General features: G+C 42.2%; 4 protein-coding genes and 2 long non-coding RNA genes across 7 annotated transcripts in view; 2 read left to right on the top strand and 4 right to left on the bottom strand.

The window, feature by feature from the left end:
* Window positions 1–3,663, bottom strand: part of LOC148062422 (uncharacterized) — a 6,092-nt gene extending 2,429 nt beyond the window's left edge. The window contains exons 1-3 of the mRNA XM_087779098.1: window positions 3,212–3,663; window positions 1,278–1,553; window positions 908–1,003 (exon numbers count right to left, since the gene is read on the bottom strand). Coding sequence (XP_087635224.1) covers window positions 908–1,003; window positions 1,278–1,553; window positions 3,212–3,458 — 619 coding nt within the window. The 5' untranslated portion in view covers window positions 3,459–3,663. The remainder of the gene's footprint in view (window positions 1–907; window positions 1,004–1,277; window positions 1,554–3,211) is intronic.
* A 13,928-nt stretch (window positions 3,664–17,591) lies between these two features.
* LOC148062423 (uncharacterized) lies at window positions 17,592–18,583 on the top strand. The gene is made up of 3 exons (XR_015709195.1): window positions 17,592–17,800; window positions 17,911–17,949; window positions 18,037–18,583. It is a non-coding gene; the product is annotated as an uncharacterized LOC148062423 (long non-coding RNA).
* Window positions 18,584–30,316: 11,733 nt separating this feature from the next.
* LOC148062424 (uncharacterized) lies at window positions 30,317–37,112 on the bottom strand. The gene is made up of 3 exons (XR_015709216.1): window positions 37,048–37,112; window positions 31,585–31,767; window positions 30,317–31,287 (listed from the first exon to the last, which is right to left on the bottom strand). It is a non-coding gene; the product is annotated as an uncharacterized LOC148062424 (long non-coding RNA).
* An 8,787-nt stretch (window positions 37,113–45,899) lies between these two features.
* LOC148062425 (apoptosis-associated speck-like protein containing a CARD) lies at window positions 45,900–47,654 on the bottom strand. The gene is made up of 3 exons (XM_087779130.1): window positions 47,372–47,654; window positions 46,581–46,631; window positions 45,900–46,499 (listed from the first exon to the last, which is right to left on the bottom strand). Exons 1-3 carry the CDS (start codon window positions 47,616–47,618, stop codon window positions 46,240–46,242), a joined length of 558 nt encoding a protein of 185 aa, XP_087635256.1. The 5' UTR covers window positions 47,619–47,654; the 3' UTR covers window positions 45,900–46,239.
* Window positions 47,655–49,188: 1,534 nt separating this feature from the next.
* On the bottom strand, window positions 49,189–52,734 carry LOC148062426 (apoptosis-associated speck-like protein containing a CARD). Of its 2 annotated transcripts, XR_015709218.1 has the most exons (4): window positions 52,599–52,734; window positions 51,541–51,736; window positions 49,607–49,882; window positions 49,189–49,331 (listed from the first exon to the last, which is right to left on the bottom strand). XR_015709218.1 is itself a non-coding variant. In XM_087779129.1 (3 exons), the coding sequence occupies exons 1-3, from the start codon at window positions 51,785–51,787 to the stop codon at window positions 49,216–49,218; spliced, it is 639 nt and encodes a 212-aa protein (XP_087635255.1). In that variant the 5' UTR covers window positions 51,788–52,002; the 3' UTR covers window positions 49,189–49,215. The 2 variants fall into 2 exon arrangements, 1 of the variants encoding a protein (XP_087635255.1); XM_087779129.1 differs by lacking the exon at window positions 52,599–52,734 and having other exon boundaries at window positions 51,541–52,002.
* An 11,653-nt stretch (window positions 52,735–64,387) lies between these two features.
* LOC148062427 (uncharacterized) lies at window positions 64,388–71,271 on the top strand. The gene is made up of 5 exons (XM_087779099.1): window positions 64,388–64,620; window positions 66,148–66,317; window positions 66,627–66,995; window positions 71,091–71,129; window positions 71,211–71,271. The coding sequence occupies exons 1-5, from the start codon at window positions 64,388–64,390 to the stop codon at window positions 71,213–71,215; spliced, it is 816 nt and encodes a 271-aa protein (XP_087635225.1). The 3' UTR covers window positions 71,216–71,271.
* Window positions 71,272–71,716: the final 445 nt, after the last annotated feature.

Below are 71,716 nucleotides of genomic sequence, written 5' to 3' on the forward strand. Positions count from 1 at the left end.
CATTTCTGTAATGGGGGAAATTCTGAGAGTACTTTGTGAATCATGTAGGAACAAAAAAACGACAAACATAGTTTCATATTGCTGCTGGAAAAACTGTTGCAATTTCAATGTTCTAACACTAGGGGGAACTAAATAACTGTTCAACCCTATAACACTGACTGGTTAAAAGTCAGGAACATATTCACGGACCGACGTTCAGTTAGAAAAAAGTAAAAATACAACAGTACAACCTGCAATTAACTACAATTAAGTGCAGAAAACATCTCACTTAAACAATGAATGAGCAAGAGCTCTGGACTGGTTACAACAAGATGTTTGTGTATTTACATCTATGTACATTTAATTGTATGCCGACGATGTTGTTGTGTATTTGTCTACTTGTTTTTAGAGACTTTGTGTCAATGTGTGAGGTTTGTTTTTAAGGCAGAATGAGGACTCTGAAACAGAAGTTTCTAAATAGTTGGTTTGAATACACATGAACAACAGGGACAACTTATCACGTTTGTTTGCTAAGATTCCAGAAGAGATTCTTCGTCTCTTCGTGCAGCGTCGATGCTTTAGACCAGTTGCTGCAGGAGCGAATGTTTTGAGATCGACATCGATCGCTTAAGTTTGTTTCGCCAGTTTAACCAGTTTAACCAATCACTGCCTTAGACTGGTGTCCGACCCGCCCACTTTATTTACATACGGGCAACAAAATGTCAAAATGTATAAATCCCTAAATAAATAAAAGACAATATGTATAAATAAAAGTCAAAATGACAAAATGTCTATTTATACGTAAAATGGATCCATTCTTTGACAAAAAAAGTAATTTATTCTTACATTTATTTATACATTTTTACATTTATACATTGTGTTACGTATTTATATGTTTATTTATACATTTATACATAAGTCATTTTACGTCCTACATAGACGACACCCGCTGCCAGAAATTCGTCCGAAATCGGGGGCATGTTGATCACTCTCTGGCTGAAAGATACCTGGTGTTTGTGTTGACCTGAAGAAAGAGAAGGAGAATTTCAGAACTAAATTAGTGTTATATTAAATCAGATACGCTTCAATTTCAAAACATATTTTCTTATTTAAAAAATATGTATATATTTTAATACACATTTTCACTTACTATTGTTCGTTGTATCTCGAATATACGACAGATAAATACATTTTATAATTTTAACGTTTTTTTTTTTTATAGTATTCGGGAAGTTAATTGTTGATTTTTGTTCAAGTAGATTCGACAAACACTGACTTGGATCAAAGATGAATGTTACCCAGTGACTCTGCTTCGTTGTTGCATCCGACCCCCCTGAGGATCTCCACACACACCTTCAGAGCTCCAGCCTCAATGAAGGTCGAGACCATCAGGTCACTTATTTCCAGGTAGGTCTTGTTCTCCACCTGCCTACGTCTGACCTGCGGCTCCTCTCTGCGGTTCAGGGACCAGTGGCGGAACTTGTCAACCGCTGCCAGGAGCTCGTCCAAAATCGGGGGGATGTTGGTCACTCTCTGGACCAGCGATACCTGGCGTTTGTCCACAAAGTGTTGTCCTGAAAAAAGAGAAGGAGAATTTCAGAACTAATTGACAGGCGTCAATACACCAGGGACTTTCATGCTTCGATTTAACAACCCCTCTACACTGGACCGCCATCGGACCTGATCTTCCAAAAGTGAGGCTCGAGGGCTTCACCTCAGATATGGCGCTGGCAGACACAATACACTTTACTGCGTGACTTCAGTAATGAAACTGCTCTTTTAAAAAGAAGTCTGTCGAGTCTCTGTGACTCACACATTCACTGTCTTTCTCTCTGCAGGATGTAATTAAAACCTGTAAGAAGAAATATTATTGACAACAAACTGACTGACACACAAAACACTGACGTCATAATAAAGGAATGCCAGCAGTGACTGTTTCGCCTGAGGAAGCTTTTTGCAAAACTGAAGGTTGACTCTTATGAGTATGTTTTACAAACCTTTTATAAAGTCTGTTTGAACCTTCTTGTTTATCTGCTGGTTTGCATCCACTGACCTCAAACCAAAAAAATCTCACTCATCAGGATCACGAGCAGTACGATTATTTCACAACAGCAAACACTCACTGATCTTTACAACAACCAGGTATTAAGGAAAGCAAAATCCATCATGTCAGATAGTACTCAAGTACTACAAGCTTCTTCCCTCTGGTTCTCAGACAAACAACAGCCAAACAAACCGCTTCAAAGACTCATTCATCACCTCTTCCATCTCAATACTTACTCCACACAGTACAGACAGACCCACCAACTCACCTATAGCTCGTCCCACAGTATCTTAGTATATGTTTTTATATTTTATGTTATTTATCTTTTGAGGGGCGTCACTGTTTTTGTCTTAACTGCAGCAAAACCAATTGCCCCACAGGGACAAAAATAAAATCTTGAATCTGTTCATTGAAAAAATAAAGTGTATTTTAAAGATCAATAATTATTTACATTTTATAATTTTAGCGTTTTTTATTATATTATTCGACGTTTTAGAGCCACGTGTTCGATAGTGAAAGTAACATTTTCGGGAAGTTACTTTTTTTTGTTCAAGTAGATTCGACGAACACTGAAATGAAAACATGAATTTAAACTAAAAGTTTACAATTGCTCATTTTAAACATGTCTGACATGAATCAAAATATTGTAAATGAGTTCAGATGTGCTTCGGTTTAAATGCTTATATTATACATAAACGGTTATTAACAATAATACTGCATTGACAGAGGCGAGCAGTGGATTATTTACATTTTAATAAAACACGCATTATTTTGTTCGATATATTATTTAAAAAAGAAGTCTGCACGTTTCGCTCTCTTTATTCTCGATTCATATTAACTTTGCCGTGCGTACGCTGGAAGAGGCGGGAGCTCAGATTGGCTGCTGTGCATGTCAATCAAATTGACAACCAATCGGCGCACTGTTAGTAAGCTAACCTGCAGGTGCCACAGCGTGTATGGGCGGGCAAATACACTAGCGCTGTGTGCTATGATTGGCTGCGTAGCGCAAGTAAACCGTATCTTATCATTGGCTGGACACCTGTGACTCACTGAGTGAGGTGCTTAGAGGTTACATTAGTTCTCATGCTATTAGCACTCTTTGATTCGTCATTCCTAATGCAATTTAAAAAAAAAACAACAACAAAAAAAAACCGGTGAGGACACCGCCAATGAGAAGGGCGTTCTTACCCAGCGACTCTGCTTCGTTGTTGCATCCGATCCCCCTGAGGATCTCCACACACACCTTCAGAGCTCCAGCCTCAGTGAAGGTGGAGACCAGCAGGTCACTTATTTCCAGGTAGGTCTTGTTCTCCACCTGCCTACGTCTGACCTTCGGCTCCTCTCTGCGGTTCCTGAGCCTGTGGCAGAACCTGTCCAGGTCATCCTTCGACAAATCATAGAGAGCATCAGAGATAATGACCTTAATGTTCTCCATCTTTCACTTGATCGTCTCACTCGTCCGGGTTCATTATTTATAGATATAAGTGACAACGCCCAAGGACATTTAATGATTTTCGACGCGGGAAGATCCTTGAAAAACTCGCCGACGCTTTCGTAGGCCAGCACCCTCACCGGCGCGTCGGAGGCGCTGACTTGGATCAGAATGCTTTCACTCTCACACACATAATTAAACTAGAAATTCTATGAAGTCTTAAAAGACCAACCCATTAATGAAACCACTCCCACCAACCAGCAAACGTTTTTCCACAGCTCAGTTGAACGTCTGGCAGCTGACAAGACAACAACGTCTGTCAAGTGTTTCTCTGCCTGTAGTTTTGATTTGGTTTCTTCAGCCTTCATGTTGAAAATGTGACTTGTGAGACGTCAGATCGACTTCTCTGTTTACACTGTTGTGTCCAAGATTGGGCTCAATCCTTGAAGGTGTGTTTTAGTAAAATACTGTTGTTGTGATGTTGTCAGTCTTTTTGTTAAAATAATTTATTTGTTTTTATTTATATTTTGATCTTTGGAGAATTTTTCTTGCTGCTGTACTTGTAAAGTTGGCATGCATTTGTGGTATTCTCTGTGTAAGATCGTTTTCTCTGAATTTCTGTGACTTGACTGAGAGTTCATGTGTCTGTGGAAACTATTTCTTGGTCATAAGAAGACGTGCTTCTTGGCAGACGTTGTTGTCTTGTCAGCTGCCAGACGTTCAACTGAGCTTTGGAAGAAAGTTTGCTGGTAAGTGGGAGTGGTTTCACTTATGGGTTGGTCTTTTAAGACTTCCCTGTTTTAATGTTTCTTACCTTCTCTAAAGCACAAACATTTTCTCGTCATCTCGAATTGTCTCCCATGTCCGTCGATTATAAAACATAATTGTTTTTAGGTTTTCGGATGCGGGAAGATGCCCGAAAGACTCAAGCGGTGACGTCTTCTTAGGCCCGCACCCTCACCGGCGCTTCGGAGGCTGACTTGGATCGATCACACACACACACACACACACACAACACACACACGGTTGAGCCAGTGACATGATCAACATATACAGACACCAACAATTTTAACAAAAAGATCGAAAACACCACAAGCGCCGGTGCTTTTTTCGAACAAACGCTGACCGATTATTTCATGGATTATTTCTTGTTTTTTTGCTATTCTCTGTGTAAGATTGTTTTCTCTGAAATTCTGTGACTTGACTGAGAGTTCATGTGTCTGTGGAAACTATTTCTTGGTCATAAGAAGACGTGCTTCTTGGCAGACGTTGTTGTCTTGTCAGCTGCCAGACGTTCAACTGAGCTTTGGAAGAAAGTTTGCTGGTAAGTGGGAGTGGTTTCACTTATGGGTTGGTCTTTTAAGACTTCCCTGTTTTAATGTTTCTTACCTTCTCTAAAGCACAAACATAGGTTTTCGGATGCGGGAAGATGCCCGAAAGACTCAAGCGCCGACGCCTCCGTAGGCCCGCACCCTCACCGGCGCTTCGGAGGCGCTGACTTGGATCAGAATTCTTTCACTCTCTCACTCACACACACACAGGGAGCAGGTTGAACCAGTGACACGTTTTTTCTTATTCAATTTTACATTTAAAGATCAAAATATACAGACACAAACAATTTTAACAAAAAGATCGACAACACCACTTTTTCGAACAAAAAAGCGCTGGTGCGGGGGCTTTTATCGAACAAACGCTGACCGATTATTTCATGGATTATTTCTTGTTTTGCACAGACTTTACGGTGTAGTAACGTCGTTGCTTTGAGCCACAGTGTATCGAGTTCATTGTTTGGGATTATTTTGTGGACGAGCGTTCGGTCAGCGTCGAACACATGAGAGACTAGCGACGTCTCGCTGGGAAGCACGCGTTTGTTCCAAAAAGTCACCCGCACCGGCGCGTCCGAACGCCCTGAGGATCTCCACACACACCTCCAGAGCTCCAGTCTCAGTGAAGGCACGCATCTCTCCAGCTGCCTGACCAGCAGGAGCGGTAGCTCCTCGCCCTCGTCTGGTCTCGGAACGGCGAGAAAACCCGCGCGTAAAAGGTTCCATGTTGGTGCGTCCGTTCCATGGCGATCCTGATCTTCAAACATGTCCCCAAATGTCTCGTCATCAGGGGCGATAGTTTCGCGACCCCGTAGGTTCCCAGGACGACGCGCCGAGAAGCTCCGTTCCATGGCACTCCCGCCCAGAAACACCGGGACACCAAACGCGGAACTGGCTGCTCTCGACACTCTGTTAAGAGAGGAGAACAGCCTCTGGATCACGTCATCAGAATGAGTTTCCGTATTTTTAACAACTGACGGAACCCGCCGGACCAGAACAAATGCCTACCTTGGTGAACCAGCCGATGATGAAGGCTCCCCCAAGAATAAATCATTTATATTTATCGAGTTTGTGCGCTTCATTTTCGGGGGGAAAAAAAGGACATTCTACTTGAATTTACATGATTGTTTCTCAAAAGTAAATCTTATTTGTGTTGTAGTTGAGACAGACCCGGCCAAAATCTAAAAAAAAAAGTAACAACCAACAACAAAGTTTAGTGCTGTGTCCATTTATTAAAATAAAGCGCCATACAATTCTCTTCTACTAAAAACATAGGCACTGAAGTCAACCTGAACACTGGAGTAAACTGTAAACATTCAAACTGGGCGAGGTAGCTACACAGCTGAGAGCAGGAGCAGAACAAAGCTGTGTTACCCTTCTGCCTTTAAGTGTGCATGTGTGAGGGAGAGAGAGACTCACAGAAAGGCTAAACGACTTTTACTAGAGTGGCAGGCGGCGTCTGTGGCACAGTGACACCATCTCTCTCCCTGATGTTCAAAGTCCCAGATGTTTGGATACAATCAATCAAAACCACTTTGAGATCATAGAACTAAATCATATTTTAAATATGTATTCATTGTTTTTTACTATGCACCTCTCAAAACATTTTTAAATTGATTTTCATATGTTAACGTTTGTCAAAGCAAAATTGATTGAATTTGTCTGGAGCTTCAGTGACTCTTGGCAGTTCTAGCGGCTGCTTTCAGTGAGCTCTCTTCGGGTGTGTATCAGGCAATGACTCGCTGGAGCGAATGTCTGACGAATATCCAATATGAAACTAACTTCACCACAAGACAACAACGTCTGCCAGGTGCGTTCAATGCGCTCAACACGTCTGCCAAGTGTTTCTCTGCCTGTAGTTTTGATTTGGTTTCTTCAGCCTTCATGTTGAAAATGTGACTTGTGAGACGTCAGATCGACTTCTCTGTTTACACTGTTGTGTCCAAGATTGGGCTCAATCCTTGAAGGTGTGTTTTAGTAAAATACTGTTGTTGTGATGTTGTCAGTCTTTTTGTTAAAATAATTTATTTGTTTTTATTTATATTTTGATCTTTGGAGAATTTTTCTTGCTGCTGTACTTGTAAAGTTGGCATGCATTTGTGGTATTCTCTGTGTAAGATTGTTTTCTCTGAATTTCTGTGACTTGACTGAGAGTTCATGTGTCTGTGGAAACTATTTCTTGGTCATAAGAAGACGTGCTTCTTGGCAGACGTTGTTGTCTTGTCAGCTGCCAGACGTTCAACTGAGCTTTGGAAGAAAGTTTGCTGGTAAGTGGGAGTGGTTTCACTTATGGGTTGGTCTTTTAAGACTTCCCTGTTTTAATGTTTCTTACCTTCTCTAAAGCACAAACATTTTCTCGTCATCTCGAATTGTCTCCCATGTCCGTCGATTATAAAACATAATTGTTTTTAGGTTTTCGGATGCGGGAAGATGCCCGAAAGACTCAAGCGGTGACGTCTTCTTAGGCCCGCACCCTCACCGGCGCTTCGGAGGCTGACTTGGATCGATCACACACACACACACACACACACAACACACACACGGTTGAGCCAGTGACATTATCAAAATATACAGACACCAACAATTTTAACAAAAAGATCGAAAACACCACAAGCGCCGGTGCTTTTTTCGAACAAACGCTGAACGATTATTTCATGGATTATTTATTGTTTTTTTGCTATTCTCTGTGTAAGATTGTTTTCTCTGAATTTCTGTGACTTGACTGAGAGTTCATGTGTCTGTGGAAACTATTTCTTGGTCATAAGAAGACGTGCTTCTTGGCAGACGTTGTTGTCTTGTCAGCTGCCAGACGTTCAACTGAGCTTTGGAAGAAAGTTTGCTGGTAAGTGGGAGTGGTTTCACTTATGGGTTGGTCTTTTAAGACTTCCCTGTTTTAATGTTTCTTACCTTCTCTAAAGCACAAACATAGGTTTTCGGATGCGGGAAGATGCCCGAAAGACTCAAGCGCCGACGCCTTCGTAGGCCCGCACCCTCACCGGCGCTTCGGAGGCGCTGACTTGGATCAGAATTCTTTCACTCTCTCACTCACACACACACAGGGAGCAGGTTGAACCAGTGACACGTTTTTTCTTATTCAATTTTACATTTAAAGATCAAAATATACAGACACAAACAATTTTAACAAAAAGATCGACAACACCACTTTTTCGAACAAAAAAGCGCTGGTGCGGGGGCTTTTATCGAACAAACGCTGACCGATTATTTCATGGATTATTTCTTGTTTTGCACAGACTTTACGGTGTAGTAACGTCGTTGCTTTGAGCCACAGTGTATCGAGTTCATTGTTTGGGATTATTTTGTGGACGAGCGTTCGGTCAGCGTCGAACACATGAGAGACTCGCGACGTCTCGCTGGGAAGCACGCGTTTGTTCGAAAAAGTCACCCGCACCGGCGCGTCCGAACGCCCTGAGGATCTCCACACACACCTCCAGAGCTCCAGTCTCAGTGAAGGCACGCATCTCTCCAGCTGCCTGACCAGCAGGAGCGGTAGCTCCTCGCCCTCGTCTGGTCTCGGAACGGCGAGAAAACCCGCGCGTAAAAGGTTCCATGTTGGTGCGTCCGTTCCATGGCGATCCTGATCTTCAAACATGTCCCCAAATGTCTCGTCATCAGGGGCGATAGTTTCGCGACCCCGTAGGTTCCCAGGACGACGCGCCGAGAAGCTCCGTTCCATGGCACTCCCGCCCAGAAACACCGGGACACCAAACGCGGAACTGGCTGCTCTCGACACTCTGTTAAGAGAGGAGAACAGCCTCTGGATCACGTCATCAGAATGAGTTTCCGTATTTTTAACAACTGACGGAACCCGCCGGACCAGAACAAATGCCTACCTTGGTGAACCAGCCGATAATGAAGGCTCCCCCAAGAATAAATCATTTATATTTATCGAGTTTGTGCGCTTCATTTTCGGGGGGGAAAAAAGGACATTCTACTTGAATTTACATGATTGTTTCTCAATAGTAAATCTTTTTTGTGTTGTAGTTGAGACAGACCCGGCCAAAATCTAAAAAAAAAAGTAACAACCAACAACAAAGTTTAGTGCTGTGTTCATTTATTAAAATAAAGCGCCATACAATTCTCTTCTACTAAAAACATAGGCACTGAAGTCAACCTGAACACTGGAGTAAACTGTAAACATTCAAACTGGGCGAGGTAGCTACACAGCTGAGAGCAGGAGCAGAACAAAGCTGTGTTACCCTTCTGCCTTTAAGTGTGCATGTGTGAGGGAGAGAGAGACTCACAGAAAGGCTAAACGACTTTTAGTAGAGTGGCAGGCGGCGTCTGTGGCACAGTGACACCATCTCTCTCCCTGATGTTCAAAGTCCCAGATGTTTGGATACAATCAATCAAAATCACTCTGAGATCATAGAACTAAATCATATTTTAAATATGTATTCATTGTTTTTTACTATGCACCTCTCAAAACATTTTTAAATTGATTTTCATATGTTAACGTTTGTCAAAGCAAAATTGATTGAATTTGTCTGGAGCTTCAGTGACTCTTGGCAGTTCTAGCGGCTGCTTTCAGTGAGCTCTCTTCGGGTGTGTATCAGGCAATGACTCGCTGGAGCGAATGTCTGACGAATATCCAATATGAAACTAACTTCACCACAAGACAACAACGTCTGTCAGGTGCGTTCAATGCGCTCAACACGTCTGCCAAGTGTTTCTCTGCCTGTAGTTTTGATTTGGTTTCTTCAGCCTTCATGTTGAAAATGTGACTTGTGAGACGTCAGATCGACTTCTCTGTTTACACTGTTGTGTCCAAGATTGGGCTCAATCCTTGAAGGTGTGTTTTAGTAAAATACTGTTGTTGTGATGTTGTCAGTCTTTTTGTTAAAATAATTTATTTGTTTTTATTTATATTTTGATCTTTGGAGAATTTTTCTTGCTGCTGTACTTGTAAAGTTGGCATGCATTTGTGGTATTCTCTGTGTAAGATTGTTTTCTCTGAATTTCTGTGACTTGACTGAGAGTTCATGTGTCTGTGGAAACTATTTCTTGGTCATAAGAAGACGTGCTTCTTGGCAGACGTTGTTGTCTTGTCAGCTGCCAGACGTTCAACTGAGCTTTGGAAGAAAGTTTGCTGGTAAGTGGGAGTGGTTTCACTTATGGGTTGGTCTTTTAAGACTTCCCTGTTTTAATGTTTCTTACCTTCTCTAAAGCACAAACATTTTCTCGTCATCTCGAATTGTCTCCCATGTCCGTCGATTATAAAACATAATTGTTTTTAGGTTTTCGGATGCGGGAAGATGCCCGAAAGACTCAAGCGGTGACGTCTTCTTAGGCCCGCACCCTCACCGGCGCTTCGGAGGCTGACTTGGATCGATCACACACACACACACACACACACAACACACACACGGTTGAGCCAGTGACATGATCAAAATATACAGACACCAACAATTTTAACAAAAAGATCGAAAACACCACAAGCGCCGGTGCTTTTTTCGAACAAACGCTGACCGATTATTTCATGGATTATTTCTTGTTTTTTTGCTATTCTCTGTGTAAGATTGTTTTCTCTGAATTTCTGTGACTTGACTGAGAGTTCATGTGTCTGTGGAAACTATTTCTTGTTCATAAGAAGACGTGCTTCTTGGCAGACGTTGTTGTCTTGTCAGCTGCCAGACGTTCAACTGAGCTTTGGAAGAAAGTTTGCTGGTAAGTGGGAGTGGTTTCACTTATGGGTTGGTCTTTTAAGACTTCCCTGTTTTAATGTTTCTTACCTTCTCTAAAGCACAAACATAGGTTTTCGGATGCGGGAAGATGCCCGAAAGACTCAAGCGCCGACGCCTTCGTAGGCCCGCACCCTCACCGGCGCTTCGGAGGCGCTGACTTGGATCAGAATTCTTTCACTCTCTCACTCACACACACACACAGGGAGCAGGTTGAACCAGTGACACGTTTTTTCTTATTCAATTTTACATTTAAAGATCAAAATATACAGACACAAACAATTTTAACAAAAAGATCGACAACACCACTTTTTCGAACAAAAAAGCGCTGGTGCGGGGGCTTTTTTCGAACAAACGCTGACCGATTATTTCATGGATTATTTCTTGTTTTGCACAGACTTTACGGTGTAGTAACGTCGTTGCTTTGAGCCACAGTGTATCGAGTTCATTGTTTGGGATTATTTTGTGGACGAGCGTTCGGTCAGCGTCGAACACATGAGAGACTAGCGACGTCTCGCTGGGAAGCACGCGTTTGTTCGAAAAAGTCACCCGAACGCCCTGAGGATCTCCACACACACCTCCAGAGCTCCAGTCTCAGTGAAGGCACGCATCTCTCCAGCTGCCTGACCAGCAGGAGCGGTAGCTCCTCGCCCTCGTCTGGTCTCGGAACGGCGAGAAAACCCGCGCGTAAAAGGTTCCATGTTGGTGCGTCCGTTCCATGGCGATCCTGATCTTCAAACATGTCCCCAAATGTCTCGTCATCAGGGGCGATAGTTTCGCGACCCCGTAGGTTCCCAGGACGACGCGCCGAGAAGCTCCGTTCCATGGCACTCCCGCCCAGAAACACCGGGACACCAAACGCGGAACTGGCTGCTCTCGACACTCTGTTAAGAGAGGAGAACAGCCTCTGGATCACGTCATCAGAATGAGTTTCCGTATTTTTAACAACTGACGGAACCCGCCGGACCAGAACAAATGCCTACCTTGGTGAACCAGCCGATGATGAAGGCTCCCCCAAGAATAAATCATTTATATTTATCGAGTTTGTGCGCTTCATTTTCGGGGGGAAAAAAAGGACATTCTACTTGAATTTACATGATTGTTTCTCAAAAGTAAATCTTATTTGTGTTGTAGTAAAAAGTAACAACCAACAACAAAGTTTAGTGCTGTGTCCATTTATTAAAATAAAGCGCCATACAATTCTCTTCTACTAAAAACATAGGCACTGAAGTCAACCTGAACACTGGAGTAAACTGTAAACATTCAAACTGGGCGAGGTAGCTACACAGCTGAGAGCAGGAGCAGAACAAAGCTGTGTTACCCTTCTGCCTTTAAGTGTGCATGTGTGAGGGAGAGAGAGACTCACAGAAAGGCTAAACGACTTTTAGTAGAGTGGCAGGCGGCGTCTGTGGCACAGTGACACCATCTCTCTCCCTGATGTTCAAAGTCCCAGATGTTTGGATACAATCAATCAAAATCACTCTGAGATCATAGAACTAAATCATATTTTAAATATGTATTCATTGTTTTTTACTATGCACCTCTCAAAACATTTTTAAATTGATTTTCATATGTTAACGTTTGTCAAAGCAAAATTGATTGAATTTGTCTGGAGCTTCAGTGACTCTTGGCAGTTCTAGCGGCTGCTTTCAGTGAGCTCTCTTCGGGTGTGTATCAGGCAATGACTCGCTGGAGCGAATGTCTGACGAATATCCAATATGAAACTAACTTCACCACAAGACAACAACGTCTGTCAGGTGCGTTCAATGCGCTCAACACGTCTGCCAAGTGTTTCTCTGCCTGTAGTTTTGATTTGGTTTCTTCAGCCTTCATGTTGAAAATGTGACTTGTGAGACGTCAGATCGACTTCTCTGTTTACACTGTTGTGTCCAAGATTGGGCTCAATCCTTGAAGGTGTGTTTTAGTAAAATACTGTTGTTGTGATGTTGTCAGTCTTTTTGTTAAAATAATTTATTTGTTTTTATTTATATTTTGATCTTTGGAGAATTTTTCTTGCTGCTGTACTTGTAAAGTTGGCATGCATTTGTGGTATTCTCTGTGTAAGATTGTTTTCTCTGAATTTCTGTGACTTGACTGAGAGTTCATGTGTCTGTGGAAACTATTTCTTGGTCATAAGAAGACGTGCTTCTTGGCAGACGTTGTTGTCTTGTCAGCTGCCAGACGTTCAACTGAGCTTTGGAAGAAAGTTTGCTGGTAAGTGGGAGTGGTTTCACTTATGGGTTGGTCTTTTAAGACTTCCCTGTTTTAATGTTTCTTACCTTCTCTAAAGCACAAACATTTTCTCGTCATCTCGAATTGTCTCCCATGTCCGTCGATTATAAAACATAATTGTTTTTAGGTTTTCGGATGCGGGAAGATGCCCGAAAGACTCAAGCGGTGACGTCTTCTTAGGCCCGCACCCTCACCGGCGCTTCGGAGGCTGACTTGGATCGATCACACACACACACACACACACACAACACACACACGGTTGAGCCAGTGACATGATCAAAATATACAGACACCAACAATTTTAACAAAAAGATCGAAAACACCACAAGCGCCGGTGCTTTTTTCGAACAAACGCTGACCGATTATTTCATGGATTATTTCTTGTTTTTTTGCTATTCTCTGTGTAAGATTGTTTTCTCTGAATTTCTGTGACTTGACTGAGAGTTCATGTGTCTGTGGAAACTATTTCTTGTTCATAAGAAGACGTGCTTCTTGGCAGACGTTGTTGTCTTGTCAGCTGCCAGACGTTCAACTGAGCTTTGGAAGAAAGTTTGCTGGTAAGTGGGAGTGGTTTCACTTATGGGTTGGTCTTTTAAGACTTCCCTGTTTTAATGTTTCTTACCTTCTCTAAAGCACAAACATAGGTTTTCGGATGCGGGAAGATGCCCGAAAGACTCAAGCGCCGACGCCTTCGTAGGCCCGCACCCTCACCGGCGCTTCGGAGGCGCTGACTTGGATCAGAATTCTTTCACTCTCTCACTCACACACACACACAGGGAGCAGGTTGAACCAGTGACACGTTTTTTCTTATTCAATTTTACATTTAAAGATCAAAATATACAGACACAAACAATTTTAACAAAAAGATCGACAACACCACTTTTTCGAACAAAAAAGCGCTGGTGCGGGTGCTTTTTTCGAACAAACGCTGACCGATTATTTCATGGATTATTTCTTGTTTTGCACAGACTTTACGGTGTAGTAACGTCGTTGCTTTGAGCCACAGTGTATCGAGTTCATTGTTTGGGATTATTTTGTGGACGAGCGTTCGGTCAGCGTCGAACACATGAGAGACTCGCGACGTCTCGCTGGGAAGCACGCGTTTGTTCGAAAAAGTCACCCGCACCGGCGCGTCCGAACGCCCTGAGGATCTCCACACACACCTCCAGAGCTCCAGTCTCAGTGAAGGCACGCATCTCTCCAGCTGCCTGACCAGCAGGAGCGGTAGCTCCTCGCCCTCGTCTGGTCTCGGAACGGCGAGAAAACCCGCGCGTAAAAGGTTCCATGTTGGTGCGTCCGTTCCATGGCGATCCTGATCTTCAAACATGTCCCCAAATGTCTCGTCATCAGGGGCGATAGTTTCGCGACCCCGTAGGTTCCCAGGACGACGCGCCGAGAAGCTCCGTTCCATGGCACTCCCGCCCAGAAACACCGGTACACCAAACGCGGAACTGGCTGCTCTCGACACTCTGTTAAGAGAGGAGAACAGCCTCTGGATCACGTCATCAGAATGAGTTTCCGTATTTTTAACAACTGACGGAACCCGCCGGACCAGAACAAATGCCTACCTTGGTGAACCAGCCGATGATGAAGGCTCCCCCAAGAATAAATCATTTATATTTATCGAGTTTGTGCGCTTCATTTTCGGGGGGGAAAAAAGGACATTCTACTTGAATTTACATGATTGTTTCTCAAAAGTAAATCTTATTTGTGTTGTAGTTGAGACAGACCCGGCCAAAATCTAAAAAAAAAATAACAACCAACAACAAAGTTTAGTGCTGTGTCCATTTATTAAAATAAAGCGCCATACAATTCTCTTCTACTAAAAACATAGGCACTGAAGTCAACCTGAACACTGGAGTAAACTGTAAACATTCAAACTGGGCGAGGTAGCTACACAGCTGAGAGCAGGAGCAGAACAAAGCTGTGTTACCCTTCTGCCTTTAAGTGTGCATGTGTGAGGGAGAGAGAGACTCACAGAAAGGCTAAACGACTTTTAGTAGAGTGGCAGGCGGCGTCTGTGGCACAGTGACACCATCTCTCTCCCTGATGTTCAAAGTCCCAGATGTTTGGATACAATCAATCAAAATCACTTTGAGATCATAGAACTAAATCATATTTTAAATATGTATTCATTGTTTTTTACTATGCACCTCTCAAAACATTTTTAAATTGATTTTCATATGTTAACGTTTGTCAAAGCAAAATTGATTGAATTTGTCTGGAGCTTCAGTGACTCTTGGCAGTTCTAGCGGCTGCTTTCAGTGAGCTCTCTTCGGGTGTGTATCAGGCAATGACTCGCTGGAGCGAATGTCTGACGAATATCCAATATGAAACTAACTTCACCACAACACAACAACGTCTGCCAGGTGCGTTCAATGCGCTCAACACGTCTGCCAAGTGTTTCTCTGCCTGTAGTTTTGATTTGGTTTCTTCAGCCTTCATGTTGAAAATGTGACTTGTGAGACGTCAGATCGACTTCTCTGTTTACACTGTTGTGTCCAAGATTGGGCTCAATCCTTGAAGGTGTGTTTTAGTAAAATACTGTTGTTGTGATGTTGTCAGTCTTTTTGTTAAAATAATTTATTTGTTTTTATTTATATTTTGATCTTTGGAGAATTTTTCTTGCTGCTGTACTTGTAAAGTTGGCATGCATTTGTGGTATTCTCTGTGTAAGATTGTTTTCTCTGAATTTCTGTGACTTGACTGAGAGTTCATGTGTCTGTGGAAACTATTTCTTGGTCATAAGAAGACGTGCTTCTTGGCAGACGTTGTTGTCTTGTCAGCTGCCAGACGTTCAACTGAGCTTTGGAAGAAAGTTTGCTGGTAAGTGGGAGTGGTTTCACTTATGGGTTGGTCTTTTAAGACTTCTCTGTTTTAATGTTTCTTACCTTCTCTAAAGCACAAACATTTTCTCGTCATCTCGAATTGTCTCCCATGTCCGTCGATTATAAAACATAATTGTTTTTAGGTTTTCGGATGCGGGAAGATGCCCGAAAGACTCAAGCGGTGACGTCTTCTTAGGCCCGCACCCTCACCGGCGCTTCGGAGGCTGACTTGGATCGATCACACACACACACACACACACACACAACACACACACGGTTGAGCCAGTGACATGATCAAAATATACAGACACCAACAATTTTAACAAAAAGATCGAAAACACCACAAGCGCCGGTGCTTTTTTCGAACAAACGCTGACCGATTATTTCATGGATTATTTCTTGTTTTTTTGCTATTCTCTGTGTAAGATTGTTTTCTCTGAATTTCTGTGACTTGACTGAGAGTTCATGTGTCTGTGGAAACGATTTCTTGGTCATAAGAAGACGTGCTTCTTGGCAGACGTTGTTGTCTTGTCAGCTGCCAGACGTTCAACTGAGCTTTGGAAGAAAGTTTGCTGGTAAGTGGGAGTGGTTTCACTTATGGGTTGGTCTTTTAAGACTTCCCTGTTTTAATGTTTCTTACCTTCTCTAAAGCACAATCATAGGTTTTCGGATGCGGGAAGATGCCCGAAAGACTCAAGCGGTGACGCCTTCGTAGGCCCGCACCCTCACCGGCGCTTCGGAGGCACTGACTTGGATCAGAATTCTTTCACTCTCTCACACACACACACACACACACACAGGGAGCCGGTTGAACCAGTGACACGTTTTTTCTTATTCAATTTTACATTTAAAGATCAAAATATAAATATACAGACACAAACAATTTTAACAAAAAGATCACAATCGACAACACCACGACAACTGGCCGTAGACGATCAGGAGTACAGAGAGTTGACCCAGGACTTCGTGGACGGGTGTCAGCTCAACCACCTATATATCAATGCGGGTTAATCCAAAGAGCTGCCGAATGTTCTCAACTGGCACAATGGTTGAACACTGCGATGGCGCCATCTACAAGTACACTTTAATGGCACTAGATAAAACCTTCAGTACCAGACTGATGCAAGAAAAATAATGACCTAGAGAAATTGTTTCACTGCCCGAACCAGGTAAGTTATCTGGAACAGCCGCTAGACGAATATGTACAACATGGATTCACATGTGAGCGTCCTATCCGTATGATTTGCAAGGTTCAGCAACTCTAGTCTCGCACCGGCAAAACTAAAGCTGCATGGAGTCAGTATTGGAGTCAATACAAGAACACAACAACACTCGTACGAAGTTACTTACATGATCGCAAAGCAGGGCAAGTGTCACTGGCTCAACCTGCTCCCTGTGTGTGTGTGAGAGTGAAAGAATTCTGATCCAAGTCAGTGCCTCAGAAGACGTCGGTGAGGGTGCGGGACTACAAAAGCGCATCTACTTTAATTCCCAAATCGCTTTTCGGACGCGGGTAGATTTTTTTTTGAAAAGTGAAAGAATTCTGATCCAAGTCAGTGCCTCAGAAGGCGTCGGTTTAATTCCCGAATCGCTTTTCGCGGGTGAGTTTTTCGAACAAAAAAGCGCTGGTGCGGGTGCTTTTTTCGAACAAACGCTGACCGATTATTTCATGGATTATTTCTTGTTTTGCACAGACTTTACGGTGTAGTAACGTCGTTGCTTTGAGCCACAGTGTATCGAGTTCATTGTTTGGGATTATTTTGTGGACGAGCGTTCGGTCAGCGTCGAACGCATGAGAGACTAGCGACGTCTCGCTGGGAAGCACGCGTTTGTTCCAAAAAGTCACCCGCACCGGCGCGTCCGAACGCCCTGAGGATCTCCACACACACCTCCAGAGCTCCAGTCTCAGTGAAGGCACGCATCTCTCCAGCTGCCTGACCAGCAGGAGCGGTAGCTCCTCGCCCTCGTCTGGTCTCGGAACGGCGAGAAAACCCGCGCGTAAAGGTTCCATGTTGGTGCGTCCGTTCCATGGCGATCCTGATCTTCAAAAATGTCACCAAATGTCCCGTCATCAGGGGCGATAGTTTCGCGACCCCGTAGGTTCCCAGGACGACGCGCCGAGAAGCTCCGTTCCATGGCACTGGCTGCTCTCGACACTCTTTTACGAGAGGAGAACAGCCTCTGGATCACGTCAGCAGAATGAGTTTCCGTAGTTTTCACAACTGACGGAACCCGCCGGACCAGAACAACTGCCATCCTTGGTGAGCTGTTAGGGTGAGACACACCTGCATGTGTCGGTGACAAGTTATTTTTCTGTCTCTTGAATTTGAGATGATTATTTCTCAAAAGTAAAATCTTATTTGTGTTTCAGTTGAGATGCTTCCATCAGGAGCGTGTGCTGCTGCAGATCGTGAGTTGAATAGAAAGAATAATTATAGTCTAACAATATTAATATTAGTTCTGAAATTCTCATTCTCTTTCTTCACGTCGACACCAGGTATCTTTGATCCAGAGAGTGACCAACATCCCCCCGATTTTGGACGAGCTCCTGGCAGCTGGTGTCGCCCACGACCAGCTTTATCCAATCACAAACAACCGGAAAAAAAGCGAAGAGGACCTCACGACCTTTGCGGGGAGACCCATGCGGACTTGCCCGACTTTCAGACACTTTGTCGCGGGCATCTGAGCGACCTCCCTTTTTTTTTTTTTTTTTTTTACCTCCAACAAGGTTAAGAAGCACTGCTCTAGGTGATCTGTCGATCAAGTCTGACATGGTGTAGACCTTGTAGCGAGCGCTCAGAGAGAAAAAAGTCCAGAGAGATCGTTCGGATCTCAGGAGAGCGCTCTCATACAATTGTCCAGGTTGTGACACCATAACCTTTTCACTTCAATAAAAAAACGACTTATAACCTATTTTCACTTCAAGGAAAAAAAACGTCTCAAAACTTTTCTCACTAATGATTCCCAGCATGTCTCTGGGAAGTTAAGATTAACATCTGCTACTTGGCAGATTCAAATCTGCTGTTTTGCGTTTTATTTGTGTCCATTTGTTGAGCGTGTAGTAAGACATTAGCCGCCGCAGGTCAGGTGGAGAACAAGGACTACCTGGGAATAAGTGACCTGACGGTGTGTGTGGAGATCCTCAGGGAGGTCGGATGCAACGACGAAGCGACGTCACTGGGTAACATTCATCTACTTGAATAAAAATCATAAAATTATAAAATGTAAAAAATGATTATGATCTATAAAATACACTGTTTTTTTTTTTTAATAAAAAGATTAAAAATTCAAGATTTTTATTTTTGTCCCTGTGGGGCAATTGGTTATGCTGCTGTTAAGACAAAGACAGTGACGCACGAAAAAAGATAAATAACATAAAATATAAAAGCATACACTAAGATACTGTGGGACGAGCTATAGGTGAGTTGGTGGGTCTGTCTGTACTGTGTGGAGTAAGTAGTGAGATGGAAGAGGTGATGAATGAGTGTTTGAAGCGGTTTGTTTGGCTGTTGGTTGTCTGAGAACCAGAGGGAAGAAGCTTGTAGTACTTGAGTACTATCTGACATGATGGATTTTGCTTTCTTTATTACCTGGTTGTTGTAAAGATCAGTGAGTGTTTGCTGTTGTGAAATAATCTTACTGCTAGTGATCCTGATGAGTGAGATTTTCTGCGTCACTCGAGAAGTTTCAAACAGACTTGACAGGGAGAGATTATGAAATTGTATCTATCAATCAATATTTGTTTTCATAAGCGGCTTGTATTCAATGTTTACAAAAAGTATACAAATCCACGTAAGTTACACACTTGGTCGAAGCAAAATAAACACACAAATAAACAACATCGACAGGTTTAGGAACTGGCGAGTTTCGAGGGCGAACCTGTCAGTACAGGATCGAGACAGTCTACAGTATTCCGGCTGCGCATGTGCAGTGACGTCGCAAACTTGATGACGCCACTAATTAAATGTATATTATTATTATCTTCTGTTGAGCATCAACACTGGGCATCAAAGCCTCTCATCCCTCGTCTTCCTGCCCATGGAAAATGGGAGGATCCAATGTTGCAAAACATTAGAACCAAGACAGTTGTTTATTTACAGAAGTAGTTTAATTAATTATTAAGTTGTGTTAATATAAATAAATGTGATTGTGTTCTTGTACACGCTGAATATGTCTGTTTTTATGTCTGCATACAGTAATTGTACTATAGTTGGAATTTTCTGTATTTTTAAATCTACAACAATTTAATTTATTTAGAATAATCAATGTAGTTATACTCAAAGGCCACTAGATGGTATAAAAAATGAACTTAAATGAAAATGTAAGTAATGTGTTCAAAAACAACAGTTCTCTCACAGAGACGAAGCTCATTCAGCCTACAGTATCGTTGCTGCGCATGCGCGGGATTTGATATAAAGCGTTTTGAAACTATTTACCGTGGAGAGTCAAAGTAAGTAAGTAAGTAAGTAAGTAATATATATTTATATAGCGCTTTTCGAGACCAGGGTCACAAAGCGCTTTAACAATCAAAACAATACTCAAAACAGTACATACTTCAAAGATCAAGACAACACCGAGAACAACACAGGAGTTCGAGCACAATGATTTAAAACATATTTTCATGCTGTCATGAAGTAAACACGTGACAAAGATCCGACCTCTGTTTACTTTATTAGTATTTTATTCACATCGCTATTATTAAACGGATAATAAATACATTTTTGGACAGAGAATAATTTAATCTAAATATAAACTTTGACTGTTCGATATGTAACCTTTGGCTCATTCCGCTTCTGATTCGACCAATGAAGCTGCGCGTGGTGGATCCCTTGTCTTTTATTTTGTAGGATTCTCATTGCAGTCCTGCACGTAAATACTGTCTGAGGATGGATCGCTCACACACTCGTTTCTTTCGCTCTAGAAACACCACACAACATGTATATAAGTTACACGCTAAACAAACATATACAATACTACGGCTACTAAACAAAAGAGAATATAAAGTACGACAATAGAATGAAAAAGGTGTTTCTATCATAGTTTTAAACAATAATGTTCACAGAGCATCTCATCCTCCTGCCTCATTGCAGTCCTCGAGGCAATGAGAATATCCCACAATTCAGTTGTACAGTTCAAAGGGCAGAATTGAACAAACAACTATAATAACAGTAGGTGGCACTGTTGCCCCATTTTAGTGAATTTAATGCACAGTCCTTCACTATGTTACAGATGAAAACAAGTAATTTGTTTGAAAATAATTGATCCAAAAATTAGCTTCATTAGTATTCAGTTATTTATAAAGTAGAATTTGATGATCTACAAAAAAAACGTTTTATCAACGCTCGTAGTTAAGTAATTTTCATTTAAGTTCATGTTTTATACCATCTAGTGGCCCATTAGTATAACTACATCAATTATTCTAAATAAATTAAATCCTTGTAGATTTATAATTACAGAATATTCCAACTATAGTACAATTACTGTTTGTAGACATCAAAACAGACATATTCAATATACAAGAACACAATCACATTTATTTATATGAACACAACATAATAATTAATTAAACTACTTCTGTAAATAAACAACTGCCTTGGTTCTAAGGTTTTAGCCGAAAAAAAGACAATGTGCCGATTATATTCCATGTTAAGTTGGTAACAGGTAACTCCACTGCTCACTGAACTTGACGAGAGATCAATCTCCTAAACGTCATACTGTAATATGACATTTGGAAATTAATTAAAGAATAGGAATTAAAATAATAAGAGAGTTGATAGAGCAAAATGTTTTATACATTACCAACAAAATAAAGTTACATTAATAATCATTCCATATAAAACAAATTACTTGTTAATACAGAACCCTTAGTCAGTCACCACTTGAAGTCTATTCTCATGTTTTCATTATGTTTGACGATATAATAATAATACAAAAAAAATAAAAATAATAATAATTAGTATTATTATTATTATTATTATTATTATAAAACCAAAAACACATCGTACTTGAAATTCGAAAATTAAGTTAACAACGTTTTGACAGTCATCAAGTGGTTACTTCATGAGAGCACGTAAATATGTTTTAAATCATTGTTTGATTACTTTGACTCTCCATGGTAAAGGGTTTCAAAACGCTTTCTAGCAAATTACGCGCATGCGCAGCCGCACAAACGACACACAATGATAACAATCTTGCTACATTAACTAACATTAAAACAACACACAACAAAGTCGTTTTCAATGTAACTGAACGCAGATTTGATCGTAATTAAAACGGATATGCAATAAGATGATCAGTAGAATTATATTTGTTCAGTCTAATTATAGATTATTTTGCGAAAATATGAAGACTGAGGTAAACAATGCACTCCATGACTCCTCCACCTGTCATACTTAGCGATAACTCGCCCCTGAGTCATCACTTCGACCGCCTTCTCTCCTTTGAGATCCGAGCGATCTCTCAAATTGTTTTTCTCCTCTCGCTCGACACAAATTCTACAACTGAGTGACGTCACCAAGTCAGGATCGATCAACAGATCATCTAAAGTAGATCAATTACGTATTTTTAAAAACTTGGAGGTGTCGTTCTGGACAGAACAGATGCAGTGGCTGTTCCAGATAACTTACCTGGTTTAGGAAGTGAAACTATTTCTTTAATTAATTCTCTAAATGACTTTTCAGGTCCATCATTCAAAATATTGTATGAATACTGCATTTAGACTTTTAAAAGTAAAAAAATGATATCAAGTCAGATTTTATTTATAAAGCACGTTTCAAAAACAACCAACCATTTTGTCCAAAGATGACGACTTCAGTTTTTTTCATCATTAAGGTTTAAAAAGCTTCTTTTCATCCAGGATTTGACATAATTTAAGCAGTCAAACAAAGTCTGAGACGAGGGAGCTATAAAAGCTATACCTTTGATGCCTACACATTAATTCAGGTGTGGTAAAAGAATTTAGTGGTCCACCGTATCAAAAGCTGCAGTTAAGTCCAGGAGCACTGGAACAGCAGAGTTACCCGAGTCAACGGTTAACAATAAGTTGTTTGTGACTTTTTGTATTGTATCTATGTGTATTATAATTTTTTCGATCGATACTTTTGAACATGGAGAGAATCGTCTTGTTTACTCAAGAGAGGATCTGCAGTCACTGAAGTCAATGGCAATGGCAGGGCTGGAGATCGTCATGATATCCTGACCGAACTTCAGCGCCGGTATCGTGTATATAGATCCAGCAAGAGAATAAAGGCTAAGCTAACGGACAATCGGAGCCGTCACAGACCATCGATCCCACGATCAAGATGGGGAACGTCAATTCACTGACAAACAAGATTGACGAGCTGTCTGCCCTCGACAACCAGTGGATCTACCGAGAGAGCAGCTTGTTGATCTTCACAGAGACATGGCTCACTCAGCTGTCTCGGAATGCTAACATGGACCTGCCGGGCTTCACCACCGTAAGAGTGGATAGTGACGCACATGCTTGCGTGAAGTGCCAAGGAGGAGGTCTCATCATGTACATGAAAAAGCGCTGGTATAGTCCGGGACATGTTTCTCTGAAGAAAGTCTTGCGTCAGGATTTAGAACTGTTGGCTATCAGCCTGCGCCCATACTATCTACCACTCGAGTTCAGCCACGTGATCGTGCTGTGTGTACATACCTCCGAGCGCTGCCATTTGCCTGTGAGAAGATCCACACAAGGACAGCTAACATAATTTCTGCTAAGACGTTGTTGCCCCTGCTAAGACTGTCCGCTGTTACCCTTATAATAAACCGTGGGTAACAAAGGAGGTCAAGGATGTCCTTAACAGGAAGAAGGTGGCTTTCAGGAGCAGGGACAGGGACCCCATGAGGTCAACACAGCAGGAGGTGAAGCGATGCTTGACGGAGGCAAAGGACACCTACCTAAGAGAGGTCTGGGATGGTGTTAATACCATCACTGTACACAAGACCAAGTCCTCTCTGACTGCAGTGGACACGGTGGAGAACAGTCTCAACAACTTTTTCAACAGGTTTGAGCAGGTCCCCTCAACCTCACTGCTGCCCGCTGCACTGACTTCGCAGCTGATGAAGACACTGATAAAAACTCTTAGGCCACAAGTCCAGCACGCGCAAGACCCCTGCAGTTTGTCTCCTGGCCCGCGGTTTGTTCACCTCCTGCATCGGACCTACTCCTACCTAAATAAAGAAAGTGGCTCAGTGAGGATCCTGTTCCTGGACTTTTCTAGTGCCTTCAACACTATCCAGCCCACTCTGCTCCAGGACAAACTGACACGGATGCATGTGTACCCTGGTCTGGTCTCCTGGATTTCAGACTATCTTACTGATCGACCACTGTATGTCAGGCTGAAGGACATCAAGTATGACACTGTGTTGTGCAGTACAGGAGCACCTCAGGGGACAGTACTGGCCCCTCTCCTCTTCACCATCTATACTTCAGACTTCTGCTACAACTCAGAGCTGAGTCTCGTCCAGAAGTATCTTGACGACACTGCCATTGTTGGATGCATCAGAGACAACAGCGAAGATGAGTATAGGAGTCTGATACGTGTTTCTTCGTTTGTTTAAATTGATATATGCTTTACAAGTGTCTATTTATAATGGTACTGTTTATACCTTAATATTTTGTAGTTACTATGTCAGAATAAAGACATTGTTATTATTCATTTAACTTACAAATATTATCTGAAAACACAAACTCGCCCATAAAATAATTAAGGTAAAGTAACGTGATGCTCTTTGTTCTTCTTTCAAGTAAATGTTATTTAATTCTTTTGCATCATCAGCTGGTTCCTTGGTTCCCCCGAGAGTAATTCATTTATGTATTTGTCGAGTTTGTGCAATTAATTTCCGAAAGAAATAGATGAAATTCAACTTGAATTTGAGATGATTATTCTCAAAGTTCAGTAAAATCTTACTTGTGTTTCAGTTGAGATGCTTCCATCAGGAGCATGTGCTGCTGCAGATCGTGAGTTGAATAGAAAGAATAATGATAGTCTAACGTGCTTCAATTAATCCTAGTTCTGAAATTCTCCTTCTCTTTCTTCAGGATGACACTTTGTGGACAAACACTGGGTATCTCTAAACCAGGTCAGTGGCTGGTGGAGAACAAGATCTACCTGGTAATAATTTCCCTGCTGGTGTTGACCTTCACTGCTCTGGAGGTGTTTGTGGAGATCTTCAGGGAGATCGGACGCAACAACGAAGCGACGTCACTGGGTAACATTTATCTTTGATTTTTGATCTTTGAAAATCTTACTTTCACTATCAAACACTTGGCTCTAAAACGTCGAATACTAAATATATTAAAAAAAAATCTAAATGAATTATTTTGACTTACATCAGTTAATTTATGTTGATGAGTAACATTGTTGATTTATAGCATTGATTAAAACCTGCTTATTTAATATTATCGGTATTTTTAGTTAAAACAGATGAAAAGGAATGAAATGTGCGAAAATAATTGTGTTAGAAACCGGATGTTGTCTGACAGATAAAGACCTGAATTTTTTTTTTACAATTTGACAGTGAATGAGTCAAGACAAGACATTTTTTCTACACATTTTTTGGTGCCGAAACCCGGGATTACAATGAGCCACGGACACAGAAACGGAGAAACACCTCAGACTGAAGAGGAACGTAGAACAGAAATGGAAAGAATGAGAATAAAGCGAGGAGCGATCAGAGGAGCAACGACGCGTCTTTTGAACCAGATTGACGGAGAAATGACGAAGCCAGATCCGGACATGGATAACTTGAGCACTTTGTTGGACATGTTGTCCGCGAAGGAGAGAACTCTACTTGAACTGGACTCTGATATTGAACAGCTCACGGCGATGGAGGATTTGGAGAAAGAGGTTGAAATGACGGAGATCTATAAAGAAGGCGTCATCTCTTGTAAGAGCCGCGCACAGCTTATGATGAGGCAACACGTCCCTTTGAGGGATTCATATATACTCGAAAAATTAAACACAAAAAAGGAGAGTGAAAAAAGTAGATAAGTGTTATGTGAAAATGTAAAATAATAAGAAATACATTTGCTAATGCATTAGAACCATTTCTACATGATCACACTTTGACTTTACGAGGGCCGCATAAGTCAAAAGGCCGCACACAGGTCTGACGTAGACAGTGCGTGAAGATACACAAATTTATTATTGACAAATACCACGAAGATGTCAGTGAATGGCGGGAGTTTTGGAGCATGTATGAGACTGCAATTCACACAAATGAGCTTTGGAACGATCTTCCTCTCTGCGTTTGATGGATCTACTGAGTCCTTCAAGAAACATCTTAAGACGTTTTTATTTGTTCAGGCTTTTCCTTGATTTTCTGGAACTCCTGTTGTGTTATCAGTTTTATCTTGAACTTTAAAGTATATACTTTATTGAGTATTGTTTTGATTGTTTAAGCGCTTTGTGACCCTGGTTTGGAAAAGCGCTATATAAATAAAAATGACTTACTTACTTACTTACTTACTTTGCAAACATGAAAAGTTCACCTATTTAAAAATCTCTCTGGACCTGATGCGAAAACAGTAGCAGGACTGACTCTAACTGAGGCAAACTATGACAGCGCCATCACTCTGCTGCAAGATAGATTTGGAAGAAAATATCTGGGATCAGTGCTCACATGTCAAGGCTGCTAAATCTAAATCCTGTCAAGAGATCCTCTGATGTCCATGCATTAAGGCAGCTATAAGATGAATGTGAAATTGTCAAATTAGGAGCTCGAAGTCACTGGGTGTAGTGTCAACACCTATGGAAGCCTACTGTGTAAGTAAGTTAGTAATTTTTATTTGTATAGCGCTTTTCTAAACCAGGGTCACAAAGCGCTTAAACAATCAAAACAATATTCAATAAAGTATATAGTTTAAAAGTCAAGATAAAACTGATAACACAACAGGACTTCCAGAAAATCAAGTAAAAGCCTGAACAAATAAAAACGTCTTAAGATGTTTCTTGAAGGAGTGAGTAGATCCATCAAGCACAAAGAGAGAGAAGATCGTTCCAAAGCTTAGGAGCAACAGCCTGAAAAGATTTTTCTCCTCTGGTCCTGAGCCGTGTGCGTGGAACCATAAGTAGATTCTGATCCACAGACCTCAGAGCCCGAGCTGGGGTGTAAGGCTGGATCAGATCAGTGATGTAAGGAGGAGCCTGACCATGAATAGCTCTGAAAGTAAGAACTAGAATTTAAAAGTTGATCCTGAAAGAAACTGGAAGCCAGTGAAGTGTTTTAAGGATCGGAGAAATGTGAGTTTTTCTACTTGAGCAGGTCAGAATTCTCTCTGCAGAGTTCTGAATCAACTGCAGGCGAGACAGATCCTTCTTGTTAAGACATAAAAATAAACTGTTACAATAGTCCAGGCGAGAAGACACAAACGAATGGATTACAAGATCCAGATTATGTTCCGACAACATTTTCCTAAATTTAGAGATTTTTCTCAGTTGAAGGAAACAGTTTCTGGTCAGTTTTCTGCAGTGTTGAACAAGAGACATGTCTTTATCAAATACAACACCCAGGTTTCTCAGGCTCAGTTTGACAGACTGACCTAAGTCACCCAAGTACTGACTCAACCCTGGAACCTTATCATCAGGAGCTATCACCAGAGTTTCAGTTTTGTCCACATTTAGCTGCAGAGTCCAATTATAATGAAGATGATTCCAGATGACATAACTCTCGAATATAGTCGTCAGAGGAGAAGTGATGATGAATGGAAAGTTGACGAGATAGTCAAGTTTCTAGTGAAGGAAATTCGGAGCAGAGAATGCACCCCACGCCCCCACCGCTCAAGATGTCAACGAAGAAAGGCGAGAAAATTGATGCCGTCCCAACGCTGCGCGAACTTGATATTCAGATGCGAGAAGATGAAGGGCACCGGGTGGAGCGGGAGCTGAGCGGCGGTGATACGTGGAGCAGAGCCGGGAGGAGACGAGGAGCGCGGCCCGCGGTGCTGACGAGCACGGATGTTAAAGCCTTGTTCCAGGAGCCCGAGTGATTTCCTCAAAACGGATATGGCGAGTTTGAAAAACGCTTGGAGTTCACTGTGATACAGTTAGGATGACTTTGACTTTATATTTTTCCACTTTTGACGGAGCTTAACGACGGCTCTGAAAGCGAGTTCTTTCCTCATGTGCAGCGACTGCTTAGTGAACCTGACCACAGCTGCAGACTCACACTGGGTGTGTCAACCCCGGGAGGAAGTGTCACCATCCTCTGCCCAGGATACAATCGGGCAACTGGCTCTATCAGGTTTGAAAATGTAATAGCTGCATAAGACAACTAAGGGACCAGTCGGGTATGTGGAAGTTATTTTTGAATCTTGTTTATATAGTTTTTGTGTGTGTTTTGTTCTACCTTGAGACCGTGTTGAAACTTCATTATTATCTTGGGTTTTTGTTCGAGTTCAGCAATGGAAGATTTCGGGAAATGTTTACAATGTGGAGGGTTTTTGAGAAGAAGGGAATGACGAGTTTACTTATTCACTAACTTATGAACAAGTTAAAGTTTGTGACTTACAATGTAAAGGGTATAAATAATCCTATAAAGCGGAAAAAAATACTTATTCAACTTAAACAACTGCACTGTTCTACAGCAATGATCCAGGAGACTCATTTAGACACAAATGAACATAAAAAATTGAAAAGAGAATGGGTGGATCAGGTATTTAGTGCTTCCTTTAAACATGGTAAAAATAGGAGTTGCCATTCTTATAGGCAAACTGGCATACTTCAAACATGAAACTACAATAGAAGATGAGCAGGAGATATGTGATGGTCATCGGATTCATAAGCATCATAAAAATAACACTTGTTAACATATATGGCCCAAATGAGAACGCTGCAGACTTCTATAAAAATATTTCATTATTACTAGCTAAACATGCAGAAGGAATTATTTTATTTGGAGGTGATTTCAATTGTGTTTTGAGACAGAACTCGGACCGACTTCCCGCAGGACCATTAACCAAAAAATCACGTGCCCTGAAGTGTATGATTGAAGAACTGAGTTTAGTTGATATATGGCGCTTGCGCCATCCTAGAGTAAAGGACTTTACTTTTATGTCACAGGTTCATGGCAGCTATTCAAGACTGGATATGTTTCTTATTTCAAGTTCTGACATGTGTAGAGCTGTTGAATGCACTATAGAACCCATAAACATATCTGATCACGCCCCAGTCACACTAAATTTACAAGTAGGGCAAAGTGATGGAACAAAATATTGGAGATTAAATGTGTCATTACTTAACGACGAAACTATCAGAAACGACATTGCCTAACAACTCTCTGAATACTTTACTATTAATGATAATAATATGGTGTCACTATCTACACTATGGGATGGCGCTAAAGCAGTAATGAGGAGCTATATATTATTGCCATCTCATCTAGAAAAAAGAAGGAGAAGCTAAATGAACAATTGCAATTAGAGAAAGAAATCAGAAAATTAGAGATAGAATATCAACGAGCAAAAAATCGGATTACTTTTGATTTACTAAAGGAAAGCCGACAGAAATTAGATAATCTCTTGACATATAAAGCAGAAGGGGCACTTTGATTTGCAAGTAGAAAATACTATGAGATGGGTAACAGAGCAGGCCGCCTGCTGGCCTACCAGTTGCGTAAAGCTCAGGCCAGTAGAGTAGTGCACAAAATTAAAGGTCCTAAAAATAATCAGATGCTACTACAACTTAAAGAAATTGCAGATGCATTTGCTTCTTACTATGACACATTATACAAAGGGCATGAAGGACCCGACAAAATAGAAAATATTGAATCATTTTTTGAATCAGTGAAACTAAACAGTTTGACAACAGAGGAGGCTGATATGATCATCTCAGAAGATGAAATCAAAAACACCATTCTTAAACTTAAAAACAACAAAGCACCAGGTACTGATGGCTTCCCTGCCGAATACTATAAAACATTTATCAGTGAGTTATGTCCAGCTCTATGCAGAATCTATAACTATTCCTTGACTAAGGGAGATCCACCAGGTTCATGGTCAGAGGCATTAATAAGCGTAATTTACAAGGAAAATAAAGACCCAACTTTATGTGCCTCATATCGATCTATTAGCCTCCTCTGTGTTGATCTTAATATTCTGAAATCTATTATATCAAACAGGATACAGAAATATATTCATAAATTAATAAAAAAGCCAGATCAGACAGGTTTTTATTAAAAACAGACAAGGTACTGACAACATCAGAAAAGCTCTTAACTTGCAGCCAACCGTATACAAATAAGAAACTATGTCAATGTTCCTTAGCTTAGACACAGAAAAGGCCTTCGACATGGTTGACTGGGTCTTTCTCCAACATACCTTAAAGCATATGGGCTTCAATGAAACATTCAAAAAGTGGATTCAAGTGTTCTACAAAAGTCCTAAATCAAGAGTTAGGGTTAATGGGCATTGCTCGCAGTGGTCCACGCCAAGGGGATTTTTTTTTCTTTCTTTTTGATTTGCCTTTGTATTACTGTGTTTCTTGTATCTACCTGATGGGTGACTTAAATAGGAGTACCTTGTTGTATGTATACTACATATTATGGATATGTCATCTTTGATTGATGTGAATTGACAATAAACAAGTTCAACAAAAATGTATATATTAATGTATAAACAGTACCAATTATGAATACACACTCATAAAGAATATATCAATTTAAACGAATGACAAAATAACGAGATACATTATCGAAATAAATAAAGTTTCTCCTACTCATGATCGCTATTAAAATAATACATAACACAAACAAAATCTTGTTTTTTGTTATATTAAATCAGACACGCTTTCATTTTAAAACATATGAAAATATGTATATATGAATATTATAAATACACATTTTCAGTTCACAATTGTTCGTTGTATCTTGAATAAATGACAGATAAATACGGGCTGAATTGAAAGGGGCGCATGCGCACGCAGCGACCGGCAACAGTCATGTTTTTACGGTGCGTTTCAAACACCTACAGCTTAACTTATCAAAATGTCACTTGATAAGGCAGTCCAAACTCAAAATAGTGACCAGTTCGTCTATCACTATTACAAATAAACGTTGCAGGCCTGAATCGTGGCTCGGGTGCGTTGAGACCAAAAACGATGAGGCCGCTTCGCTCCGTAGAGACAATACTTTAAAAAAAAAGAAACTGAGCGTCTGGTTCCGTGTCCAGGGGACTTGGAGGTGGCTGGTCATCTTATCCAGCTAACCAGCTTCAGGTGGTGTTGGCGATCCTCTCAGCTGTGCGACGTCAACGAGAAGTTGCGTGAGTTGAGTCTCCTTTTTCTCTCCTTTTTTGTGTGTAATTTTTCGAGTATATATGAATCCCTCAAAGGGACGTGTTGCCTCATCATGAGCTGAGCGCGGCTCTTACAAGAGATGACGCCTTCTTTATAGATCTCCGTCGTTTCAACCTCTTTCTCCAAATCCTCCATCGCCGTGAGCTGTTCAATGTCAGAGTCCAGTTCAAGTAGAGTTCTCTCCTTCGCGGACAACATGTCCAACAAGGTGCTCAAGTTATCCATGTCCGGATCTGGCTTCGTCATTTCTCCGTCAATCTGGTTCAAAAGACGCGTCGTTGCTCTTCTGATCGCTCCTCGCTTTATTCTCATTCTTTCCATTTTTGTTCTACTTTCCTCTTCAGACGTCTGAGGTGTTTCTCCGTTTCTGTGTCCGTGGCTCGTTGTAATCCCGGGTTTCGGCACCAAAAAATGTGTAGAAAAAATGTCTTGTCTTGGCTCATTCACTGTCAAATTGTAAAAAAAAACAACTATTTCAGGTGTTTATCTGTCAGACAACATCCGGTTTCTAACACAATTATTATCGCACATTCATTCCTTTTCATCTGTTTTAACTAAAAATACCGATAATATTAAATAAGCAGGTTTTAATCAATGCTATAAATCGACAAAAAATAAACTGATATAAGTCAAAATAATTCATTTAAATTTTTTTTAAATATATAGTATTCAACGTTTTAGAGCCAAGTGTTTGATAGTAAATGTTAGATTTTCAAAGATCAAAAATCAAAGATGAATGTTACCCAGTGACGTTGCTTCGTTGTTGCATCCGATCTCCCTGTGAATCTCCACAAACACCTTCAGAGCTCCAGCCTCAGTGAAGGTCGAAACCAACAGGGGGGTTATTTCCAGGTAGTTCTTGTTCTCCACCAGCCAACATCTGACCTGGATCAAAGATACCTGGTGTTCGTCCACAAAGTGTCGACCTGAAGATAGAGAAGGAGAATTTCAGAACTAAGATTAATTGAAGCACTTTAGACTATAATACTACAATTCTAAATATTCAACGTTACTTTACTTTAATTCTTCATTGGTAAGTTTGTCTTTTCAGATTATCTTTTTAAGTTAAATAAATAATAACATTGTCTTTATTCTGACACAATAACTACAACATATTAAGGTATAAACAGTAGCATTATAAATACACACTTGTAAAGCATATATCAATTTAAACAAACGAACGACATACTTTATCAAACTATATAGTTTCTCTACTCATGATCGCTATTAAAAAATAAAGCTGCAAACACCTCAGACTAACGAACTCCAGAACAACATCCGTTCCCGTCAAAGCGCATCCAGAGACGGAAAAATAACTTCATCACCCGCACATGCAGGTGTGTCTCACCCTAACAGCTCTACTGACAGCGTCCTTCCCAATGCAAGTAAAACAAATAAAAATAAAAAATAAAATAAAATAAACAACTCATTTAGGAAGCGGTACCTTATTTTATGAGTCACAGTAAATTACGGCCCCGAATACCGGGGAACAGGACCGCGCACTGATCGTACCCCATGCATACGTCCCTGAACGCCACGTTGTCCGCCCGACACCTGCACCAGATCAGCCGACTGTCACAGGAGAGGGGCAGACTGAATGACGCATCCCTTTATATTCTCCGCTACGTTAACAGGTGAGGCCACCGCCAATGAGAAGGTAAGGTAAGGTAAGGTAAGGTAAAACTTTATTGATCCCTCAGGAGGTCTCCTTTGGGAAATTGAGAAGGGCGTACTTAACAAAGAGAATGTAAACTTAATAATAAAATATCAAACTGAAAATAACCATCCGGTTACCTAGTCGAGGCCGTCAATCCCTTGCCTGATAGTGACTTTCATGCTTCGATTTAACAACCCATGAAGATATACATTATCAAAATATATCGTTTCTCCTTCTCATGATCGCTATTAAAAATAATACATAAAATAAACAAAATCTTGTTATTGTTATATTAAATCAGATACGTTTCCATTTTAAAACATATTTTCTTTTTTAAATCTCTTTATATATATATATATATATATGAGTATTATAAATGCACATTTTTAGTTCACTATTGTTCGTTGTATCTTGAATAAACGACAGATAAAGTGATTTTTGTCCATTTGATGGTTCTCCGAAAAGCAGATGTCCACGAGATCGGCTGTGTTTCCTTCACTTCCGTTTTAAAAACGCGGGTTTGACAGCTCATGAGTGAAGTGAAAATAGACCTGAGACCGGAGGTTGTTTCTCCCGCAACAGTGTTGTCCAGAAACACCTGCGCCATCGATGTCGTCACGTTTGGCGGCAGAGAAACGCCATGGAACGGACGCACCAATATGGAACCTTTACGAGTAAAAAGCTGACTTGGATCAAAGATGAATGTTACCCAGCGACTCTGCTTCGTTGTTGCATCCGATCCCCCTGAGGATCTCCTCACACACCTTCGGAGCTCCAGCCTCAGTGAAGGTGGAGACCAGCAGGTCACTTATTTCCAGGTAGGTCTTGTTCTCCACCTGCCTATGTCTGACGTGCGGCTCCTCTTTGCGGTTCAGGAGCCTGTGGCAGAACCTGTCCAGGTTATCCTTCGACAAATCTTCCAGAGCTCCAGAGATAATGACCGCAATGTTCGCCATCTTTCACTTGAACGTCTCACTTTATCTCGTCTGGGTTCAATATTTATAGATATACGGTAAGTGGTCACGCCCACACTGGTGGGCCGGCACTGACATGGCCGGCTAGTGGGCCGGCCCACTAGTGCCGGCCCTGACATGGTGGGCCGGCACTGACATGGCCGGCTAGTGGGCCGGCCCACTAGTGCCGGCCCTGACATGGTGGGCCGGCACTGACATGGCCGGCTAGTGGGCGGCCCACTCACGCCCACACCCTCACGAACTAGTGGGCCGGCACTGACATGGTAAAAGACCAGGTGACATGATGGGCCGGCACTGACATGGTGCCGGCTAGTGGGCCGGCACTGACATGGTGGGCCGGCACTGACATGGTGCCGGCTAGTGGGCAACACTGCCCACCCATGCCGCCGGGTCTGGTCTTTTACCATGGCTAGCTCCAGCCTCAGTGAAGGTGGAGACCAGCAGGTCACTTATTTCCAGGTAGGTCTTGTTCTCCACCTGCCTACGTCTGACGTGCGGCTCCTCTTTGCGGTTCAGAAGACTGTGTGTGACTGAACAATGGCTCTGGGTCGACTCGCACAGTATGGAGAAATAATTAAATAACTAAAAAGTGACGGTTGATCCCAAAGTTTAAAAAAAACTTACAACCAAAAACAAAGTTTAGTGCTGTGTCCATTTATTTAACTAAAGCACAACAGCTTCACTTCTACTAAAATCATAAGCACTGAAATCAACCTGAACACTGGATTGAACAATCAAATACGTTTTAATGGATGTTCATAGTAAAAACCAAAACAAATTACTGACTCTATAAGCACATTTAATCATTAATGTCAAACGATAACAATAACTGTAGTGGAACCTACTGACCACTTGAGTGCGCTGTTCTCTTGACATTGATGGATGTGTGTTGAGAGATCGAAGAAGATAATAAACGAACATATTTTGAATCCCGGATTGCTTTTAGCGTTGTTGTGTTTTCTCACATGAAAATAACTACACAGTTGAGCTACAAAATTGTACATTTACATCACCTATAATAGGCGTAACAGCTCTTTGGCTTCGTTTGTTCATTCACCAAATCAATAACTCTGTCGGTGGGTAGTGGGCCGGCCCATCTAGTGCCGGCCCACCATGTCAGTGTTGCCCACATGACATGGTGGGCCGGCACTGACATGGCCGGCTAGTGGGCCGGCCCACTAGTGGGCGGTCCACTCACGCCCACACCCTCACGAACTAGTGGGCCGGCACTGACATGGTAAAAGACCAGGTGACATGGTGGGACGGCACTGACATGGCCGGCTAGTGGGCCGGCACTGACATGGTGGGCCGGCACTGACATGGCCGGCTAGTGGGCCGGCACTGACATGGTGGGCCGGCACTGACATGGCCGGCTAGTGGGCCGGCCCACTAGCGCCGGCCCACTAGTGGGCGTCCCACTCACGCCCACACCCTCACGAACTAGTGGGCCGGCACTGTAATGGCCGGCTAGTGGGCCGGCCCTGACATGGTGGGCCGGCACTGACATGGTGGGCCGGCACTGACATGGTGGGCTGGCCCTGACATGGTGGGCCGGCCCTGACATGGTGGGCCGGCACTGACATGGCCGGCTAGTGGGCCGGCCCACTAGTGGGCGGTCCACTCACGCCCACACCCTCACAAACTAGTGGGCCGGCACTGACATGGTAAAGTGAAAATAGACCCGAGACCGGAGGTTGTTTCTCCCGTAGGCAGGTGGGCCGGCCCTGACATGGTGGGCCGGCACTGACATGGTGGGCTGGCCCTGACATGGTGGGCCGGCCCTGACATGGTGGGCCGGCACTGACATGGCCGGCTAGTGGGCCGGCCCACTAGTGCCGGCCCTGACATGGTGGGCCGGCACTGACATGGCCGGCTAGTGGGCCGGCCCACTAGTGGGCGTTCCACTCACGCCCACACCCTCACGAACTAGTGGGCCGGCACTGACATGGTAAAAGACCAGGTGACATGGTGGGACGGCACTGACATGGCCGGCTAGTGGGCCGGCACTGACATGGTGGGCCGGCACTGACATGGCCGGCTAGTGGGCCGGCACTGACATGGTGGGCAGGCACTGACATGGCCGGCTAGTGGGCCGGCCCACTAGCGCCGGCCCACTAGTGGGCGTCCCACTCACGCCCACACCCTCACGAACTAGTGGGCCGGCACTGACATGGTGACGGCTAGTGGGCCGGCACTGACATGGCCGGCTAGTGGGCCGGCCCTGACATGGTGGGCCGGCACTGACATGGTGGGCCGGCCCTGACATGGTGGGCCGGCACTGACATGGCCGGCTAGTGGGCCGGCCCACTAGTGCCGGCCCTGACATGGTGGGCCGGCACTGACATGGCCGGCTAGTGGGCGGCCCACTCACGCCCACACCCTCACGAACTAGTGGGCCGGCACTGACATGGTAAAAGACCAGATGACATGATGGGCCGGCACTGACATGGCCGGCTAGTGGGCCGGCACTGACATGGTGCCGGCTAGTGGGCAACACTGCCCACCCATGCCGCCGGGTCTGGTCTTTTACCATGGCTAGCTCCAGCCTCAGTGAAGGTGGAGACCAGCAGGTCACTTATTTCCAGGTAGGTCTTGTTCTCCACCTGCCTACGTCTGACGTGCGGCTCCTCTTTGCGGTTCAGAAGACTGTGTGTGACTGAACAATGGCTCTGGGTCGACTCGCACAGTACGGAGAAATAATTAAATAACTAAAAAGTGACGGTTGATCCCAAAGTTTAAAAGAAACTTACAACCAAAAACAAAGTTTAGTGCTGTGTCCATTTATTAAACTAAAGCACAACAGCTTCACTTCTACTAAAACATAAGCACTGAAATCAACATGAACACTGGATTGAACAATCAAATACGTTTTAATGGATGTTCATAGTAAAAACCAAAACAAATTACTGACTCTATAAGCACATTTAATCATTAATGTCAAACGATAACAATAACTGTAGTGGAACCTACTGACCACTTGAGTGCGCTGTTCTCTTGACATTGATGGATGTGTGTTGAGAGATCGAAGAAGATAATAAACGAACATATTTTGAATCCCGGATTGCTTTTAGCGTTGTTGTGTTTTCTCACATGAAAATAACTACACAGTTGAGCTACAAAATTGTACATTTACATCACCTGTAATAGGCGTAACAGCTCTTTGGCTTCGTTCGTTCATTCACCAAATCAATAACTCTGTGCTTATGGAGCTCTGACTGCAATTTCTTCAACTTCCTGAACGCAGCCAAACAATCCGTTACTAGTTTTAATGATTCAGACCCGAGGTTCACGTTCACTGGGGGGACTGAGGGACAATGCAAAAAAAAAGACGCCCGGTGCGTTCACGGACAAGGACGAGTGACATTCGCGAGGAATTAGCAAATAGAGAAGATCTTGAGGTGTGTTCACAGCCGAACTTGAATCCTCGTTCACTGACCGAATCCCTGATGCGCGAATCACCGGAAGAGAATCCTTTTCACTGAACGAATCTCTTTTGAGAATCCCCGGATGAGACCTCGATCTCTCACTCACCGACTCTTTTTCGAGAATCCCCGGATGAGACCTCGTTCACTCACCGACCGACTCTTTTCGAGAATCCCCAGATGAGACCTCGTTCACTCACCGACCGACTCTTTTCGAGAATCCCCAGATAAGACCTCGTTCACTCACCGACCGACTCTTTTCGAGAATCCCCAGATGAGACCTCGTTCACTCACCGACCGACTCTTTTCGAGAATCCCCAGATGAGACCTCGTTCACTCACTGACCGACTCTTTTCGAGAATCCCCAGATGAGACCTCGTTCACTCACTGAACGAATCTTTGAGAATCCCCGGATGAGAATAACCGGAATAGAATCACCGGATGAGAGTCCTCGTTCAGTCAAAATAAAACAAAAATAATAATAATAATAAAATGTAATATAAACTTAAGTGCAATCAACAATGAATTAAAAAGACCTCCTTTAAGTAAAAACATTTATTAAAATAAGAAATCCTTTAAAACTAAATGTTCTGTAGCGGAGTCCCTCTCTCCCTCCTCAGCCCCTCCCGCACCCACGAGTAGCTGCGTCGTTCGCTGACGAAGAGGATTCAGCGAGTCATAGAATCATAGAATAATCATCATCATATCATGATAATCATCATCATAGAATCATCATCATCATATCATGATAATCATCATCATAGAATCATCATCATCATATCATGATAATCATCATCATAGAATCCTCCCACCGGAACGATCGCGGCAGAGTGAGTTCAACTGAACTGAGAAAGGAACATGAAGTGATTCGGTTCAGTACGTTCACTCAAAAGATTCGTTCTTTTGACAAATCGTTTGCTAACGACACAACACTAGCATTCATATCACTCTTCTTCACTCTCGCTTCATCTCTACATCAATCATTCACTAGCGCCTAGTGTTCAGGCGGAAACACCACACCTGCCGAATACTATAAAACATTAATCAGTGAGTTATGTCCAGTTCTCTGCCGAATCTATAACTATTCCTTGACTAAGGGAGATCCACCAGGTTCATGGTCAGAGGCATTGATAAGCGTAATTTACAAGGAAAATAAAGACCCAACTTTATGTGCCTCATATCTACCTATTAGCCTCCTCTGTGTTGATCTTAAAATTCTGAAATCTATTATATCAAACAGGATACAGAAATATATTCATAAATTAATAAAGCCGGATCAGACAGATTTTATTAAAAACAGACAAGGTACTGACAACATCAGAAAAGCTCTTAACTTGCAGTCAACCGTATACAAAAGAGAAACTATGTCAATGTTTCTTAGCTTAGACGCAGTGACACAACAGTGTAAACAGAGAAGTCGATCTGACGTCTCACAAGTCACATTTTCAACATGAAGGCTGAAGAAACCAAATCAAAACTACAGGCAGAGAAACACCTGGCAGACGTGTTGCGCGCCCCTGGCAGACGTTGTTGTTGTGGTGTTAAGGGACTATGTTTTCTATATCGCACGGCGCATGGATACATCGGGAGTGACGTGTGTGTTGTTCTTGGTCCGAAGCTACGGCTAAAGACGTGTGTAAATAAAGCTCCTACACGGATATTCCACGCTTGTTTATTTGTGACTACATATCACTACAGTTGTCTTGTCAGCTGCCAGGCGTTCAACTGAGCTGTGGAAGAAGCAGGGCCTTCTCTGCTGGCCTGAACATTATCACAAAACGAATTCAATTTCCGGGGAGACTCAAGCGGCAGGCGCCTCCGTAGGCCCGCACCTTCGAAACAAGAGAAGAAACGTAGGTTCCGTCCCTTTATTCCATCGATCATCATGGGAAATGTACGTTCGATTGTGAATAAAACGGACGAGCTTGCTGCGCTGACCCGGCATCAGAGAGACTTCCGGGAGAGCAGCCTTCTATGTTTCACGGAGACCTGGCTGACGGAGAAGATCCCAGACTCTGTTGTTTCCCTGGAGGGGTTCAAGATGGTGCGTGCGGACCGGGACATGGATGGAAAGAGGAGAGGAGGAGGAGTGGCGGTGTTTATTAATGAGAGATGGAGTGATCCCGCTCATGTCTCCATTAAAGAACAAGTGTGCACTAAGGACATAGAGTTCGTTGCGGTGGTCATCCGCCCGTATTACATCCCGAGGGAGTTCTCACATGTGATTGTGTTCACTGTTTACATTCCTCCCTCTGCGGACGCAGCCACAGCGAGCGAGAGGCTGAGCGCCTCAGTGTCGGACCTGCAGCTCAAACACCCGAACTCTCTCCTGCTCATTAACGGAGATTTCAACCATGCCTCACTTTCCTCCATTCTTCCCACCTTCACACAATACGTGAAGTGCCACACCCGGGAGGACAAGACTCTGGACCTTTTATATGCAAATGTAAAAGGTGCCTACACCTCCACCGCCCTGCCCCCCCTCGGCCGCTCTGATCACAACCTGATACGTCTGCGACCTGAATACACTCCCATGGTGAGGAGACAGCCTGCACAGAAAAGAACTGTTAAGATGTGGAATGATGAAGCCAAGGAGAGGCTGAGAGACTGCTTTGAGTCTACAGACTGGAGCGTGTTCTCTCATGGTGATGACATCGACACCTTCAATGACCATTCCACAGATTATATAAAGTTCTGTGAGGGCAACGTCACACCGACCCGCAAGGTGCGGTGCTTTGCCAACACCAAGCCATGGGTGACCCCTCAACTTCAAGTTCTGCTGAACAAGAAGAGGGTGTTTGCTTCAGGGAGCAGAGAGGAGCTTAAGGAGGTCCAGCGTGAACTCAAGAAGGCGATCAGGATGGCCAAGGACGAATACAAGGGGAAACTGGAGGAGCAACTGGCGCAGGGCAACACTAGGGATGTGTGGAAAGGCCTGAAGAACATCTCAGGTCATGGCCAGAGTGGAGCCAGAGCCACAGCAGGGGGAGACCAAAGATGGGCCACTGAACTGAACCAGTATTTCGACCGGTTTGATCAGGGCCCCCCTCCCCCCTCCACCTCTGCCCCTCACTCTTCACAAAGCTGTTTTTCCCCTGCTTCAGCCCCCTCCCCCCAACTGTTCTCACCTCCAAGCCACCTTTCTCCACCCCAACAAGCCCTACTGCCTCAGCTGCCCAACCCCCCACAGCCACCTCTCTCTGTTACATCGGAACAGGTGAGGAGAGAATTAAGGCGACTGAAGATCAGGAAAGCTGCTGGACCAGATGGACTCAGCCCCAGACTGCTCAGGGATTGTGCTGATCAACTTTGTGAGTTGGTCACACACATCTTCAACCTGAGCCTCAAACTGGAGAAGGTCCCGGTCCAGTGGAAGACCTCCTGTGTGGTTCCGGTTCCCAAGGCGGTACACGCGAAGGAGCCGAGCCACTTCAGACCAGTCGCCCTGACCTCCCATCTGATGAAGACCTTGGAGAGGCTGGTACTCCGCGAGCTACGCACGACGGTGAGCTCTGCGTTGGATCCGCTGCAGTTCGCCTACAGGCCAAAGATGGGGGTGGACGACGCCGTCATCTACCTGCAGCACCGGGCACTGACTCATCTGGAAGCCGCCGGTAGCACTGTGAGAGTCATGTTTTTTGACTTCTCAAGTGCTTTCAACACCATCCAGCCGGCGCTGCTAAGGAAGAAGATGGAGGACGCAGGAGTTGGGACACAGCTGGCAGCATGGACGATGGACTACCTCACCAACAGGCCGCAGTATGTGAGGCTGCAGGACTGCAGGTCTGAGGTGACCATCTGCAGCACCGGGGTGCCTCAAGGGACAGTGCTGTCACCTTTCCTTTTTTCCCTCTACACGGCGGACTTTACCTATGACTCCAGCAGCTGTCACCTCCAGAAGTTTTCTGACGACTCGGCCATTGTGGGCTGCGTGTCTGGGGGGGGCGAGCTGGAGTACAGGTCAGTCATCAAGGACTTTGTTGACTGGTGTGAGAGCAACTACCTTTGCTTAAACACCGGTAAGACAAGGGAGATGGTGATTGACTTCAGGAAAAAGTCCCCACCACATCAACCGGTGAGCATCCAGGGCTCGGACATTGAGCTGGTGGACAGCTTCAAATACCTGGGTGTTCACCTCAACAATAAACTGAACTGGTCCACACATATCAACGCCGTGTACAAGAAGGGCCGAAGTCGCCTCCACCTCCTGGGGAGACTGAGGTCCTTCGGAGTGTGCAGACCACTTTTAAGGACCTTTTATGACTCTGTGGTAGCCTCTGCTATCCACTACGCTGTGGTCTGCTGGGGAGCAGGCAGCACGGACCGGGACAGGAAGAGACTGAACAGGCTGGTCACGAGGCTCTGTCCTGGGCCGCTCGCTGGACTCGGTGGAGGAGGTGGGAGAGAGGAGGACACTCTCCAGACTCTCCTCCATCAGGGACAACGCTCTCCACCCACTGCACCTGACCGTGGAGGAGCTGGCCAGCTCCTTCAGTGGCAGGCTCAGGCACCCCCAGTGTAGGACGGAGCGTTATAGAAGGTCCTTCATCCCAACTGGTGTCAGGATATTTAACTCTCTACTTTAAATATCCTGATGCTAATCCGTAGCGTGTTTTTCTTCTTGTGTGCTTTTTATTTTATTTTTTTTCCGTTTTTTATTTCTATTTTATTTTATTTTTTATTCTATTTTATTTTGTTAATAGTGTCAATTTCTAATTTTGTAAATAATTTGTATATTTTTAAGATCGTTTTTATTTTATTTTGTATTATCTCTTGTACTATTTCTTTCTCCTTGCACTTTATTTTCTTCCAACTGCGCTGTTGTGAAAGTGTGTTTCCCCTCTGGGGATGAATAAAGCCTTTCTATTCTATTCTATTCTATTCATACGGTATCTCTCTGTCCAGTTTTTGCTGCAGCAGTTTCCGTACCCCTCCATGTTTACCTGACATAAGCGAGGCCCCATCATATACCTGACTGATGATTTTCTCAGGGCTCAGGCCAGCTGTTGTGAGTTCTTGTAATATCGTGTCAGTCAATGTAACTGCGTCTCCCCGGTCTGCAGTGGCTATAGTAAGGAGGCGCTCAGTTGCTTCGCAGTGTTCGTTCACAAAGCGGGGAACGATGGATATATTCTCTCTGTTGGGTCTCTGGTTCCATCCACTTTTAACGTGTAGAATGATTCACCAACTTCCTTCACAATGTACTCTCTTAATAAAGCACTCATTACAGTTATTATGCTATTTTGAATGTCATGGCTTGTGTAAGTTGTGAGGAATCGTTTTTGCAATATTTGCTAATTCTTAATCTTTTCTTAGTGAAAACTCAAACAAAGACAAAAATAGCCCATATCCATCCTCATTCACAGCACCATATGCATCATGGTCACCTCTAAATGGCAGTTGGTTCACAGCAGGGAACTCCACAACATCAATAATTGCAGACAGATAATATCTGTTGCGCTGCAGTTGATCAGTGTTGATATTTCTTTATTTGTGTGAAGCCGTCTTTCCTTGTCCCTCCACGTGGCCTCATAAGTCAGGTGCTCTTTGGATTCAGCATGCTGGTTTAGTCCATTTCCCCTTTCAATAGCATGCTTCCAGTCGTGGAAACCAGTAACTAAAAGAATGTTCACTCCAGTGTTCAGGTTAACTTCAGTGCTTATGTTTTCAGAAGAAATAGATGCCGCTGCTTCCTGTTCGCTCTCGTTATTACTTTTTCTTGTCAGCTTATTTGTTCGGAAGAAATTCCGGATGTCCATACTGAAAACCAAAACCAATTACTGACTCTATAAGCAACTGTAACCATTAATGTCAAATGATAACAATAACTGTAGTGGAACCTAATGGCCACTTGGATGTGCTGTTCTCTTGACATTGATGGATGTGTGTTGAGAGATCGAAGAAGATAATAAACAAAAATATTTTGAGTCCCGGATTGCTGTTAGTGTTGTTGTGTGTTCTCACATGAAAATAACTAAAGAGTTGAGCCACAACATTGTACATTTACATCACCTGTTATTGGCTGGCGAGGGTTGGCCACTTTGATGTAAAAGAATAAGCCTCCTGCCAGGGTGGGCACGGCTCACTCTGGGGGCGGGGCACTGCCCCCCAATGCCCGCCCATGCAGCCGGGTGTGCTGCCGATCCACACTGCCTTTTTCATTTTTCCTCAAGTCAGCGATGAGGAATGGTTCGTTTTCTTCCAGAGCCGTCAGGAAAACCTTTTTGGCCTCGTCAACGCCGGACCAGAGAGCAGTGGAATAGATCTTCCTCATCCTCTCCTCCGGGGTCGTAATGCTCATGATTTCGTTGTAACGCTCTTGCTGGATGACACCTTTGTCCAGGAGCTCGTCCAAAATCGAGGGTCAGATGCAGTCGGTGTTTGTCCACAAAGTGTTTCGCTAAAGAAAGGGGAGAATTCCAGGAAATAGGAATAAAGCATCTTAGCGATGAGGCGATACAGTGATCTTCCATTAGTGGCATGTTATGTTCCTCCATTGTTTTAAAACAATGGTGCCAACTCACTCTTCTGCCTTGGTCCTCAAAATCAATCCCCAAGCTTAATCCTCAAAGCTGGCCCTCAAAACCAAGGGTCATCCTGTCAGGGGAGGCAGAGCCATGCATCACAGGACACCGAAGAGAATGGCAGCCTCTCCAGTGGCCCAGCAGCAATGTATATAATTATAATTTATTATACTTTTTTACATAGATTATAATCATGTACATGAATAAATGCTAGTGTAGTCCGGAAGTGTCAGGATTTAGAACTGTTGGCTGTCAGCCTGCGCCCATACTATCTACCACGCGAGATCAGTCACAAGATCGCGTTGCGTGTTTACATTCCTCTTAGTGCTGTGGCTTCATCTGCCTGTGAGAAGATCCACACAATGACATCAGACTTCAGAATCAAAGTCCTGACGCTTTTATCATCATCTCTAGGGATTTTAATCTTACCAACCTGGACTCTACTCTGCCTACTTTCAACCAGGAATAACATGACAATTGACCTTCTTTATTCTCTTGAATGATGCCTACAGAGCCAAACCTCTTCCTCCACTCCGAAGGTCATTTGGTCGGCTGTCTGGTCATAGTATATGTTCTGACTGGGAAACCGCATGAATGGAAATTATGTTTTGAAGTATTTTTTTTAATTCAATATTTCATAAACATTGTTATAAAAGCTCAACTACAACGAAAAGTCACCAAATATATGTAATTTGTAACGGAACTCTATATCATGTTACTACACTAGTTACTTTTTCAAATCTCTCTTCAGTGACCATCAAGTTTTTGGTAGTTATAACAAAACATGTCTTTAAACTATTTCTAAGGGAAATTTGAAAAAGTAATACATGTAGCGGTGGCGGCTGCTCCCACCGATTAGGCTGTTAATATTAACATAAAGATTTCAAAGGTGAATTTGAAAAACTAACAAGTGTAGAACATGATAAGGAGGTCCTTCATAAGTTACATAAATGTGGTGTCCATCGGAATTGTAGTTAAGGAGTTATAAAGATACATACCATTCATCATTTATCAGGACAAGATGACCAAATGTTTTGGTTCAAACTCTGTTGCGGTTGATTTTTGAAACTAAAACTGGAAATTTAATGTAAGAGGATCTTTTTTAAAAACCAATACACTTTCGAAAAAAGGCCTTGAGTTTCTATATTTCCATTTTAATTGTGCACATCTTCAATCTGCGCAGATTATTCTTGTAACAGGAAGTAAAGGTACAGTGTCGTGCAATAAGTTCATGGCTGGTGATGTAATGACTCTTGTGGAGACCCACATCCAGGATTTTGCCTTTTGCGCGTATTAAAAAGTATGTTAGTTGCATCAATCCTTGGTTTGTTTTTGAGGTTTGTCTAATTAAATGCATATTATCCACTCTTCTGTTAGGCATCAACACTGGGCATCGAAGCCTCTCATCCCTCGTCTTCCTGCCCATGGAAAATTGGAGGATACAATGTTGCAAAACATTAGAACCAAGACAGTTGTTTATTTACAGAAGTTGTTTTATTTATTATGATGATGTGTTAATATAAATAAATGTGATTGTGTTCTTGTACACACTAAATATGTCTGTTTTCATGTCTGCATACAGTAATTGTACTATAGTTGGACTATTCTGTATTATATAACCTATAAAAATGTTGATTTTTATAGGTTAGAATAATCGATGTAGTTATACTCAAAGGCCACTAGATGGTAGTAATGTATATAGAAAATGAACTTAATTGAAAATGAATTAACTACGAGCGTTGATAAAACATAATATGTTGTACATCATCAAATGCTATTTTAGGAATAACTAATGAAGCTAATTATTTTTCGTTTATTTTCAACCAAATAACTTGTTTGTATCAAACAGTTAGTCAAAGTTAATATTTAGATTAAATTATTCTTTGTCCAAACATTTATCTATGATCCATTTCACAATAGCTTTGTGAATAAAATACTAATGAAGTAAACAAAGGTCGGATATTCGTCGCGTGTTTACTTCATTCAACTTAAATTAAATGTGTGTTGTACACTTTTGTTTACAGTAAATTTTATTTAGACACAGGAAGGATGCTGATATGAAGGATGCTGATATGAAGAAGGATGTTGATGATACCTTTTAATATGTTGTTGGATACATGGGCATAAATAAGATAAGAAACGCTGTAAAGTTCCAATAAATATGACGTCACCAGCCATGAAACTTACGCACGCAATACAGAATAAATGGAAGGTACACGGACCACACAATGAAATCATTTTAACTTACCTTGCTACTCGACCAACTCCAACATGTCGTCTACGTTTCATTGTGTTGTCTGGCTCCGTTCCTGATACCAGGAAATTAAATTGGCGCCAAATAGCTCACCTGTCCGCCAGCGCATCTGCCTCAGAGCGAAAGGTGATGTGTTGTGGTGCAATACCGCCTCCTACTGGTATGGAGTGTGAATCAGGAAGCAACGCGTTGCATATATAAATTATAGGAATTAACACATACATCTAAACGATCTAATATTCACTTTAATAATTTAATTATTTTAACAGTCGTTCGGCATCTTCAGTTGAGATAATTACAGTATTATTATACTTTACCGCCATCAATGATCACTTTGAACGCCCATTATAAACTATTGTGTTCAAGATATTGCCTGAGTGGACCAGTGGGAGGTTGACAAATGTTTAGCTTCATGAATACTCACTTCTATATTCTACTTTTTGTACTCTATAAATACATATACAGAAAGAAAATGAATGGTTTCCACAGACACAAGTAGTTCAAGAAAAAGCTACACATTTATAAAAAATGTTTCATCGAGAAATTAAATGATTTGTTGGTTTCGAACTATTTCCTCAAGTCGGCGATGAGGTACTCCTCGTTTTTCTCCAGGATCTCCAAGAAGATATTTTTGGCTTCGTCGCCGCCGGAACAGAGGGCAGTGGAGTAGATCTTCCTCATCCTCGCCTCACTGGTCGGAACGGCCATGATTTCATTGTAACACTCTTGATGGATGACACGTCTGTCCAGGAGCTCGTCCAAAATCGGGGGGATGTTGGTCACTCTCCGGGTCAGATGCAGTCGGTGTTTGTCCACAAAGTGTTGACCTGAAGAAAGAGAAGGAGAATTTCAGAACTAAGATTAATTGAAGCACTTTAGACTATCATTATTCTTTCTATTCAACTCACGATCTGCAGCAGCACACGCTCCTGATGGAAGCATCTTAACTGAAACACAAGCTGATGATGCAAAATAATTAAATCACAATAACATTTATTTGAAAGAAGTAAAAATAGCATCTTGTTTCTTGTTTAGATCAATTCATATTGACTGTAAATAAATGTATAGAGATGTGTTCAGAACAAATTAAATTTAGACGCTTAGTAAAAACTGTAGTTATTCTTTCAAACCGTGAAATTCTGATCATTTAATTATTTGTAAACAAGATTAAAAAAACTGCAATTCTAAACATTTAACGTTACTTTACTTATATTATTTTATTGGCGAGTTTGTGTTTTCAGATTATCTTTGTAAGTTAAATAATAACATATAATGACATAGTAACTACAACATATTAAGGTATAAACGGTACCGTTATAAATACACACTTGTAAAGCATATATCCATTTAAACAAACGAAAAATAATGATATACTGTAAATTATCAAAATATATAGTTTCTCCTATATTAAAAATAATACATAACAAACAAAATCGTGTTATTATTATATTCAATCAGATACGTTTCCATTTAAAAACATATTTCCTTTTTTTTTTTTTATGTATATATGAATATTATAAATACACTTTTTTAGTTCACTATTGTTCGTTGTATCTTGAATATACGACAGATAAATCCTTTTTTTAACAGTATTTGACGTTTTAGAACCATGTGTTCGATAGTGAAAGTAAAATTTTCGGGAAGTGATTTTTGTTCAAGTAGATTCGACAAACACTGACAGATCAAAGATGAATGTTACCCAGTGACTCTGCTTCGTTGTTGCATCCGATCTCCCTGAGGATCTCCACACACACCTTCAGAGCTCCAGCCTCAGTGAAGGTGGAGACCAGCAGGTCACTTATTTCCAGGTAGTTCTTGTTCTCCACCTGCCTACGTCTGACCTGCGGCGGCCCTTGGCGGTTCAGGAGCCAGTGGCAGAACTTGTCCAGGTCATCCTTCGACAAATCCTCCAGAGCTCTAGAGATGGCGATCTTAACGCTCGCCATCTTTCACCTGATCGTCTCACTTTATCTCGTCCGGGAAGTAAGTGTGGACACGCCCACTTCCACCTTCGTCCACCAACAAACAATGAACTTGATACACTGTGACTCGCAGCAACAACGTTACTACTACTAATACAATAATAATTATATATATTTTTTAAATCGTTTCAAAAAGAATGTGGTTAAATTCATCATTGATTTAAAGTTGATCATATTATTGTGAATTACTATTGCAATGTTCATTTTTCACGATACTGTACCGATATTTATTTTTTTGCTTTCAAATCATATTTCACTTCCTACAATCGTATTTTCATGGTTTATATTTCGAAAAAGTGTGTTTAAAAAAAAAATCGATTTTGGATTTACAATTTACATGTAAATACTTAATGAAAAAAGTTATTTTTTGTGTTGCACTTAAATTTCCGCTAGATGGCAGCAGTAGCTATGTGCTCCGCAGCTTAGGGAACGCATAGTTAAATTATCATGTTTTTAATATCATAACATTGAAATAATAAAGTGTGTATAATAGTTTCCATTGCTGTGGTGTTAGCTGTAACATTTACCTTTATATTAATATTAGCAATACCAGTGTTGTTAGTTGTACGATTCGTTGTTTAAGTGATTGTATTAACAGTAAAAGTAATTTTATTTTAACTACATTCACTACATGAATTAACACTGCTTTATCAGCTAGAGACGACGGTTGCATTCATTTCTGTAATGGGGGAAATTCTGAGAGTACTTTGTGAATCATGTAGGAACAAAAAAACGACAAACATAGTTTCATATTGTTGCTGGAAAAACTGTTGCAATTTCAATGTTCTAACACTAGGGGGAACTAAATAACTGTTCAACCCTATAACACTGACTGGTTAAAAGTCAGGAACATATTCACGGACCGACGTTCAGTTAGAAAAAAGTAAAAATACAACAGTACAACCTGCAATTAACTACAATTAAGTGCAGAAAACATCTCACTTAAACAATGAATGAGCAAGAGCTCTGGACTGGTTACAACAAGATGTTTGTGTATTTACATCTATGTACATTTAATTGTATGCCGACGATGTTGTTGTGTATTTGTCTACTTGTTTTTAGAGACTTTGTGTCAATGTGTGAGGTTTGTTTTTAAGGCAGAATGAGGACTCTGAAACAGAAGTTTCTAAATAGTTGGTTTGAATACACATGAACAACAGGGACAACTTATCACGTTTGTTTGCTAAGATTCCAGAAGAGATTCTTCGTCTCTTCGTGCAGCGTCGATGCTTTAGACCAGTTGCTGCAGGAGCGAATGTTTTGAGATCGACATCGATCGCTTTAGTTTGTTTCGCCAGTTTAACCAGTTTAACCAATCACTGCCTTAGACTGGTGTCCGACCCGCCCACTTTATTTACATACGGGCAACAAAATGTCAGAATGTATAAATCCCTAAATAAATAAAAGACAATATGTATAAATAAAAGTCAAAATGACAAAATGTCTATTTATACGTAAAATGGATCCATTCTTTGACAAAAAAAGTAATTTATTCTTACATTTATTTATACATTTTTACATTTATACATTGTGTTACGTATTTATATGTTTATTTATACATTTATACATAAGTCATTTTACGTCCTACATAGACGACACCCGCTGCCAGAAATTCGTCCGAAATCGGGGGCATGTTGATCACTCTCTGGCTGAAAGATACCTGGTGTTTGTGTTGACCTGAAGAAAGAGAAGGAGAATTTCAGAACTAAATTAGTGTTATATTAAATCAGATACGCTTCAATTTCAAAACATATTTTCTTATTTAAAAAATATGTATATATTTTAAATACACATTTTCACTTACTATTGTTCGTTGTATCTCGAATATACGACAGATAAATACATTTTATAATTTTAACGTTTTTTTTTTTTATAGTATTCGGGAAGTTAATTGTTGATTTTTGTTCAACTAGATTCGACAAACACTGACTTGGATCAAAGATGAATGTTACCCAGTGACTCTGCTTCGTTGTTGCATCCGACCCCCCTGAGGATCTCCACACACACCTTCAGAGCTCCAGCCTCAATGAAGGTCGAGACCATCAGGTCACTTATTTCCAGGTAGGTCTTGTTCTCCACCTGCCTACGTCTGACCTGCGGCTCCTCTCTGCGGTTCAGGGACCAGTGGCGGAACTTGTCAACCGCTGCCAGGAGCTCGTCCAAAATCGGGGGGATGTTGGTCACTCTCTGGACCAGCGATACCTGGCGTTTGTCCACAAAGTGTTGTCCTGAAAAAAGAGAAGGAGAATTTCAGAACTAATTGACAGGCGTCAATACACCAGGGACTTTCATGCTTCGATTTAACAACCCCTCTACACTGGACCGCCATCGGACCTGATCTTCCAAAAGTGAGGCTCGAGGGCTTCACCTCAGATATGGCGCTGGCAGACACAATACACTTTACTGCGTGACTTCAGTAATGAAACTGCTCTTTTAAAAAGAAGTCTGTCGAGTCTCTGTGACTCACACATTCACTGTCTTTCTCTCTGCAGGATGTAATTAAAACCTGTAAGAAGAAATATTATTGACAACAAACTGACTGACACACAAAACACTGACGTCATAATAAAGGAATGCCAGCAGTGACTGTTTCGCCTGAGGAAGCTTTTTGCAAAACTGAAGGTTGACTCTTATGAGTATGTTTTACAAACCTTTTATCAAGTCTGTTTGAACCTTCTTGTTTATCTGCTGGTTTGCATCCACTGACCTCAAACCAAAAAAATCTCACTCATCAGGATCACGAGCAGTACGATTATTTCACAACAGCAAACACTCACTGATCTTTACAACAACCAGGTATTAAGGAAAGCAAAATCCATCATGTCAGATAGTACTCAAGTACTACAAGCTTCTTCCCTCTGGTTCTCAGACAAACAACAGCCAAACAAACCGCTTCAAAGACTCATTCATCACCTCTTCCATCTCAATACTTACTCCACACAGTACAGACAGACCCACCAACTCACCTATAGCTCGTCCCACAGTATCTTAGTATATGTTTTTATATTTTATGTTATTTATCTTTTGAGGGGCGTCACTGTTTTTGTCTTAACTGCAGCAAAACCAATTGCCCCACAGGGACAAAAATAAAATCTTGAATCTGTTCATTGAAAAAATAAAGTGTATTTTAAAGATCAATAATTATTTACATTTTATAATTTTAGCGTTTTTTATTATATTATTCGACGTTTTAGAGCCACGTGTTCGATAGTGAAAGTAACATTTTCGGGAAGTTACTTTTTTTTGTTCAAGTAGATTCGACGAACACTGAAATGAAAACATGAATTTAAACTAAAAGTTTACAATTGCTCATTTTAAACATGTCTGACATGAATCAAAATATTGTAAATGAGTTCAGATGTGCTTCGGTTTAAATGCTTATATTATACATAAACGGTTATTAACAATAATACTGCATTGACAGAGGCGAGCAGTGGATTATTTACATTTTAATAAAACACGCATTATTTTGTTCGATATATTATTTAAAAAAGAAGTCTGCACGTTTCGCTCTCTTTATTCTCGATTCATATTAACGTTGCCGTGCGTACGCTGGAAGAGGCGGGAGGTCAGATTGGCTGCTGTGCATGTCAATCAAATTGACAACCAATCGGCGCACTGTTAGTAAGCTAACCTGCAGGTGCCACATCGTGTATGGGCGGGCAAATACACTAGCGCTGTGTGCTATGATTGGCTGCGTAGCGCAAGTAAACCGTATCTTATCATTGGCTGGACACCTGTGACTCACTGAGTGAGGTGCTTAGAGGTTACATTAGTTCTCATGCTATTAGCACTCTTTGATTCGTCATTCCTAATGCAATTTAAAAAAAAAACAACAACAAAAAAAAACCGGTGAGGACACCGCCAATGAGAAGGGCGTTCTTACCCAGCGACTCTGCTTCGTTGTTGCATCCGATCCCCCTGAGGATCTCCACACACACCTTCAGAGCTCCAGCCTCAGTGAAGGTGGAGACCAGCAGGTCACTTATTTCCAGGTAGGTCTTGTTCTCCACCTGCCTACGTCTGACCTTCGGCTCCTCTCTGCGGTTCCTGAGCCTGTGGCAGAACCTGTCCAGGTCATCCTTCGACAAATCATAGAGAGCATCAGAGATAATGACCTTAATGTTCTCCATCTTTCACTTGATCGTCTCACTCGTCCGGGTTCATTATTTATAGATATAAGTGACAACGCCCAAGGACATTTAATGATTTTCGACGCGGGAAGATCCTTGAAAAACTCGCCGACGCTTTCGTAGGCCAGCACCCTCACCGGCGCGTCGGAGGCGCTGACTTGGATCAGAATGCTTTCACTCTCACACACATAATTAAACTAGAAATTCTATGAAGTCTTAAAAGACCAACCCATTAATGAAACCACTCCCACCAACCAGCAAACGTTTTTCCACAGCTCAGTTGAACGTCTGGCAGCTGACAAGACAACAACGTCTGCCAAGTGTTTCTCTGCCTGTAGTTTTGATTTGGTTTCTTCAGCCTTCATGTTGAAAATGTGACTTGTGAGACGTCAGATCGACTTCTCTGTTTACACTGTTGTGTCCAAGATTGGGCTCAATCCTTGAAGGTGTGTTTTAGTAAAATACTGTTGTTGTGATGTTGTCAGTCTTTTTGTTAAAATATATTTTTTTTTTTTATTTATATTTTGATCTTTGGAGAATTTTTCTTGCTGCTGTACTTGTAAAGTTGGCATTCATTTGTGGTATTCTCTGTGTAAGATTGTTTTCTCTGAATTTCTGTGACTTGACTGAGAGTTCATGTGTCTGTGGAAACTATTTCTTGGTCATAAGAAGACGTGCTTCTTGGCAGACGTTGTTGTCTTGTCAGCTGCCAGACGTTCAACTGAGCTTTGGAAGAAAGTTTGCTGGTAAGTGGGAGTGGTTTCACTTATGGGTTGGTCTTTTAAGACTTCCCTGTTTTAATGTTTCTTACCTTCTCTAAAGCACAAACATAGGTTTTCGGATGCGGGAAGATGCCCGAAAGACTCAAGCGCCGACGCCTTCGTAGGCCCGCACCCTCACCGGCGCTTCGGAGGCGCTGACTTGGATCAGAATTCTTTCACTCTCTCACTCACACACACACACAGGGAGCAGGCTGAACCAGTGACACGTTTTTTCTTATTCAATTTTACATTTAAAGATCAAAATATACAGACACAAACAATTTTAACAAAAAGATCGACAACACCACTTTTTCGAACAAAAAAGCGCTGGTGCGGGTGCTTTTTTCGAACAAACGCTGACCGATTATTTCATGGATTATTTCTTGTTTTGCACAGACTTTACGGTGTAGTAACGTCGTTGCTTTGAGCCACAGTGTATCGAGTTCATTGTTTGGGATTATTTTGTGGACGAGCGTTCGGTCAGCGTCGAACACATGAGAGACTAGCGACGTCTCGCTGGGAAGCACGCGTTTGTTCGAAAAAGTCACCCGCACCGGCGCGTCCGAACGCCCTGAGGATCTCCACACACACCTCCAGAGCTCCAGTCTCAGTGAAGGCACGCATCTCTCCAGCTGCCTGACCAGCAGGAGCGGTAGCTCCTCGCCCTCGTCTGGTCTCGGAACGGCGAGAAAACCCGCGCGTAAAAGGTTCCATGTTGGTGCGTCCGTTCCATGGCGATCCTGATCTTCAAACATGTCCCCAAATGTCTCGTCATCAGGGGCGATAGTTTCGCGACCCCGTAGGTTCCCAGGACGACGCGCCGAGAAGCTCCGTTCCATGGCACTCCCGCCCAGAAACACCGGGACACCAAACGCGGAACTGGCTGCTCTCGACACTCTGTTAAGAGAGGAGAACAGCCTCTGGATCACGTCATCAGAATGAGTTTCCGTATTTTTAACAACTGACGGAACCCGCCGGACCAGAACAAATGCCTACCTTGGTGAACCAGCCGATAATGAAGGCTCCCCCAAGAATAAATCATTTATATTTATCGAGTTTGTGCGCTTCATTTTCGGGGGGGAAAAAATGACATTCTACTTGAATTTACATGATTGTTTCTCAATAGTAAATCTTTTTTGTGTTGTAGTTGAGACAGACCCGGCCAAAATCTAAAAAAAAAAGTAACAACCAACAACAAAGTTTAGTGCTGTGTTCATTTATTAAAATAAAGCGCCATACAATTCTCTTCTACTAAAAACATAGGCACTGAAGTCAACCTGAACACTGGAGTAAACTGTAAACATTCAAACTGGGCGAGGTAGCTACACAGCTGAGAGCAGGAGCAGAACAAAGCTGTGTTACCCTTCTGCCTTTAAGTGTGCATGTGTGAGGGAGAGAGAGACTCACAGAAAGGCTAAACGACTTTTAGTAGAGTGGCAGGCGGCGTCTGTGGCACAGTGACACCATCTCTCTCCCTGATGTTCAAAGTCCCAGATGTTTGGATACAATCAATCAAAATCACTTTGAGATCATAGAACTAAATCATATTTTGAATGTGTATTCATTGTTTTTTACTATGCACCTCTCAAAACATTTTTAAATTGATTTTCATATGTTAACGTTTGTCAAAGCAAAATTGATTGAATTTGTCTGGAGCTTCAGTGACTCTTGGCAGTTCTAGCGGCTGCTTTCAGTGAGCTCTCTTCGGGTGTGTATCAGGCAATGACTCGCTGGAGCGAATGTCTGATGAATATCCAATATGAAACTAACTTCACCACAAGACAACAACGTCTGCCAGGTGCGTTCAATGCGCTCAACACGTCTGCCAAGTGTTTCTCTGCCTGTAGTTTTGATTTGGTTTCTTCAGCCTTCATGTTGAAAATGTGACTTGTGAGACGTCAGATCGACTTCTCTGTTTACACTGTTGTGTCCAAGATTGGGCTCAATCCTTGAAGGTGTGTTTTAGTAAAATACTGTTGTTGTGATGTTGTCAGTCTTTTTGTTAAAATAATTTATTTGTTTTTATTTATATTTTGATCTTTGGAGAATTTTTCTTGCTGCTGTACTTGTAAAGTTGGCATGCATTTGTGGTATTCTCTGTGTAAGATTGTTTTCTCTGAATTTCTGTGACTTGACTGAGAGTTCATGTGTCTGTGGAAACTATTTCTTGGTCATAAGAAGACGTGCTTCTTGGCAGACGTTGTTGTCTTGTCAGCTGCCAGACGTTCAACTGAGCTTTGGAAGAAAGTTTGCTGGTAAGTGGGAGTGGTTTCACTTATGGGTTGGTCTTTTAAGACTTCCCTGTTTTAATGTTTCTTACCTTCTCTAAAGCACAAACATTTTCTCGTCATCTCGAATTGTCTCCCATGTCCGTCGATTATAAAACATAATTGTTTTTAGGTTTTCGGATGCGGGAAGATGCCCGAAAGACTCAAGCGGTGACGTCTTCTTAGGCCCGCACCCTCACCGGCGCTTCGGAGGCTGACTTGGATCGATCACACACACACACACACACACACACACACACACACACACACACACACACACACACACACACACACACACACACACACACACACACACACACACACACACACACGGTTGAGCCAGTGACATGATCAAAATATACAGACACCAACAATTTTAACAAAAAGATCGAAAACACCACAAGCGCCGGTGCTTTTTTCGAACAAACGCTGACCGATTATTTCATGGATTATTTCTTGTTTTTTTGCTATTCTCTGTGTAAGATTGTTTTCTCTGAATTTCTGTGACTTGACTGAGAGTTCATGTGTCTGTGGAAACTATTTCTTGGTCATAAGAAGACGTGCTTCTTGGCAGACGTTGTTGTCTTGTCAGCTGCCAGACGTTCAACTGAGCTTTGGAAGAAAGTTTGCTGGTAAGTGGGAGTGGTTTCACTTATGGGTTGGTCTTTTAAGACTTCCCTGTTTTAATGTTTCTTACCTTCTCTAAAGCACAAACATAGGTTTTCGGATGCGGGAAGATGCCCGAAAGACTCAAGCGCCGACGCCTTCGTAGGCCCGCACCCTCACCGGCGCTTCGGAGGCGCTGACTTGGATCAGAATTCTTTCACTCTCTCACTCACACACACACAGGGAGCAGGTTGAACCAGTGACACGTTTTTTCTTATTCAATTTTACATTTAAAGATCAAAATATACAGACACAAACAATTTTAACAAAAAGATCGACAACACCACTTTTTCGAACAAAAAAGCGCTGGTGCGGGTGCTTTTTTCGAACAAACGCTGACCGATTATTTCATGGATTATTTCTTGTTTTGCACAGACTTTACGGTGTAGTAACGTCGTTGCTTTGAGCCACAGTGTATCGAGTTCATTGTTTGGGATTATTTTGTGGACGAGCGTTCGGTCAGCGTCGAACACATGAGAGACTAGCGACGTCTCGCTGGGAAGCACGCGTTTGTTCGAAAAAGTCACCCGCACCGGCGCGTCCGAACGCCCTGAGGATCTCCACACACACCTCCAGAGCTCCAGTCTCAGTGAAGGCACGCATCTCTCCAGCTGCCTGACCAGCAGGAGCGGTAGCTCCTCGCCCTCGTCTGGTCTCGGAACGGCGAGAAAACCCGCGCGTAAAAGGTTCGATGTTGGTGCGTCCGTTCCATGGCGATCCTGATCTTCAAACATGTCCCCAAATGTCTCGTCATCAGGGGCGATAGTTTCGCGACCCCGTAGGTTCCCAGGACGACGCGCCGAGAAGCTCCGTTCCATGGCACTCCCGCCCAGAAACACCGGGACACCAAACGCGGAACTGGCTGCTCTCGACACTCTGTTAAGAGAGGAGAACAGCCTCTGGATCACGTCATCAGAATGAGTTTCCGTATTTTTAACAACTGACGGAACCCGCCGGACCAGAACAAATGCCTACCTTGGTGAACCAGCCGATGATGAAGGCTCCCCCAAGAATAAATCATTTATATTTATCGAGTTTGTGCGCTTCATTTTCGGGGGGAAAAAAAGGACATTCTACTTGAATTTACATGATTGTTTCTCAAAAGTAAATCTTATTTGTGTTGTAGTTGAGACAGACCCGGCCAAAATCTAAAAAAAAAAGTAACAACCAACAACAAAGTTTAGTGCTGTGTCCATTTATTAAAATAAAGCGCCATACAATTCTCTTCTACTAAAAACATAGGCACTGAAGTCAACCTGAACACTGGAGTAAACTGTAAACATTCAAACTGGGCGAGGTAGCTACACAGCTGAGAGCAGGAGCAGAACAAAGCTGTGTTACCCTTCTGCCTTTAAGTGTGCATGTGTGAGGGAGAGAGAGACTCACAGAAAGGCTAAACGACTTTTAGTAGAGTGGCAGGCGGCGTCTGTGGCACAGTGACACCATCTCTCTCCCTGATGTTCAAAGTCCCAGATGTTTGGATACAATCAATCAAAATCACTTTGAGATCATAGAACTAAATCATATTTTGAATGTGTATTCATTGTTTTTTACTATGCACCTCTCAAAACATTTTTAAATTGATTTTCATATGTTAACGTTTGTCAAAGCAAAATTGATTGAATTTGTCTGGAGCTTCAGTGACTCTTGGCAGTTCTAGCGGCTGCTTTCAGTGAGCTCTCTTCGGGTGTGTATCAGGCAATGACTCGCTGGAGCGAATGTCTGACGAATATCCAATATGAAACTAACTTCACCACAAGACAACAACGTCTGCCAGGTGCGTTCAATGCGCTCAACACGTCTGCCAAGTGTTTCTCTGCCTGTAGTTTTGATTTGGTTTCTTCAGCCTTCATGTTGAAAATGTGACTTGTGAGACGTCAGATCGACTTCTCTGTTTACACTGTTGTGTCCAAGATTGGGCTCAATCCTTGAAGGTGTGTTTTAGTAAAATACTGTTGTTGTGATGTTGTCAGTCTTTTTGTTAAAATAATTTATTTGTTTTTATTTATATTTTGATCTTTGGAGAATTTTTCTTGCTGCTGTACTTGTAAAGTTGGCATGCATTTGTGGTATTCTCTGTGTAAGATTGTTTTCTCTGAATTTCTGTGACTTGACTGAGAGTTCATGTGTCTGTGGAAACTATTTCTTGGTCATAAGAAGACGTGCTTCTTGGCAGACGTTGTTGTCTTGTCAGCTGCCAGACGTTCAACTGAGCTTTGGAAGAAAGTTTGCTGGTAAGTGGGAGTGGTTTCACTTATGGGTTGGTCTTTTAAGACTTCCCTGTTTTAATGTTTCTAAACCTTCTCTAAAGCACAAACATTTTCTCGTCATCTCGAATTGTCTCCCATGTCCGTCGATTATAAAACATAATTGTTTTTAGGTTTTCGGATGCGGGAAGATGCCCGAAAGACTCAAGCGGTGACGTCTTCTTAGGCCCGCACCCTCACCGGCGCTTCGGAGGCACTGACTTGGATCAGAATTCTTTCACTCTCTCACACACACACACACACACACACAGGGAGCCGGTTGAACCAGTGACACGTTTTTTCTTATTCAATTTTACATTTAAAGATCAAAATATACAGACACAAACAATTTTAACAAAAAGATCACAATCGACAACACCATGACAACAGGCCGTAGACGATCAGGAGTACAGAGAGTTGACCCAGGACTTCGTGGACGGGTGTCAGCTCAACCACCTCTATATCAATGCGGGTTAATCCAAAGAGCTGCCGAATGTTCTCAACTGGCACAATGGTTGAACACTGCGATGGCGCCATCTACAAGTACACTTTAATGGCACTAGATAAAACCTTCAGTACCAGACTGATGCAAGAAAAATAATGACCTAGAGAAATTGTTTCACTGCCCGAACCAGGTAAGTTATCTGGAACAGCCGCTAGACGAATATGTACAACATGGATTCACATGTGAGCGTCCTATCCGTATGATTTGCAAGGTTCAGCAACTCTAGTCTCGCACCGGCAAAACTAAAGCTGCATGGAGTCAGTATTGGAGTCAATACAAGAACACAACAACACTCGTACGAAGTTACTTACATGATCGCAAAGCAGGGCAAGTGTCACTGGCTCAACCTGCTCCCTGTGTGTGTGTGAGAGTGAAAGAATTCTGATCCAAGTCAGTGCCTCAGAAGACGTCGGTGAGGGTGCGGGACTACAAAAGCGCATCTACTTTAATTCCCAAATCGCTTTTCGGACGCGGGTAGATTTTTTTTTGAAAAGTGAAAGAATTCTGATCCAAGTCAGTGCCTCAGAAGGCGTCGGTTTAATTCCTGAATAGCTTTTCGGACGCGGGTAGATTTTTTTTTGAAAAGTGAAATAATTCTGATCCAAGTCAGTGCCTCAGAAGGCGTCGGTTTAATTCCCGAATCGCTTTTCGGACGCGGGTGAGTTTTTCGAACAAAAAAGCGCTGGTGCGGGTGCTTTTTTCGAACAAACGCTGACCGATTATTTCATGGATTATTTCTTGTTTTGCACAGACTTTACGGTGTAGTAACGTCGTTGTTTTGAGCCACAGTGTATCGAGTTCATTGTTTGGGATTATTTTTTCGGTTATTATTTCGGTCAGCGCCGAACGCATGAGAGACTAGCGACGTCTCGCTGGGAAGCACGCGTTTGTTCGAAAAAGTCACCCGCACCGGCGCGTCCGAACGCCCTGAGGATCTCCACACACACCTCCAGAGCTCCAGTCTCAGTGAAGGCACGCATCTCTCCAGCTGCCTGACCAGCAGGAGCGGTAGCTCCTCGCCCTCGTCTGGTCTCGGAACGGATCTTCTCCTGATCTTCAAAAATGTCACCAAATGTCCCGTCATCAGGGGCGATAGTTTCGCGACCCCTTTGGTTCCCAGGACGACGCGCCGAGAAGCTCCGTTCCATGACACTCTTTTACGAGAGGAGAACAGCCTCTGGATCACGTCAGCAGAATGAGTTTCCGTAGTTTTCACAACTGACGGAACCCGCCGGACCAGAACAACTGCCATCCTTGGTGAGCTGTTAGGGTGAGACACACCTGCATGTGTCGGTGACAAGTTATTTTTCTGTCTCTTGAATTTGAGATGATTATTTCTCAAAAGTAAAATCTTATTTGTGTTTCAGTTGAGATGCTTCCATCAGGAGCGTGTGCTGCTGCAGATCGTGAGTTGAATAGAAAGAATAATTATAGTCTAATAATATTAATATTAGTTCTGAAATTCTCATTCTCTTTCTTCACGTCGACACCAGGTATCTTTGATCCAGAGAGTGACCAACATCCCCCCGATTTTTGACGAGCTCCTGGCAGCTGGTGTCGCCCACGACCAGCTTTATCCAATCACAAACAACCGGAAAAAAAGCGAAGAGGACCTCACGACCTTTGCGGGGAGACTCATGCGGACTTGCCCGACTTTCAGACACTTTGTCGCGGGCATCTGAGCGACCTCCCTTTTTTTTTTTTTTTTTTTTACCTCCAACAAGGTTAAGAAGCACTGCTCTAGGTGATCTGTCGATCAAGTCTGACATGGTGTAGACCTTGTAGCGAGCGCTCAGAGAGAAAAAAGTCCAGAGAGATCGTTCGGATCTCAGGAGAGCGCTCTCATACAATTGTCCAGGTTGTGACACCATAACCTTTTCACTTCAATAAAAAAACGACTTATAACCTATTTTCACTTCAAGGAAAAAAAACGTCTCAAAACTTTTCTCACTAATGACTCCCAGCATGTCTCTGGGAAGTTAAGATTAACATCTGCTACTTGGCAGATTCAAATCTGCTGTTTTGCGTTTTATTTGTGTCCATTTGTTGAGCGTGTAGTAAGACATTAGCCGCCGCAGGTCAGGTGGAGAACAAGGACTACCTGGGAATAAGTGACCTGACGGTGTGTGTGGAGATCCTCAGGGAGGTCGGATGCAACGACGAAGCGACGTCACTGGGTAACATTCATCTACTTGAATAAAAATCATAAAATTATAAAATGTAAAAAATGATTATGATCTATAAAATACACTGTTTTTTTTTTTTTAATAAAAAGATTAAAAATTCAAGATTTTTATTTTTGTCCCTGTGGGGCAATTGGTTATGCTACTGTTAAGACAAAGACAGTGACGCACGAAAAAAGATAAATAACATAAAATATAAAAGCATACACTAAGATACTGTGGGACGAGCTATAGGTGAGTTGGTGGGTCTGTCTGTACTGTGTGGAGTAAGTAGTGAGATGGAAGAGGTGATGAATGAGTGTTTGAAGCGGTTTGTTTGGCTGTTGGTTGTCTGAGAACCAGAGGGAAGAAGCTTGTAGTACTTGAGTACTATCTGACATGATGGATTTTGCTTTCTTTATTACCTGGTTGTTGTAAAGATCAGTGAGTGTTTGCTGTTGTGAAATAATCTTACTGCTAGTGATCCTGATGAGTGAGATTTTCTGCGTCACTCGAGAAGTTTCAAACAGACTTGACAGGGAGAGATTATGAAATTGTATCTATTAATCAATATTTGTTTTCATAAGCGGCTTGTATTCAATGTTTACAAAAAGTATACAAATCCACGTAAGTTACACACTTGGTCGAAGCAAAATAAACACACACATAAACAACATCGACAGGTTTAGGAACTGGCGAGTTTCGAGGGCGAACCTGTCAGTACAGGATCGAGACAGTCTACAGTATTCCGGCTGCGCATGTGCAGTGACGTCGCAAACTTGATGACGCCACTAATTAAATGTATATTATTATTATCTTCTGTTGAGCATCAACACTGGGCATCAAAGCCTCTCATCCCTCGTCTTCCTGCCCATGGAAAATGGGAGGATCCAATGTTGCAAAACATTAGAACCAAGACAGTTGTTTATTTACAGAAGTAGTTTAATTAATTATTAAGTTGTGTTAATATAAATAAATGTGATTGTGTTCTTGTACACGCTGAATATGTCTGTTTTTATGTCTGCATACAGTAATTGTACTATAGTTGGAATTTTCTGTATTTTTAAATCTACAACAATTTAATTTATTTATAATAATCAATGTAGTTATACTCAAAGGCCACTAGATGGTATAAAAAATGAACTTAAATGAAAATGTAAGTAATGTGTTCAAAAACAACAGTTCTCTCACAGAGACGAAGCTCATTCAGCCTACAGTATCGTTGCTGCGCATGCGCGGGATTTGATATAAAGCGTTTTGAAACTATTTACCGTGGAGAGTCAAAGTAATCCAACAATGATTTAAAACATATTTTCATGCTGTCATGAAGTAAACACGTGACAAAGATCCGACCTCTGTTTACTTTATTAGTATTTTATTCACATCGCTATTATTAAACGGATAATAAATACATTTTTGGACAGAGAATAATTTAATCTAAATATAAACTTTGACTGTTCGATATGTAACCTTTGGCTCATTCCGCTTCTGATTCGACCAATGAAGCTGCGCGCGGTGGATCCCTTGTCTTTTATTTTGTAGGATTCTCATTGCAGTCCTGCACGTAAATACTGTCTGAGGATGGATCGCTCACACACTCGTTGCTTTCGCTCTAGAAACACCACACAACATGTACATAAGTTACACGCTAAACAAACATATACAATACTACGGCTACTAAACAAAAGAGAATATAAAGTACGACAATAGAATGAAAAAGGTGTTTCTATCATAGTTTTAAACAATAATGTTCACAGAGCATCTCATCCTCCTGCCTCATTGCAGTCCTCGAGGCAATGAGAATATCCCACAATTCAGTGCTACAGTTCAAAGGGCAGAATTGAACAAACAACTATAATAACAGTAGGTGGCACTGTTGCCCCATTTTAGTGAATTTAATGCACAGTCCTTCACTATGTTACAGATGAAAACAAGTAATTTGTTTGAAAATAATTGATCCAAAAATTAGCTTCATTAGTATTCAGTTATTTATAAAGTAGAATTTGATGATCTACAAAAAAACGTTTTATCAACGCTCGTAGTTAAGTAATTTTCATTTAAGTTCATGTTTTATACCATCTAGTGGCCCATTAGTATAACTACATCAATTATTCTAAATAAATTAAATCCTTGTAGATTTATAATTACAGAATATTCCAACTATAGTACAATTACTGTTTGTAGACATCAAAACAGACATATTCAATATACAAGAACACAATCACATTTATTTATATGAACACAACATAATAATTAATTAAACTACTTCTGTAAATAAACAACTGCCTTGGTTCTAAGGTTTTAGCCGAAAAAAGACAATGTGCCGATTATATTCCATGTTAAGTTGGTAACAGGTAACTCCACTGCTCACTGAACTTGACGAGAGATCAATCTCCTAAACGTCATACTGTAATATGACATTTGTAAATTAATTAAAGAATAGGAATTAAAATAATAAGAGAGTTGATAGAGCAAAATGTTTTATACATTACCAACAAAATAAAGTTACATTAATAATCATTCCATATAAAACAAATTACTTGTTAATACAGAACCCTTAGTCAGTCACCACTTGAAGTCTATTCTCATGTTTTCATTATGTTTGACGATATAATAATAATACAAAAAAAATAAAATAATAATAATTAGTATTATTATTATTATTATTATTATTATAAAACCAAAAACACATCGTACTTGAAATTCGAAAATTAAGTTAACAACGTTTTGACAGTCATCAAGTGGTTACTTCATGAGAGCACGTAAATATGTTTTAAATCATTGTTTGATTACTTTGACTCTCCATGGTAAAGGGTTTCAAAACGCTTTCTAGCAAATTACGCGCATGCGCAGCCGCACAAACGACACACAATGATAACAATCTTGCTACATTAACTAACATTAAAACAACACACAACAAAGTCGTTTTCAATGTAACTGAACGCAGATTTGATCGTAATTAAAACGGATATGCAATAAGATGATCAGTAGAATTATATTTGTTCAGTCTAATTATAGATTATTTTGCGAAAATATGAAGACTGAGGTAAACAATGCACTCCATGACTCCTCCACCTGTCATACTTAGCGATAACTCGCCCCTGAGTCATCACTTCGACCGCCTTCTCTCCTTTGAGATCCGAGGGATCTCTCAAATTGTTTTTCTCCTCTCGCTCGACACAAATTCTACAACTGAGTGACGTCACCAAGTCAGGATCGATCAACAGATCATCTAAAGTAGATCAATTACGTATTTTTAAAAACTTGGAGGTGTCGTTCTGGACAGAACAGATGCAGTGGCTGTTCTAGATAACTTACCTGGTTTAGGAAGTGAAACTATTTCTTTAATTAATTCTCTAAATGACTTTTCAGGTCCATCATTCAAAATATTGTATGAATACTGCATTTAGACTTTTAAAAGTAAAAAAATGATATCAAGTCAGATTTTATTTATAAAGCACGTTTCAAAAACAACCAACCATTTTGTCCAAAGATGACGACTTCAGTTTTTTTCATCATTAAGGTTTAAAAAGCTTCTTTTCATCCAGGATTTGACATAATTTAAGCAGTCAAACAAAGTCTGAGACGAGGGAGCTATAAAAGCTATACCTTTGATGCCTACACATTAATTCAGGTGTGGTAAAAGAATTTAGTGGTCCACCGTATCAAAAGCTGCAGTTAAGTCCAGGAGCACTGGAACAGCAGAGTTACCCGAGTCAACGGTTAACAATAAGTTGTTTGTGACTTTTTGTATTGTATCTATGTGTATTATAATTTTTTCGATCGATACTTTTGAACATGGAGAGAATCGTCTTGTTTACTCAAGAGAGGATCTGCAGTCACTGAAGTCAATGGCAATGGCAGGGCTGGAGATCGTCATGATATCCTGACCGAACTTCAGCGCCAGTATCGTGTATATAGATCCAGCAAGAGAATAAAGGCTAAGCTCACGGACAATCGGAGCCGTCACAGACCATCGATCCCACGATCAAGATGGGGAACGTCAATTCACTGACAAACAAGATTGACGAGCTGTCTGCCCTCGACAACCAGTGGATCTACCGAGAGAGCAGCTTGTTGATCTTCACAGAGACATGGCTCACTCAGCTGTCTCGCTATGCTAACATGGACCTGCCGGGCTTCACCACCGTAAGAGTGGATAGTGACGCACATGCTTGCGTGAAGTGCCAAGGAGGAGGTCTCATCATGTACATGAAAAAGCGCTGGTATAGTCCGGGACATGTTTCTCTGAAGAAAGTCTTGTGTCAGGATTTAGAACTGTTGGCTATCAGCCTGCGCCCATACTATCTACCACTCGAGTTCAGCCACGTGATCGTGCTGTGTGTACATACCTCCGAGCGCTGCCATTTGCCTGTGAGAAGATCCACACAAGGACAGCTAACATAATTTCTGCTAAGACGTTGTTGCCCCTGCTAAGACTGTCCGCTGTTACCCTTATAATAAACCGTGGGTAACAAAGGAGGTCAAGGATGTCCTTAACAGGAAGAAGGTGGCTTTCAGGAGCAGGGACAGGGACCCCATGAGGTCAACACAGCAGGAGGTGAAGCGATGCTTGACGGAGGCAAAGGACACCTACCTAAGAGAGGTCTGGGATGGTGTTAATACCATCACTGTACACAAGACCAAGTCCTCTCTGACTGCAGTGGACACGGTGGAGAACAGTCTCAACAACTTTTTCAACAGGTTTGAGCAGGTCCCCTCAACCTCACTGCTGCCCGCTGCACTGACTTCGCAGCTGATGAAGACACTGGAGTGGCTGGTCGTAAAAACTCTTAGGCCACAAGTCCAGCACGCGCAAGACCCCTGCAGTTTGTCTCCTGGCCCGCGGTTGGTTCACCTCCTGCATCGGACCTACTCCTACCTAAATAAAGAAAGTGGCTCAGTGAGGATCCTGTTCCTGGACTTTTCTAGTGCCTTCAACACTATCCAACCCACTCTGCTCCAGGACAAACTGACACGGATGCATGTGGACCCTGGTCTGGTCTCCTGGATTTCAGACTATCTTACTGATCGACCACTGTATGTCAGGCTGAAGGACATCAAGTATGACACTGTGTTGTGCAGTACAGGAGCACCTCAGGGGACAGTACTGGGCCCTCTCCTCTTCACCATCTATACTTCAGACTTCTGCTACAACTCAGAGCTGAGTCTCGTCCAGAAGTATCTTGACGACACTGCCATTGTTGGATGCATCAGAGACAACAGCGAAGATGAGTATAGGAGTCTGATACGTGTTTCTTCGTTTGTTTAAATTGATATATGCTTTACAAGTGTCTATTTATAATGGTACTGTTTATACCTTAATATTTTGTAGTTACTATGTCAGAATAAAGACATTGTTATTATTCATTTAACTTACAAATATTATCTGAAAACACAAACTCGCCCATAAAATAATTAAGGTAAAGTAACGTGATGCTCTTTGTTCTTCTTTCAAGTAAATGTTATTTAATTCTTTTGCATCATCAGCTGGTTCCTTGGTTCCCCCGAGAGTAATTCATTTATGTATTTGTCGAGTTTGTGCGATTAATTTCCGAAAGAAATAGATGAAATTCAACTTGAATTTGAGATGATTATTCTCAAAGTTCAGTAAAATCTTACTTGTGTTTCAGTTGAGATGCTTCCATCAGGAGCATGTGCTGCTGCAGATCGTGAGTTGAATAGAAAGAATAATGATAGTCTAACGTGCTTCAATTAATCCTAGTTCTGAAATTCTCCTTCTCTTTCTTCAGGATGACACTTTGTGGACAAACACCGGGTATCTCTAAACCAGGTCAGTGGCTGGTGGAGAACAAGATCTACCTGGTAATAATTTCCCTGCTGGTGTTGACCTTCACTGCTCTGGAGGTGTTTGTGGAGATCTTCAGGGAGATCGGATGCAACAACGAAGCGACGTCACTGGGTAACATTTATCTTTGATTTTTGATCTTTGAAAATCTTACTTTCACTATCAAACACTTGGCTCTAAAACGTCGAATACTAAATATATTTTAAAAAAATCTAAATGAATTATTTTGACTTACATCAGTTAATTTATGTTGATGAGTAACATTGTTGATTTATAGCATTGATTAAAACCTGCTTATTTAATATTATCGGTATTTTTAGTTAAAACAGATGAAAAGGAATGAAATGTGCGAAAATAATTGTGTTAGAAACCGGATGTTGTCTGACAGATAAAGACCTGAATTTTTTTTTTACAATTTGACAGTGAATGAGCCAAGACAAGACATTTTTTCTACACATTTTTTGGTGCCGAAACCCGGGATTACAACGAGCCACGGACACAGAAACGGAGAAACACCTCAGACTGAAGAGGAACGTAGAACAGAAATGGAAAGAATGAGAATAAAGCGAGGAGCGATCAGAGGAGCAACGACGCGTCTTTTGAACCAGATTGACGGAGAAATGACGAAGCCAGATCCGGACATGGATAACTTGAGCACTTTGTTGGACATGTTGTCCGCGAAGGAGAGAACTCTACTTGAACTGGACTCTGATATTGAACAGCTCACGGCGATGGAGGATTTGGAGAAAGAGGTTGAAACGACGGAGATCTATAAAGAAGGCGTCATCTCTTGTAAGAGCCACGCACAGCTTATGATGAGGCAACACGTCCCTTTGAGGGATTCATATATACTCGAAAAATTAAACACAAAAAAGGAGAGTGAAAAAAGTAGATAAGTGTTAGGTGAAAATGTAAAATAATAAGAAATACATTTGCTAATGCATTAGAACCATTTCTACATGATCACACTTTGACTTTACGAGGGCCGCATAAGTCAAAAGGCCACACACAGGTCTGACGTAGACAGTGCGTGAAGATACACAAATTTATTATTGACAAATACCACGAAGTCAGTGAATGGCGGGAGTTTTGGAGCATGTATGAGACTGCAATTCACACAAATGAGCTTTGGAACGATCTTCCTCTCTGCGTTTGATGGATCTACTGAGTCCTTCAAGAAACATCTTAAGACGTTTTTATTTGTTCAGGCTTTTCCTTGATTTTCTGGAACTCCTGTTGTGTTATCAGTTTTATCTTGAACTTTAAAGTATATACTTTATTGAGTATTGTTTTGATTGTTTAAGCGCTTTGTGACCCTGGTTTGGAAAAGCGCTATATAAATAAAAATGACTTACTTACTTACTTACTTGATGCAAACATGAAAAGTTCACCTATTTAAAAATCTCTCTGGACCTGATGCGAAAACAGTAGCAGGACTGACTCTAACCACCCGATTTGACTTAGATTTGGAAGAAAAGATCTGGGGATCACTGCTCACATGTCAAGGCTGCTAAATCTAAATCCTGTCAAGAGATCCTCTGATGTCCATGCATTAAGGCAGCTATAAGATGAATGTGAAATTGTCCAATTAGGAGCTCGAAGTCACTGGGTGTAGTGTCAACACCTATGGAAGCCTACTGTGTAAGTAAGTAAGTAAGTTAGTAATTTTTATTTGTATAGCACTTTTCTAAACCAGGGTCACAAAGCGTTTAAACAATCAAAACAATATTCAATAAAGTATATCGTTTAAAAGTCAAGATAAAACTGATAACACAACATGACTTCCAGAAAATCAAGTAAAAGCCTGAACAAATAAAAACGTCTTAAGATGTTTCTTAAAGGAGTCAGTAGACTTCATCAAGCACAAAGAGAGAGGAAGATCGTTCCAAAGCTTAGGAGCAACAGCCTGGAAAGATTTCTCTCCTCTGGTCCTGAACCGTGTGCGAGGAACCATCAGTAGATTCTGATCCACAGACCTCAGAGCCCGAGCCGGGGTGTAAGGAATCAGAATCAGAATCAGAAAACCTTTATTAGTCCCGCGAGGGGAAATTCGGTTTAACAGCAGCAAGAGAAATAAAAACACCCAGAAATAAAAACGAGAAAGAAAATCTAAATGGAATAAAAGATAAATATGCCCTCAGTGTGTGCTGGAGAGGGTGAGACAAGTTCCTCCTCATGGAGCCCAGCTTGCTCCGCATCCTCCCTCCAGTCACTTCCTCCACAGGATCCAGGGGGCGCCCTAGGACGTAACCGGCCTTCTTAATAAGGCTGTCCAGTTTAGCCCTATCCTTTGCTGTCATGCTGCTCCCCCAGCAGACCACACCGTTGAAGATGGCAGAGGCCACTACTGAGTCATAGAATGTCCTGTCCCTGGATGTTCAGTGGTGAGGGGGAGATGGAGGGACACCGCCGGAAATCCACAATCAACTCCTTAGTTTTGCTGGAGTTGATCTGAAGGTGGTTTTCCAGGCACCAGTCAACAAAGTCCTGGACAAGTCCCCGGTACGGCCCGTCATCCCCGTCCCTAATGAGGCCGACGATGGCGGAGTCGTCCGAGAACTTCTGCAGGTGACTGGTGGGAGACAGGTGTTGGAAGTCTGCAGTGTACAGTGAAAAGAGGAACGGTGCTAACACTGTTCCCTGGGGGACCCCTACACTGCACAGTACAGTCTTCGAAACACCATCCCGGGTCCTCACGAACTGTGGACGGTTGGTGAGGTAGTCCACAATCCAGTCCGTGAGGTGAGTGTCCGCTCCAGACAGCTCCAGCTTGTCCCTCAGGATGTTTGACCTGATGGTATTGAAAGCACTGCTTAGATCCAGGAAAAGGATCCTCACAGTGCTTCCAGGCGACTCCAGGTGAGAAAGTGCTCGGTGGAGAAGGAAGATGATGGCGTCCTCCACGCCGATGTCAGGTTGGTAGGCAAACTGCAACGGATCCATGGAGGAGCGCACCAGAGGACTCAGGTAACTAAGGACCAGCCGCTCCAGAGCCTTCATAAGGTGGGATGTCAAGGCCACAGGTCTGTAGCAGCTGGGATCCTTAGGGTGCTGAGTCTTCGGCACCGGTACCACACAGGACGTCTTCCACAGTAGTGGAACTCTTCCCAGGGTCAAGCTCATGTTGAACAGAAGTCCAACAATTTCACTTAACTGGTCAGAGCACGTCCTGAGTACTTTGCCACCGATGCCGTCTGGTCCAGGGGCCTTTGTTGTCTTGGTTCTCCTAAGCTGATTTCTCACCTGGAGAGGTGTGAGGGACAGGCTGGGGTGGGGGGGCATTGTCCCCTGCGGAGTCAGCGGGGGGCTGAAACAATACAAGCTCGGGGGAGAGGAGAAGGTAAGTGTAGAGGTGTGAATGGTTGAGCAGGGGGGGGAGCCGACACCTCAAACCTTGAAAAATAACTGTTTAAGTTGTCGGCCCAATTTTTATCCCCCGCTGCTACAGAGAGCCTGGTCTGATGTCCGGATATGGATTTCAAACCTCTCCAGACATCTCTGGTGTTGTTGTTGGCCAGACTCTCTTCCATCCTCCTCCTGTACCTCCCCTTTCCCTCCCTGATCTTTCTTCTCAGCTCCTTCTGGACTGCCATCAGATCCTCTTTATTTCCTGACCTAAAGACTCTCTTCTTCTCCTTTAGGAGAGCCTTTATATCAGGATTAATCCAGGGTTTGTTGTTGGAGAAGCATCGTACAGTTCTGGTTGGTACAATGCTCTCCACACAGAAGTTTATGTAGTCCGTGACACATGAAGTTAGTCCGTCAATATCCTCCTTGTGGGACTCACTGAAGATGCTCCAGTCCGTGGTCTCAAAGCAGACCTGCAGAGCTTCCTCAGCTTCTTCAGACCACTTCTTGACTGAGCGAGTCACTGCTGGTTACCTGCTCACAAGTGGCTTGTAAACAGGTAGGAGATGGACCAGACAGTGGTCAGCTCGTCCCAAAGGAGGAAGGGGGGATGATAAATAAGCGTCTTTAGTGTTCGCATAGAAAAGGTCCAGTGTGTTATTGTCTCTGGTGGCACAAGTGACGTACTGCGTGAATTTGGGCAGACAGGAAGAAAGAGATGCGTGATTAAAATCACCGGAGATGATAAAGAGGGCCTGAGGGCTCTGAGTCTGTAACCCGTTCACTACTCCAGTGATGACGTCACATGCTGCCTCCGCGCTCGCCGACGGTGGAATGTACACAAGCACCGCGACAACATGTGAAAACTCCCGTGGCAAGTAGAAAGGTCTCAGACTCAGCGCCAAAAGTTCAATGTCAGGACAGCAGTGTTGAACCTTTAAAGTAACGTGCCTGGGAAGGCACCACTTCTCGTTGACGAACACTGCCAGTCCTCCGCCCTTTCTCTTCCCGCTCATCTCCGTCCGGTCCGCGCGTAATAAGCAGAATCCATCCAGCGCAGCAATCGCGTCCGTGTGGTTCTGGTTCAGCCACGTCTCCGTGAGCATCAGCATGCTGCACCGTCGATATTCCGGGTCGAACCTGGTCGGAGTCTGATACGTGTTTCTTTGTTTGTTTAAATTGATATATGCTTTACAAGTGTGTATTTATAATGGTACTGTTTATACCTTAATATTTTGTAGTTACTATGTCACAATAAAGACATTGTTATTATTCATTTAACTTACAAAGATTATCTGAAAACACAAACTCGCCCATAAAATAATTAAGGTAAAGTAACGTGATGCTCTTTGTTCTTCTTTCAAGTAAATGTTATTTAATTCTTTTGCATCATCAGCTGGTTCCTTGGTTCCCCCGAGAGTAATTCATTTATGTATTTGTCGAGTTTGTGCGATTAATTTCCGAAAGAAATAGATGAAATTCGACTTGAATTTGAGATGATTATTCTCAAAGTTCAGTAAAATCTTACTTGTGTTTCAGTTGAGATGCTTCCATCAGGAGCGTGTGCTGCTGCAGATCGTGAGTTGAATAGAAAGAATAATGATAGTCTAACGTGCTTCAATTAATCCTAGTTCTGAAATTCTCCTTCTCTTTCTTCAGGATGACACTTTGTGGACAAACACCGGGTATCTCTAAACCAGGTCAGTGGCTGGTGGAGAACAAGATCTACCTGGTAATAATTTCCCTGCTGGTGTTGACCTTCACTGCTCTGGAGGTGTTTGTGGAGATCTTCATGGAGATCGGATGCAACAACGAAGCGACGTCACTGGGTAACATTTATCTTTGATTTTTGATCTTTGAAAATCTTACTTTCACTATCAAACACTTGGCTCTAAAACGTCGAATACTAAATATATTTAAAAAAAATCTAAATGAATTATTTTGACTTACATCAGTTAATTTATGTTGATGAGTAACATTGTTGATTTATAGCATTGATTAAAACCTGCTTATTTAATATTATCGGTATTTTTAGTTAAAACAGATGAAAAGGAATGAAATGTGCGATAATAATTGTGTTAGAAACCGGATGTTGTCTGACAGATAAAGACCTGAATTTTTTTTTTACAATTTGACAGTGAATGAGCCAAGACAAGACATTTTTT

Source organism: Callionymus lyra, chromosome 17, assembly GCF_982586985.1.
Source record: "Callionymus lyra chromosome 17, fCalLyr1.hap1.1, whole genome shotgun sequence".
In the NCBI taxonomy this organism is placed as follows: domain Eukaryota; kingdom Metazoa; phylum Chordata; class Actinopteri; order Syngnathiformes; family Callionymidae; genus Callionymus; species Callionymus lyra.

Bases quoted from the DNA above. Each gene is read 5' to 3' on its own strand.
- LOC148062425 (XM_087779130.1), bottom strand. From the start codon at position 47,618: ATGGCGAGCGTTAAGATCGCCATCTCTAGAGCTCTGGAGGATTTGTCG. The intron at 46,632-47,371 runs GTAACATTCATC...TTGCATCATCAG, and splicing joins CAACGAAGCAGAGTCACTGG to CTTGTGTTTCAGTTAAGATG. The intron at 46,500-46,580 runs GTGAGTTGAATA...CTCTTTCTTCAG, and splicing joins AGCGTGTGCTGCTGCAGATC to GTCAACACTTTGTGGACAAA.
- LOC148062426 (XM_087779129.1), bottom strand. From the start codon at position 51,787: ATGGAGAACATTAAGGTCATTATCTCTGATGCTCTCTATGATTTGTCG. The intron at 49,883-51,540 runs GTAAGAACGCCC...CTCTTTTTTCAG, and splicing joins CAACGAAGCAGAGTCGCTGG to GACAACACTTTGTGGACAAA. The intron at 49,332-49,606 runs GTAACATTCATC...CTCTTTCTTCAG, and splicing joins CAACGAAGCAGAGTCACTGG to GTCAACACAAACACCAGGTA.
- LOC148062427 (XM_087779099.1), top strand. From the start codon at position 64,388: ATGGGGAACGTCAATTCACTGACAAACAAGATTGACGAGCTGTCTGCC. The intron at 64,621-66,147 runs GTATAGTCCGGG...CTCTTTCTTCAG, and splicing joins ATGTACATGAAAAAGCGCTG to GATGACACTTTGTGGACAAA. The intron at 66,318-66,626 runs GTAACATTTATC...ACAATTTGACAG, and splicing joins CAACGAAGCGACGTCACTGG to TGAATGAGCCAAGACAAGAC.